Raw genomic sequence first — 60,948 nt, 5'->3', positions numbered from 1 at the left:
CAAATTAAAAATTTTTTAAAAATCGAATTCTTGCGAATCATCTGGACTTGAATTAGTTTACTTGATTTTTTTTTTTTTTAATTTAAAGGAGAATAAAGGTAGGAAACATTGCCCACAGTTGCGCATTACTCTAAGATAGGCTCCCTCTCCAGCTCTCCGGGAATTAAATCACCTGTCCTACCCTTTAACACTTCGGTCTCTTTAACAAACTGAAAATGAGAAGGGGGCGGGCCTCCGGGGTGGCGAAGGGTCTGATTGGTCCAGCTGGCAGGAAGTGGGCAGTGAAAGCGTCGCTTCAGTTTTTGTCCGGAGGCGGCGGGGTGAGTGGCCAGAGGCCGTACAGGGCTTTGGGATCTTGGACGGGCAGTTGCTTGAAATCGCAAGTGTGAACGTGGGGTGCAAAACGGACCCCCTTCGTCGCGGTGGGTTAGGAGCCCTGGCAGCCCTTTTGCGGAGGTGCCACACCCTGACGGCTGGGCCGCGGGGGGCCAGGGGTACACTCGAACCGCAAGGACTGCGCAGTGGCCGAGGGACTGGAAGGAAGGTGTTCCCCGGGCGCTGGCCTCCGCCTTCGCAACGCGGACTTGGCCCGTATCTCAACGTAGATTCTCTTTTTCCCCTGTTCTGCAGGCTCGTTTCTGGCATCATGGCGCAGAGAGCCTTCCCGAATCCTTATGCTGATTATAACAAATCCCTGGCCGAAGGCTACTTTGATTCTGCTGGGAGGGTGAGTTTGGGAAGTATCTGCCTCCATCCCTACCTCCAAACCCCAGTGTTTGGAAAGGAGTTCGATTTTGCCTGAAAGAAAGGGATGAACACCTCTTTTTAAAAAATAAATAATTTCAGTATAAACGTATAAAATACTTTAAATATGTAAAGTACATATGCAAATAGTTTGAGCTCTAACATGTTGAACTTACGTAAGAAATTGTTGATAATATTTGTAGTAGAAGTTGATCATTGAAATAACTTCAGTCATTGATATTTAAATTATAAAAATTGGCAGCTCTGCAATTTAGTGTGTAACCTTGCCTTTTTTTTTTTTTTTTAATCATTTTTGGTTTGTTTTTTAAGAGAGATGAGAAATCCTCCTGGCTTTTCACATGCGCAGTGTTACTGTTTTATGATTGAACAGGAGTACCGGCAGGATGAGGACGAGAGTAAACCAGAATGCAATGAAGACATCTTTAAACTGCAGCTGCTGAGAGGTTTGGGACATAGGCCTGAAATCTTTGTCCCATTTCCACTCAACCCCACAACTGGAAAATAAATAAATGAATGAATACATGAAAATAGTCAGTTAAACGGATGGGCACCTCACAAGTCACTGTGAGGTTACAAAGAGAACCTGGGCTTGAGATTCCAGAGGCCTGTGTTTTCTCATGCCTGTGAACATAATTGTTAAGAGAGTCTACACCTAGTCGAGAAGTGTTAAGTGAAAAGAGTGATCTCTTTACATGTGCACACATTTTCAGATTTTACCAGCTAATTTCTTCTAGGCTCATCAGCCATACAAAAAGCATTTTGTTTGTGATTGGAGGGCTTTAGAGATTCCACATCTGCCAAGTGAACTTCCAGTAATTCTGTTGATTCTTTCCTTAAAACACTTAGCATTGTAATTTAACTTGAGTAGTGCAAGTAGGAGGAATGAGAGAGATGGCAGAGAGTTGTAAGATAGAAGGCTGCCTAAGTGTGTATGGAGCTGGAATCAATATGATTCTTTTAAGACCATAATTGAACTGCCGAAACAAAGCTTCGAATCATTACCTTGAAGCCAGATGGCTTCCTTTTGGCTTTTTGGACCTGTGTTCTGTCTAGCTCTGCAGATCTTGAAGCTGAAGCATTTGTCTTGTCTTGTCTTGTCTTTTTGGAGGAAGATCTGCAGCTTCATGTTTCTTGGCAAAGAGAACAGTTGAGTATAGATCCTAATGACAGAAGCCTTCAATGGAACGTAGCTCGCTGTTTAGGATGTCTACAAAGTAAATGCTAATTACAAATTTAAGTCTGTATCTAAGGGATAAAAATGATACTCATAAATTTGAACTCTGGCCCCAAAATAATAGTGTAATTTATTGCCTGACACATGGTTTTTGGACAATCCTCCTCCCACTTCTAGAATTGTTTAATGTTGAACACTAAGGAACAGACCCTAGAGATCTGTCCTCCTTAACTTGTTAATGCAAATAGTTCAATAAGAAACTGCTCTGTTTTCTGGCATCTATTGAAAAAGGGCTTTTAGAAACTTTTCATATTATTGCTAGGTTTGAATAATTTTTTGGTCTGCCACAAGCAATCAATATTCTTAGGCAGGTCGCTTTTATTAAATGCAATTATGTGCCAAATAGAAGGTAATGTCCCTTCTTGAGGCTGAGGCATTCTCATTATTCTCAGTCGCTTACAGTAAGGTCAGGCAAGATGATAAATTATCCATGATCTACGAACAGAATATGACATGTTCTTATGTAGATGCACTCTTCTATCTAGTTAAGATTTATAGGCCTTTTATATTAATACTGAAGTATATTTTATCTTACTAAATGTATTTTTAAGGCTTGTTGAAATCTTAACGTCTTGGCAGACATTGTTAAATGATGAGAGTGTGTCTGTCAAACAATGTGGTTTCTTCTTCAGAGTGTGAAATAGGGGATCATAGTGATGCTTTAGAATAAATAACCCAGATATGGTTGATCATCTAATTTGCCTTATCAGAGATACTCTTCAAAGTATCAGTCTTTTTAAAAATTTAATGTCTTTTATTACCACTAATAATTCTGATACTGCCTTTCCTACATTTTTCTTTCCTATATTTTTTTCCTACTGCCTTCCTACATTTTTTAAAAATGCCCTTTTTTAAAAAAAAATGAGGCTATGATGCTTGCAGGTCATTGTTATATATGTTTTTACCGTCCTTATGTAATGAAATGTTTGTACTTTTGTAATGTTCCCCAACATTATTTCACTGTTTTACTGCTTTGTGAAATCCAAGTCTGAGAATCAGGGCAGATTACTAAAAATAGAGGTATATATTAAAGTTACCTTTTAAGACATTTCATGATTCAGTGTATCCAGAACTTTCTAAATATTAGAAAGTTATTAGAACAATTAACATAACTTTTTGGTAAACCTCACCATTTGCCCTTCATCTATGGTCCTTTATATGGATATCACCAACCTCACAGCCCAGTCTTAGTTTGTTTTCAGTCTGTATCCAAAATATTTGTATAGATCATTGGATTGCTTAAAATAGTAAAAATGTCAGCATTTAAATCCCTGAATGCAAAGGGTGTGAGACCCACAATCTCATTTGATCCTCAGTGTACCTTTGACATTGGTGAGTCAGGTGTTATTATCCTGACTTTACAAGGCAGCTGAAGCATAAAGAAGTTACAGGTTGAGCGTGGTCACTCAGCTAATAGCAGACAAGGATGTGGCCTGGCTCATTCATTGAGCGATATTTGTGAGGCCCGTAGCCTGCAAGGCACTGTGCTGGGCGTGGCTTTTTGTGTCTTGATCCAATGTTCTTTCCACTCTGCTGAATGCTCCTAATATCTATGAATTTATTTAGCTTTTCTTATGCTACTTCTACATTTTTTTTAATGTTGATACATTTTTTTCTAAATGGATTTTTTAATAAATATTTATCATCATTTTTAAACAACAGAAAGTGAAAGTGAAGTCTCTCAGTTGTGTCCGACTCTTTGTAACCCCATGGACTGTAGCCTACCAGGCTCCTCCCTCCATGGGATTCTCCAGGCAAGAGTACTGGAGTGGGTTGCCGTTTTCCTTCTCCAGGGGATCTTCCCGACCCAAGGATCGAACCCGAGTCTCCCGCATTCCAGGCAGATGCTTTAAACAACAGAAGCAATTAGTATTTCTTTAGGGAATTAACATTGCATCTGAATACTAAAAATCCAATTGCTTGAAAACAGCAAATATCTTCTGTTTTATGCTTAGTTTAATAAAATGGTTTTTATTATCAAAAGAAATATTGACTTAAATAATAGATGATTCCTAGTAAATGGAAATTACTGTGATCCTGTTTAACATTGGCAGTCTAATATTTAATTAAAATTTTTATGTAAAACATTTAAGTTATATCAAAAATATTTCCTCATTTGAGTAAGAAAATACAGTAGTACTTTTACATTTTGTTAATTCATCCTTGTTGTTTAAGAATAAAATAATTGTCCTGTTCTCTCAGGCAAAAAACTGCAGCTTGAAAGGAAATGAAGTAGCCTCCTGTTTCTAACAGGCTATAGCCTAGGACACCAAGTGGCATATATTTTTTGAGACTTGTTTTCCCTTTACTTTCTACAGCTGACTCCTGAGTTTTCACAACGCTTGAACAATAAGATTCGAGAGCTTCTTCAGCAAATGGAGAGAGGCCTGAAGTCAGCAGACCCTCGGGATAGCACTGTTTACACTGGCTGGGCAGGTATGAAGTGCTGACTGGGAGCTGGCACAAGCATAGGAAAGGAGAGCTGCCTGGCTGAATGGTACACCCTTAAGTGCTTCTTGCATCTGCATAGAAGTAATTGCTTCTGGGAAGAATGCTGTGCTCTCAGCCTAACGTGGTATCTTCTGGATCTTTAACAGTGTCCAGAATTTAGAGCAGAGTAAGCATATTCCTAGAATTCATGCCTGACACAAATTTGGATGGCTTTCATACTTGGGTGAAAAGTTGATGTTCAGTGTTACATAGTTAATTCAGAAACGGAATTTCACTGAGAAGAGTTGGGAAGATTCCCAAAATGCAGTGCATGAAACAGGAGAATTTACCCATGGAAAATAAAACATGTCCAAAATTGTCTTTTTTTTTTTCTTTTTAAGTTACCATGTAACAGGTGTCCATAAAGGAACTCGGGGTAGAGTATAGATTCCATGAACTAATCCTCCAATATAGTCATTGCTCATTGATGAACATTCTCTGTGTTGCTGGTCATTGAGAGGCTGAGAAAGTTTGGGAGGAAACTGTACATAGATGTCAAAAAAGTAAGAAAGAGGGAAACCAAAGAAGGAAAGTTGAACTAGCTTACAAATGCAGAGAGCAGGAAGACAGCTTTCTAATCTTGAAGGAAACACAGCTTGGAGACTTAGTGTTTCCCAGTTATTCTGAAAAGCAGATAAGGAGGAATAGGTTTTTAGCTTAAGGAGTTTGGATTTTATTTTAAGGCAATGGGGCTTATCATAAAAATGCAGGTTCTTAGGCCTCACGGCAAGATTCTGCTTCAGTAGTCTTGAGCAGGACCCAGGAATCTGCAGTTTACAAGCCTCCATGGTCCTGATGCAGATGGTGATGGTCTTTCTCAAAGCATACGTTGAGAGCTTTTCTAGGAGAGGAATTTACTGTTAATAATAGCAGTCTCTTAGTAATCCTCTCTTATGGAAAGTGATTCTCTTCCTTCTCCTGAGTACGGGAAGGCGGAAAAAAAATCAATAAAATTTTAATCTCTCAGGGACATTTAAGGTCAGTATTTTATAAAACAAAAGGAGTGGTCTAGATAGTGTTATTGTTAGTTGCTCAGTTGTGTCTGACTCTTTGAGACCCCACAGACTGTAGCCTGCCAGGCTCCTCTGTCCTTGGGATTTTCTAGGCAAGAATACTGGAGGGATTGCCATTCCCTTCTCCAGAGGATCTTCCCAAACCAGAGGTCGAACCCCGGTCTCCTGCATTGCAGGCAGATTCTTTACTATCTGAGCTACATGTGGACCCTCCCTTTTATAGTATAATGTTATAATTTTTGTGGATTAAAAGCTTAACACAAAAAATGTTAAGATGAGAATAAAATGAAAGTGTTTTGTTTCAAGAGAGACATTATAGCAACAGCTGTCATTTATTGATTAGCTATACTGTGTTCCAGGTGTGCAGTCATTGGTAAATGAATCTTATTGATTAGTATTACTCTTCTTTATTTAAAACTATGAGGATTTGAACAGAACAGGACAACTGAGACAGATGGCTGGATTTCATTACATAACTGATTGTTAAAAGAATGACATAAATCTGTAACTCACCTTCAGGTGAGCTTATATTATATATCATAAGGTACCTTACTTTAGGAACAAAAGAAGTGATTGATTTCAAGTTTGAATTGATCATTTGACAACATAAGGAAAATCTTCACTATTGGCAGAGCTGGTTGAGAATCAAAGTTAAAATTTCCTTGGAAATAGAAAAAGGAAAAAGTTACTCCAAAGTAGAATGCAAGTTTGTTTAAAATTTTTCTGGCAATATCGAGTTTTTGGCATCATTTTATTTGAATTGCCTGTGTCTTTCAACTCTTTTATCCTTCAGTATCTATGATATTGCTGTCTCCTGAAAGCAGGGGCAAATTGGCATAGTAAGCAGTTAAGGATTTCTTCAGTTGCTGGTTATTTTATGATATAGCATAAAGTTTTCTAGATAAATTTGATAATGGCTTTCAAGGCAAGGTTCCTAATGCCTCCTGATCAAGCACTGTTATAAAGCCGTTGTTTCCACATAGAATGGATTGTCTCCTCCAGTGTTTTCCTAAGTAAAATGCTTTCCTATGCAAATGTTCCATCTGAACAAAAAATTTGTTGGGGAGAAACTAAAGCTGATTCAACCACAGAATATCGTTAATATCATATTATGTCTTATCAAGTATCATCTATTCATAACTGCAATTTTATTAGCAAAAATACATTCATGACCATCTTAACACAATAAAAACACTTTGTGTTCTGTCTCAAAGCAGTGTTTGCATAATAATGAGTGGCTTTGTATGTTACTTTTGTGCCTCATTATCTTTCAAAAAGTAACTCTTTTGAGGAAAAGAGAATTATATATTTTTAACTTTGTTCACCAAATTTAGGGTCATATTTCTATTTATTTGCAAATATTATTATTTGCTCTTGTTATTAATTTTTCCAAAATAACATTCCTTTGGGAAACACTAATAGAAATTTTTTTAAACTTTATTTCCTTCTTTAGCATTCACATCTGTTAAATATTTATTATCATATACAGTGAAACTCTTTTAATATAATATGTAGTTTATTTGAGAAACTATGATTGTAATATGATTGTTACAATTAGAACCTTAAATTTCTATCTTATTTTGTTAAGCTTCATTCCCCAGAAGAAATACGGTCTAATTTCTGTGCTGATTTGGATAGGATTGTTTTTGGAATAGGATTGGGTTCAGTTTCATATACCCAAAATAATCAAAATTACAGTGGCTCAAACATGATAAAAAATTTTTTTTTACTCTGATGTAAAAGAAGAGTCATTGCTTTGCTGACAAAGGTCTGTATAGTCAAAGCTATGGTTTTTCCAGTAGTCAAGTGTGGATGTGAGAGTTGCACTGTAAAGAAAGCTGAGTGCCAAAGAATTGATGCTTTTGAGCTGTGATGCTGGAGAAGACTCTTGAGAGTCCCTTGAACAGCAAGTAGATCAAACCAATCAATCCTAAAGGAATTCAACCCTGAATATTCATTGAAAGGACTGATGCTGAAGCTCCAATACTTTGGCCACCTAATACGAAGAGCCAACTCATTGGAAAAGACCCTGATTCTGGGAAAGATGGAGGGCAAGAGGAGAAGAGGGAAGCAAAGGTTGAGATGGTTAGATAGCATCACTGACTCAATGGACATGAGTTTGTGCAAACTCAGGAAGATAGTGAAGGACAGGGAAGCCTGGCATGCTGCAGTCTATGGGGTAGCAGAGTCAGACACAACTTAACAACTGAACAAAACAAAACAGATGTAAAAGAAAGCCAGAGGGAAGTGGTCCAGAGGTACGGTGATGGCCTCAGGATGTCAAAAGGAACCCAGGCTCATTTCTTTCTCCATCGTCCCTCAGCCAGTCCTTTGGCATGGCCCTTTTCTGGATTTCAGAGAATCAGACATCACTTAGCGACTCAGCAATAGCTACAACATCCCTCAGCACTAGCTTCTCTCCCTTGACCAAATAGCAACTGAATATCCAGCCATTATATCGGCTTTTCAAGGCTGCAGGGAGGAAAAAGGCAAAGAAAAAATGCATTTCTTTCCTTTAAAATAAGACTTCCAGGAAGTCCTACTCAGCATTTCAATTCTACATTCTTTGCATTGGGTAGAACATAGTCACATGGTCATACCCCTTAACAACGAAGGATGGTGAATGTAGTCTAAACTGGGGTCTGTTACTGAAGGAAAGAGGAACGTGGATTTAGGGTAAGACCTAGCAATCTCTGCTATAAGTTCTGTACAACATGAAAAAGGATCCTTTTTTGTTCCTATGTTTGCACAAGGCATGTAGACAGTAAGCCACAATATTTCTATCTGCAAAAGGCTCTCTAACCTGGCTGTCTAATTTGGGAGAATTTTTATAAGGATAAATTTATCATTAACATGAGTTTGAGTAAGCTCTGAGGGTTGGCAATGGACAGGGAAGCCTGGCATGCTGCAGTCCATGGGGTCACAAAGAGTCCGACTCTTTCTCAGACTGAACTTCTGAACTGAACTGAACTGAACTGATAAATGTTTGAAATATGCCAAGCAATATTTTGCCTACTCTATTTCTAGGGAGATTAATATTTTAATTTTGATGGAAAATTTCTTACTCACTTTTAAGTTCCTTAATTTCTATAAGTAATAGTCTTTTCATAAAGCCTGCCATAGAAAGTATTCTAGAAATGCCAAATCATAAATTGTGTTTCTAGAGCCAGTGTAACTTAAACTTAGAAATGGGGCTACATCAGGTTATAAACACTGTGAAACATTAGTGGTTTCTCAGCCTGAGTAGACAGCTCTCTGCCTCCCCTTTCCGCTTCCTCTCAAAGTCTCACTGGCTGTCACAGGGTTATAAAGTCCTTAATTTGTTTGTAACATTTATCAATCCACAGTATACCCTGTAGTCATGTATCTCTGTTTCTGGCTCATGACTCCAAAGAAAACCACAGGGCTAGGCTGCCCAGCTTCATGATACTTCATTCATGGTATGCCTAGATTTGTCTCAGTTGTTCAGCTTGATCTTGAAAGAGTTTCAGTGAAGGGAAAAAGCACCCATATGTTTTTAATGTTACATATGAACTTAAAACTGAAAAACGGGATTCACATCATTTTTTAATTTTCCAACAAAAATTGAGACTAATAGTGATAGGTTACTTTTCTGCTAGAGTACCTCTGTGTATTGTATGTGCTTTAGAAAACACGATACTGCTTTACTGGTAAGGGTGACATATACAAGTTTAAATTGACACTCAAAAGAAGCAGATCATTGCTTTAGAAAGTATTTAACATAGACTTTACAAACTGTTTTACAACTAAAATTATCTTGACTTTCATTTTTAAATAAAAGCAGAGGATATAATATGGTGATGCGAGTGATTAACATGAAGTTTTAATAGGATTCAGATATCATCTCTGAAGCCTTTATTTATACCTGTGGGTTGTCATAGTACAGTTTTACAAGCTGTATTCTTTGGCGTTTATCTTTTTTTATATACCACAGAGAGGTAATATGCTTTGATCCTTAAGTAGGAAAGAAAGAATAATTTTAAAATCCCATAACTATCTCTTATTGGCAAATGAAGCAATTTTTACCACAAATCCCTCTGGTCTCTGTTTTGCTTATTCAGGAATGAAGTGTTGTGAATAATCAGGTTTTTCAGTCAGTAATTGAGAGTTAACACATTACTACTATACATTAATGTTCAAAACACAATTCAATACTTTAATAATAAAACACATTGATTGAATGAATTTTGGCTCCTAAAGGAATGAGGATCATCAGTATGCAATTTCATGATTATCTGACTGTGGAAAGATAAGAGGAAAAATTAAAATTTGACTCTTGTTAATAAAATGCTAATAGGATTTACATTTGAATGACAGGAGCTAGTGTGTGTATGTGCATGTATGCCAGTCACTAATGTTATATGCCAGGCTCCATGCAAGTGCTTTGCATTAAATAACGCACCTACATCTCAAAACAACTCCATGGCATGCATCCTATTCATACCCTGATTTTGAGGATGAGGAAACTGAATCAAAGCGAGGCTGAGTACCTTGTTCAAGGCTACACAGCTAGTTAGTGACAAAGACAGAGCCCTGCTCTTTAGTCCCTGAGAATGTGTGTGTGTGTGGCGGTCGGGGGGTGGGGGGCTGGTTGAAGTTTACTCTCCACTCCTACATTTGGGTTTACTCCATACATTTGATAGGTAAAAAACTGAAGAAGACCAACACATAAGCTATGAGATGAAGTAATGTGAACCATACCAACTTTTTAGAAATGGCTAATGACTAGTCAATTATAAGTGTTTTAGAAAAAATCAGAATAAGCCCTGCAAAAACATGACAAGAATTTGGAAAGATTGAGGGAATCATGGCTTGTTAGAAAGGCAAGAATAACTACTATTAAAATGTCTGCAGGAAAACGTTATTTGAGACTGGACATAGAGTAAAAAACCCTAGAAAGATTTTATGGGCATTTGCAGCTAGAAAAGTGTAATCTTCGGCTTTGTTCCTTAGAACGTTCTTCCCCTTTCTAATCCTAAATTAATATATTCAGAGCGTGGCTTCAGGATAGAAAATTAACTGGGCCAAAACAGAAGCTTTTCCTTATAATTGCTTGTGTTTGAAAAGGCTTGTTGAGGATCCTCTTGTGTAAAACATTACCCATAGTCTGAAAGCAATCAGTAGCTCTTGCAACTGTTAATAAGCGATGTTTGAAATGAACAGCCTCAGTTCTTTTCACTGAAATCCTCCTCTGTAAAATCGAATACACTGAAGTGTAGTGTGCATCATGATATTGATGTATAACATACACCAGCAGTAAGCATTGAGTTGTTCATTTTTAGCTTTATTCCTTTCCCGGTAGAATTTCAAGAGTTCTTTGCTATACACTCCCAGCTTGGGAGGCAAGGGAAGCCATTTAGATCTTTAGGTGCCCCGTTAAGAACCTTTCAGTGTGCCCATGCACACAGCAGACAGTATAGAAAAATAGCAGGCATGGAAACCCCTTAAGATCAAATCTGAAGTCCAGCTATTAAATGATGGTAGGTGATGCCCCTGCCAGTGACTGAACCCATGCCACCTGCAGTGGAATCATGGGATCCTAACCACTGGACCGCCAGGAAATTCCTATACTAGTAAATGTACTTAATCACAAATTGAGATTGTTTTCAAAGGTTTTTTTTCAGAGATAACTCCAGATCAAAGACCCAGCAAGGGTTAACCTATTTCTGTTCGGTAGCTTGTTTTTTGAACTATCCTGAAGCAGTAACAGAAGACAAGGTATCAATAACTTTTAAGTAAATTATGGTTAAATGAGGTAAGTTAAAATTCATCTAATAACTTGCTCGCATTTAAAAAATGAATAGGGACTTCCTTGACAGTGGGCTTCCCATGTGTCTCAGTGGTGAAGAATCTACCTGCAACTGCAGGAGATGCAGGAGACATGGGTTCAGTCCCTGGGTCAGGACGATCCCCTGGAGAGGGAAATGGCAACCCACTGCAGTATTCTTGCCTGGGAAACCCCATGGACAGGGGAACCTGGTGGGCTACAGTCCATAGGGTCCCAAAGAGTCATACAGGACTGAGCATGTACACACACAGGTGGTGTCCAGGGATCTGTGGGGACTCACCAGAGGACATGACTCTCCCTGCCATCTGGGTTCTGCTCCAAGTAGATTTGTTCTAGGAGGGAGAAGATTGTAAAGTGCTTTATAAAATGGAAAACATGAAGCACTGGTGAGGTACTGTTATTGTAAAGGATTAAGTGAGCAGATTGTTAGAAATTGGCATTTAGTAGGAAAGATTGCTTCCCTTGCAGATAACTAAGTAAGAAAAGTAAACCCAAGGGATGGCTGATCTCAACTAGTGTCTTAAAGAGGGAATGAGGAAAAGTGCTAGCCCTCATTTAATTTCATTTTTTCCCACTCTTAACTATGATAATTCCCAAGGGAAATAATGATCTACTCACACTCAAAAGATACACACAGGACTCTAGCAGCTTTAGTTCTAAAAGACATGACCCAATGTTCTATACCGACTCGCAAAGTTAATGAGGCTAAGATTGGCATATATTTCCTCTTTTCAAGTATTAGATAACATTTTAAATAAGAGGATGTGCAGCATAATCCCTAGAGTAATATTAACTCACACTCTAAATGCAAGTTATTAAAGTGTTTCAAGATGCTGTTCCTCTGATCTGCCGGATTTATAGCCTCTGAGCTACAGTTTTAGCACGTGGGTTTTAGTTTCTGCTGATGCCAGATATTTGAAAGAAATTGCTCTGGCCAGGTGTCTTTTCTTTGCAATTTGATATTCTTCTAACTAGCTCTTCATCAGAGCCAGCATTTCAGTGTCTAATTTGAGCCTTGACCAAGTGTCCTTCACCATCATGAGAGGCATCTGTGCCTCCCACCCAGCACTGTCAGGACAAATGGAAGGAATCAGTGGCGTGGCTCTCCACTGGGTCTGTGAGGGCCCTTCACAGTGATCACTAGATAGATGAATGCACCATGAATGTTGCCTGCTTTCTTTTTGCCTACAGTTTGTAAGGTGCTGATGTCATTGTGCTGTCAGCGATCTTATTAATAAATGGCTGACACACAGGCTTGAAACAGCTGTAGGGTTTAGATATCACCAGTGTGCTTGAGTGAAGCACAGAGTAGGATGTAAGTGTTTGTAGGTAGATCAGAAGAACTGACAGCAGGTAAAGAAAGAGACATATATCTAAGCATTTGATTTTTATCCACAATACCAGGTGGCATGTCTTGTCAATTTCATTCCGTTAACTTTAGCGGTTAACACAATGCCAGGGTCATAGTTGGTGCTTAATAAATGTTTGTTGAATGAATGAATGGATGAGTGAAAGGGAAATAACCTGTCTTTTACTACTCTAGTTACCATCTGTGCAAACTAAAAACAATAACAAAACTAGGCACAATGGGGAAAGAGTGAGAATCCAACTCATTTCATGTCTCAAGGATGTAAAAGAGTTAATCACATCCCATTCCCTTCAACCTCTGATGCAATTAAGAAGTGAACTCAGCAATGAGACAGGGCTCATACATAATATTCACTTTATACTTGGCAGAGTTGGATAAAGAGCATATCGTTTAGACCTGGACATAAAGTGGGCTTCCTCCTTCTTGCCCCCAATTTAAACTTACCTGCTCTCATGTGCATGCATGCTCAGTTGTGTCCAATTCTTTGCGACCCAGTGGACTGTAGCCCACCTAGCTCCTCTGACCAAGGGATTCTCCAGGCAAGAATACTGGAGTGTGTGCCATTTCCTGCTCCAGAGGAGCTTCCTGACCCAGGGATCAAAACCCAAGTCACCCGCATCTCCTGCATTGTCACGTGGATTCTTTACCACCATGCCAGCTGAGAACTCCCTAGACTTAAAGAGCCTCTGGACAGCCAAAGAGTGGATAACAACATGAAAACAGGATTGAGGAGAAGAAAGACGTCCTGATGCGGGGAAGATTTTGCTAACCCTCCTCAGAGGAGCCAGTGAGAGAGGAGAGAGGCAGGAGATAGGAGGAGGAAGAAGAATATGGTTGCCTCTGTATTTTCTGTCCCTTTAGATCAGGCATCAGTGATGAGACAAAGCAACTCATTCAGCACTCAGAATCACAGACTAATGGGGTTTGGGCATTTATTGAGTAGTTACTGGGTGCTGGAGACTGTTGTACTGATCAGAATGATTTACAATAGCTATGGAGTAGCTGGGCTTCCCAGATGGTGCTAGTGTTAAAGAACCTGCCTGCCACTGCAGGAGATGTAAGAGACACAGGTTCGATCCCTGAGTCTGGAAGATCCCCTGGAGGAGGCATAGCAACCCACTCTAGTATTCTTACATGGAGAATCCCATGGACAGAGGAGCCTGGCAAGCTATAGTCCATGGGGTCACAAAGAGCTGGACACGACTGAAGCAACTTAGCACGCGCACACACACACATATATGGAGTAGCTACTGTTATTTCCATTTAATATGTAAAAATGCTCAGGCACAGAGAGGTTTAGTAAGTGGGGTAAGATCACACAGCTAGGAAGTAGCATAGATAGGCTTCAATATCAAGCAGTGATTCATGAACCTGAATTAAGTTACTCTTAATAACTATTGTGTTAAAGGATTTATCACCTATTAAGGTAGTCTAAGGCCTACTGGGTGGCTCAAACGGTAAAGAATCTTCCTGCAATGTGGGAGACCCAAATTCTATCCCCGGATCAGGAAGACCCCCTGGAGAAGGGAATGGCAACCCACTCCAGTATTCTGCCTGGAGAATCCCGTGGATAGAGGAGCCTAGTGGGCTACAGTGCATGGGGTCACTAAGAGTCGGACACAACTGAGCGACTAACATTTTCACTTTTCATGGTAGTCTGAATAACAGAATAGGAGCACTTCCTAATTTGACAGTTAGGAAGCAGTACACTGCAGGGCACTGAGGGAAGGAAGGAGGAAAGTATAATATCCCCCTTTTTAAAAATTTTAATCCCTTTTCCTCTTTAGCTCTGGAAATAGATAATGGAGAAAAGAAGACACCTCTTCAGTGTGCTCATTTGCCTTTTTTTATTTGCAATTCCACCTCTTCATTTGGGTCAGTATTTTGAAATTAAGGATTTAAAGTCACAGCTAGTTTCCTCCTCAGGTTACCTGTATTAAAAGTACTGGAGTATTTGGAAAGCCGGCACTACACCCAGCTTTAACCTGAAGATAGGCTGGATGTACTAGTCAGTGCAGTGTTCACATCCAGGCTTTGCGGAGAATAACTTCAGGGACTGGGAGCCCTGCACTAAAGACACTGTCATTTTGTTGAAGAAATGGAAACACACACGCTCAAAACACACGCAAGGTTAAGATAATTATTAAAAATAATGCATTTGAAAATACCAGCCTGCTTAGAAAGCAGGTGATCATACTATATGGGGTTATTTAGAGAAAACTTTCATTTCTCATATTTCCATTAATTTGAATGAAAAAAAAATTCACGAGCTTTAAAAATTTCAACTAGGGAACAGTTCGTTTGAAACTTAGGGTGAAGCAACCCATCCCCCCTCCTTTAGGAAGTTCTTGTCTCGGTATCACTCAAAGCTATTAAGACCCATTCTTGGGTGTTTACTGAACATCTCCAGTGGTTGCAGCAGTATCCATAATCTGAACATGATTTTTCCCACCAGAGTATACATGAAGAAGAGTACCAGAGTATACATGAAGAAGTGTCTTCAAAAGTACCTAATCTATAAGGAAATAACTCGCAGAACTGAAGTACCATGGCAGAGGTTTTTATATCAGTGTAGGCTGGTTGTAAAATAAATGAATAATGTTAAGGAATAATCTCAAATGCATAATTACAGAGAAGTGCTTTGAGAGCTTCATACATCTGTGGAGATTTTTATCATCTCCATAGCCATTTGAGATGCATCAAGGTCTTGATTGGTCAAGATGAATACGACTAATGATCCCTCAGAAATTCAAAGGCTTCCTATTAATTACCTCTCAACAGCTGGCTATATTTATAGTACTGCTGGGGATAAGTAGCTGAGTAAGGAAATTGCAGATTTAGAAGTGTCCCTAAACAATTCACCCTCCCTTGCCAGAGTTGTAGCTACAGAAGGAAACAGAATAGAAAAAAATCTGGTGCAGAGCATCTATACTGAAAGCCATGATGGATTCCTTTACAGCAAAGTTTTTATTTGTTTTTTGTCTTTCAAGTAAATTAGTTTTCAACAGTTTAAAGCCAAGAGATTCCTGGGATGATCTGTGAGCAGTGCCAGACGTACTGAACTTTTTATATAAAGAAAGACATCTGTCCCTAATCAGTAATGTCCTTGAACCTTTCTGCAGTGATGAATCTGTTTCTTTGCTGTCCATTCAGCAGCCACTAGCCATATGTTAATTACTCTAGCCATATGTTAATTACATTTCCAAGTGTTGGAAATGTGGCCAGTGTGACCGGAAAACTGAATTTTAAATTTGTTCATTTTAACCAACTGAGGTTTCTGTAGATACTTATGGCTGCAGTCTGTCATAGTGAACACTGTAGTTTTGAGCCACCAGACAGATTCCACAAGTTATTAGATCAAAGTAATAGATATCTGGGTTTCTACTTGCCTCTGAGATCACAGGAGATATGTAGGTTCTTTTTTTCTATTTTCTGGAGGACATTTGTCCAACCTCTCTTCCCTAAACTCAGACCCATGCATCCTGCTGCCTACTTGATATCTCCACTGAGATGTCTAATGAACATCTCAGAACTGACCTGTCCAAGATTTGGCTTCCTCTTTCTGCCACTTCCCCACCAGGCCCTGTGTCAGACACTTCTAGTGTTCATTCATATCTGGTTGTCCCTCTCCTTCTTGGTTTCCAGGAGGGTTAGACCTCTCAGCTTCTTTCTAGTTAGGTGAGACCACCTCTTCTGGTCCAGGGGCTGCACATGGAAGCAGTATGCAATTGCTGGCATGATGCCCTGCAGTACCCTTCATGTTATGTATGTCCCTAGTGAAGTCCTATATTTCAGTCCCACCTTGCAGAACCTAGACTAACACGTATAGCTAAATATATCTTTGAAAAATACTGTTTTTGAATACTCCTTCACATAAATTGATAATAGATTAGCATTAAATCTATATTTCTGTGTCTAGTTTTTAACAATTTGAACCCCCAAGGAGTCCAGTCTTACTAGCCAAGTCATCCCCTAGTCCTCTTGTCCACGTGGATTTGCTTAGATGATTCCACATGCTGGGAGCACTCTCTGCATTTGCCTTGTGTCAAACTTATCACAAATGAAGCTTCCCTTTCAGTCCACACTCTGCCCATACCTACTTCCTGATGATAATTTTTTATCTCTGGGGTAGAAGAGGGTACTGTGTCCACCTATCTGTTCCTTCTCCATCAAGTCAGCGTCCGAGGCTATGAATAACTACAGAATTAACATGGGATTTCTAAAACAATTACTGACTTACCATGCTTGATTCTAAAGGATACTTTATTGATTCATATTTACTGATATTACTTAAATGTGTCTGATTTTACTTGTAAACTAGAGATGGCAACCCAATAACAACTTTCCTGTACCCTTTGGGAAATAAAGACACCATCCAGAGTAGGAATGGTCTCTTGTTCCTGAAGAAAAGTACTCATTGCTTAACAGAATTAGAATATTATCCCCAATACTTCTTATAAAGTCACCTTTAATGACTTGAAGATTAATGGGAAAATAATGGATTAGATTTTGCTTTACTAATAATCTCAGTGTATAGTTTCATGTGGATTATTTTCTCTTTTAAAATAGGTCAGTATGTTTCCTAACCAGATAGTCAAAGTAAGACCAAAAAGCATTAGCTTTCATATTTTAGTGACAGTGGTTATCATGGAGTGGACCAACTAAAATAATAGAAGAATATTTTAACTTGAAGTTTATATCAATGAAAACTTCATCCAGATTCATAAAAGGTGGGGCAGTCTTTCCTTTTTCTTAAAAACATAATTCTAAAGTCTAAAACAATCTGGAGCATATTTTTACAATTAACTGCAAACAAATTTTAAATCTCATTTCAGTTGTTTTGGGTCTAGAATTTTCTTCTAGAAAATTCTACCTTTTCGTGAAAGGGTAGAAAAAGGAAGGAAATCTTGAATATTCTACCATTTGCTTACCAAACAGTAGAGAAGGACATTTTATCTGCTGCTCAAATTTGAACCCAAGGATATTCTTGATTATGTAACATATTCTGTGATTGATGAAAACATTAAAAAGTTTAAACTCCATATATCATCCTTCATTGAACCTCATGACCAGTTCTGATGGGTGTTATCCTAGAAACCACTAAAAAACATTTCTTCTCATTAAATGTCCGTTAGGAATTGGAATCATATTTGGGGCTGAGTTTATGAAAGGATACAGCTGTAGTCTTCCCTCTTAAGTGGCCCTCCCCTCGAGGCATTTGCCATCTCAGAGGATGGCACCATCGCCCATCCAGCCATTGAAGTTAGGGAGTCATCTTGATCTTTCCCTCTCAGTCATTCCCCCGCAGGTTCTGTTGACTTGTACCTTCCAGACAGGTATCTTTCCCATTCAGTCTCGCTTCATCTCTACTACAGCTACTCTGCCTCTCATTTGTACTCCTCACCGATCCTAATTGCTCCTCCTGCATCCACTGTTCATATATTCTTTTCCAAATCTTACAGTGCAATTGCAGTGAAATTTTTTTTTATAAAATATTTTTTAATTTATTTATTTTTAACTGAAGGATAATTGCTTAATAGTATTACATTGGTTTCTACCAAACATCAACATGCATCAGCCATAGGTTTACCCATGTCCTTCCCACTTGAACATCCTTCCCACCTCCCTCTGCAGCGAAATATTAAAAACACAAATTTAGTTGTGCTCTTAAATAGTGCTTTTCAAATAAAACCGCAAATCCTTAACTGGTTTACAAGACCCTATGTGGTCTACCTTCTGCCTACCTCCTGAGCTTTGAAGAGAGCTGTGTTCTTTAGGATTAGGCTTGCTTGCATAAGGGGAACACACCTAAAATAACAGTGGCTTTAACACAACAGAATTTCTGTCTTGTGTAGGATAGTCATGGTGTGGCACCTTCACAGTCCTCTGGGTTCTAAACTTCTTTGATCTTGATATGTTACCATCCTCATCACAGAACTACCACTTCATGGTCTAATATGGTTGCCTAGGTACACCATCACCTCTACATTCCAACCAGGAAAAAAGAAACAGCAGGTCTGCTCCCTTCAAGAACATTTTCTGAAGTTACCCCTGTTATTTCCACTTGTCTCATTGGTCAGAACTTACCCATGCACACGTTCTTACCCATACTATTCTGGGTAACCGTGTGCCTAGCTAAAATCCAAGGCATTATTGTTTACAGAAAAGGGAGATAAATTTCGGGGTTCCATTTAGCTGTCTCTGTTGCAAGAGTTAAATCCTCATTTTCTGGAGTGAAAGGTGAATCAGAAGTATTTGATGAAGAAAAATCAAGAGAAAGCACATAGCATATTATTGGAAATATGGAGGCAGATACTACAGGAGATAACTAAAATTATTGAAAGTGGTTGCTTCTGGGAGGCAGGAATAGAAGTAGGCCAAGAGACTGCCAATGTATATTAAGCGTTGCAGTACTGTTTGACTTTTTCCATGAAGAACACGTTTATTTTGATTTAAGAATTCCATTTGAAAAGAGAGTTTAAAAGCCTGGATTGAGGCCAGGGTTGTGAGGAAATGTAAGGACTCGATGAGTTTACCCTGAGAGCGTTGAGGTTGTATCTTTTATTTCCCACCTTGCCATATCAGTCAGCCTTCAGTTTTATGCAAAGATGATGTTGTATACATGACTACTGTCAAAGGTTAGAAGATCATAAGAATCAAGTTCAAGATGTTTGGTCACAGACAGTTCCCTCATTTTTTCTATTATTAGGCTCCCTGGGGTATAAAATATTGATGAGACATTGAATATCTTTGACTCAATGCATCTTGCCTTATTTTCCTGACCTAGACGGATTTATGCTTCCCTGGTAACTCAGATGGTAAAGAATCTGCCTGTAATGTAGGAGATCTCGTTCGATCCTTGGGTCAGGGACGATCCCCTGAAGAAGGAAATAGCAGCCCACTCCAGTATTCTTTCCTGGAGAATTCCCATGGACAGAGGAGCCTGGTGAGCTACAGTCCATGGTGACACGACTGATGACTACCACACACACACAGACTGATTTATAATAAGCTTGCCCAGGTAGATTTTTCTAATTGGCAGTAGCACTCCTTACTCGAAACCCTTTTGACCTTGAGTGTCTCATAGCAGGGAAGAAGGTAGGTGGTGTAAACTACAAACCTAACAGAAGATTGCTTAATCAAAATATATGGAATCAGAGGCCCAGAATGAAAACACAGAAATAGAACCTGAAGCTGTGGAAAGCTAATTTTCTGCTGATCAAAAAGAAATTTTAAAAATTTTCCATCTAAGTGAAGTATCATGAGACTTGTAAATGATTACGTTTTTTCACGAGAAATGCATCAGACTTTAAAATTGCACACACCTTTAATGAGCTTTGTTTGTTAAATGTTCAGTCCAAAAGGAATTGTTGATAATGAAAGACAAAGGTCTGAAAAGGAAAACAATCATTGGGCTTGTATTTAATCACTTTTCATTTTCTCGGATCTCAGTCATGTCATTATCTGGCTTTGGTGCCTGCATAACTTAATTAGGGGAGTTCAGGCAGTGATGGGAATAGGAGGGCAAAATCAAAGAGTAACAGTTTAAACAGATTGTGCAGATGCCTGGTGTGGATGGAGATGAAGCCTATTAAGAACCTAATTCTAGAAGAAGCTCTTGACGTTGATCATTTGTGAAAAGGAGAATTTTTTTTTCTAACCCATATGCATGGTTTTGTACACTTATGTCTACAAACCTTAAGTATTGGTACGTCTGATCAGCAGCTTGTGGAATTACTAACACCAGGCCACTTTGAAAGAGCAGACAAGGTTATTAACTTTGGCAGGAAATGAAAATTTGCCCTTAATGTACATGCGAAATTGAATTGTCTGTAGCACAAAGCTTTGGAGGTTACCCATGCAAAATGAGAAAACTATCTAAATTTAAAATTATCCTCAGTACAGCGAAAAGTAATTTTGCAGACCGCATTTTTACAGCCCCAAAATCCATGAAGAGATTGGCTCTATTAATTTAGATTTAAACAGAGGCCCTGTATCATCTAAAAATGGTAAATGAGATGGAAAATGTACTTTAAGGGAAGAAATAAGTTTCTGGAAATGCTGCAGGCAGGCAGGCTCTCTACCCCACCTCTCTGAGTCTGCCCTGAGACCAGTCGGCTTCCGAGAAAACGCTCTATCTACTGTGACAGGCATTTGGAATGAGGACATGCACATAAGGCCTCAGTTACATATAGCAGCCTTCAAGAGCAGGATAAGAAGCAAATCAAAGCCCAAAGCAAAAGTTATTGGCAGCTTTTCTAGTATAGTTACTAAAGTGGCTGGGTCTTAAACAGGGTTAAAAAAAAATTTGAGAAACTGAATTTATTTTCTTAGATCTCAAAAAACTTAATAGTTTTCATATAATCCCTGCCTGGAATGGTACTGGGATGGAGGATTTGGTTATTACTCTACCTACCTTCTCATGCAAAAAATGATCTTGTATACAAAGAAAAATTGAGTTTTTCATTCCCCAGTCTTTGAATTTTTTCAGCTCATAAGAACAAACATTTCTTGTTTATTATTAAGGAAATTATTATTTGTAAAATAGATAGGTGATGATTGACTATACCAAAAATTGGTGACGTATAATTTTTACTATCAAAAACAATACGTCAGGGGCTTCCCTGGTGACTCAGTGTTAAAGAATCCACCTGCCAAAGCAGGAGACACAAGGTTCAACCCTGATCCGGAAAGATCCCACATGCCATGGGGCAACTAAGCCCATGCACCACAGCTCTTGAGCCTGTGCTCCAAAGCCCGGGAGCCACAGCTACTGAGCCCAGGTGCCGCAGCTGCTGAAACTCAAGCGCCCTGAAGTCCATGCTCCACAGCACAAGACGCCACCACCATAAGAAGCCGGTGCACTGCAGCTAGAGAGCAGCCCCCGCTCGCCGCAGCTGGAGAAAGCCCCATGCGGCAGTGAATAAATAAATAAAATGGGGACTCTCAAAAGAAAAAACGAACACAGTAGCTGGAGTGTAACAAGGGTTCATAGTAAACTTGGGTTGAGAGTTCTTAGAGTTCCTATTTTAATTTTGAATTGATGAGGAAACTGAGAAAACGTGAGTATTTTCCTCCTGCTCTTAGAGCTGCTTAGTAAGAAAGCTGAGTCTAGAACTAAGGTCATCTGAATTTCCAGATAATTTATATACTTGCTGTTAGCTTATCAAAAATCAACACTGCTGAGTAGACGATACCCCAGAATAATACGGTCAGCTGCTCTTTCCTTATCTGTACATGATCTTCTGTTTGCTTTTCAGGTATTGCTGTGCTTTACTTACACCTCTATGATGTGTTCGGGGACCCCACCTACCTACAGATGGCACATGGCTACGTAAAGCAAAGCCTGAACTCTTTGAGCAAGCATTCCATCACCTTCCTCTGCGGGGACGGGGGACCACTGGCAGTGGCTGCTGTGGTGCATCACAAAATGCACAATGAGAAGCAGGCGGAAGAGTGCATCACCCGGTAATCCTGTTTCTTTTTGAGAATAACTGTCTAGACATTTTGCCATAACTCTGTGTGTGTTAGCAGAAGAACGTTTTATTGCATTTACTTTTCTCTCAGCAGTAAATCTTACTGCTGTCATTTGATCAATTCTCAAATTATTCCCGAGTTGTAGTTAAGAAACAACCGTTGTAATCCTTATTTATTGCAAGATGTAATGACACTGACATGTTCGAGATCAAACGTCAGTTCCTTACCATAAATGAGATCAAAAGCCTAGTCATGTGATTACTAGTCCAGGGTGCTGTCCAGGATCAGGAACTGGAAGAAATGTGGTGCATGTGCTCTAGTGGGCTGAGAGAGGCCTCCCAAGGGATCACAGAGCCAAAATGGCTCTTCTTTCAGAAATAATGACTTGCAAATCCAGTTTCATTTTAGTATAAATCAGGGCAGCCCTGAGAAGCTTGTGAATCATGAAGAATTATGAAACTTTTATACCAACAAATTACAGTTTTTGCTTTAGCAAAGTTTATTGAACACTTTCAGAATTCTGCTAAGAAATCTGTCTGCCATGCAACTCCGCATGCTGTACTGTTAAAGTGAAAGTCGCTCAGTCATGTCTGACTCTTTGAGACCACATGGACTATAGTCCATAGAATTCTCCAGGCCAGAATACTAGCGTGGATAGCCTTTCCCTTCTCTAGGGGATCTTCCGAACCCAGGGATCGAACCCAGGTCTCCCGCATTGCAGGCAGATTCTTTACCAGCTGAGCCACCAGGGAAGCCCAAGAATACTGGCGTCGGTAGCCTATCCCTTCTCCAGGAGTCTTCCCAACCCAGGAATCGAACCAGGGTCTCCTGCATTGCAGGCAGATGCTTTACCAGCTGAGCTACCAGGGAAGCCCAAGGCTCCCCCCTAAATATTCTAACACACAGTTCAGTTCAGTTCAGTCACTCAGTCGTATCCAGCTCTTTGCAACCCCATGAATTGCAGCACGCCAGGCCTCCCTGTTCATCACCAACTCCCAGAGTTCACTCAGACTAACGTCCATCGAGTCAGTGATGCCATCTAGCCATCTCATCCTCTGTCGTCCCCTTCTCCTACTGCCCCCAATCCCTCCCAGCATCAGAGTCTTTTCCAATGAGTCAGGTCTTCGCATGAGGTGGCCAAAGTACTGGAGTTTCAGCTTCAGCATCATTCCTTCCAAAGAAATCCCAGGGATCTCCTTCAGAATGGACTGGTTGGATCTCCTTGCAGTCCAAGGGACTCTCAAGAGTCTTCTCCAACACCACAGTTCAAAAGCATCAATTCTTCAGCACTCAGCCTTCTTCACAGTCCAACTCTCACATCCATACATGACCACTGGAAAAACCATAGCCTTGACTAGATGGATCTCTGCTTTTGAATATGCTGTCTAGGTTGGTCTTAACTTTCCTTCCAAGAAGTAAGCGTCTTTTAATTTCGTGGCTGCAGCCACCATCTGCAGTGGTTTTGGAGCCCCCCAAAATTGAGTCTGACACTGTTTCCACTGTTTCCCATCTATTTCCCATGAAGTGATGGGACCGGATGCCATGATCTTCGTTTTCTGAATGTTGAGCTTAAAGCCAACTTTTTCACCCTCCACTTTCACTTTCATCAAGAGGTTTTTTAGTTCCTCTTCACTTCCTGCCATAAGGGTGGTGTTATCTGCATATCTGAGGTTATTGATATTTCTCCCGGCAATCTTGATTCCAGCTTGTGCTTCTTCCAGCCCAGCGTTTCTCATGATGTACTCTGCATATAAGTTAAATAAGCAGGGTGACAATATACAGCCTTGACATACTCCTTTTCCTATTTGGAACCAGTCTGTTGTTCCATGTCCAGTTCTAACTGTTCCTTCCTGACCTGCATACAGGTTTCTCAAGAGGCAGGTTAGGTGGTCTGATATTCCCATTTCTTTCAGAATTTTCCACAGTTTATTGTGAAAAATAACACACAGAGAGTTGCAATTCCAGCAAAGGTTTTTGTTTTGTTTTGTTTTGTTTTGTTGTTTCACAGACCTGACTTTTCAGAGCAGTTTTCAGTTCACAGCAAAACTGAGAGGAAGGTACAGAAACTTCCCGTACATCCTCTGCTCTGTACATGCATAGCACCACCGCACCCCCCACCATTATCAACATCCTCCACAGAGCACACTAGCTGCAGCTGATGAACCTGTGTTGACACATCATACACCCAAAGGCTGTAGTTTACTCTTGGCTTTGTACATTTTATGGGATTGGATAAGTGTATAATGACATGTATACACCATTACAGTATCATGCAGAGTAGTTTCACTGCCCTTCAAATCCTCTGTGCTGTGCTTATTAATCTCTCCTCCCTTCTTCCTATTGTTCTTTTTACCATCTCCATGGTTTTGCCTTTTCCAGAATGTCATAGAGTTGGATTCGTATAGTATATAGCATTTTCAAATTGGCTCCTTTCATTAATAGTATGTATTTAGAGTTCTCCATGTCTGTTCATGGCTTGATAGCTCTTATTTGTAGCACTGAATAATATTCCATTGTCTAAAGGTACCATAGTTTATGTACTCATTCACCTATTGAAGAACACTTTCGTTTCTTTCAAGTTTTACCAACTATAAACAAAGCTGTGAAAAACATCCATATTCAGGTTTTTGCGTGAACATATGTTTCCAGCTCTTTGCGTAAAATACCGAGGATCATAATTGCTGGATTGTATGATAAGACTATGTTTCATTTTGGAAAAAACTTAAACTGTCTTCCAGAGTGGCTGTACCATTTTGCATTCCCACCATCTTTGTCAGTATTTGGTGTTGTCAGTGTTCCAGATTTTGGCCATTTTAATAGATGTATATTGGTATCTCACTGTCTTAATTTGTATTCCTGTGATGACATATGTTGAGGGGCATCTTTTCATATACTTATATGCCATTTTTTTTTAATTTTAAATTAGAGGTTAATTACTTTACAGTATTGTAGTTGTTTTGCCAAATTACTGTTAGAATAGCATTAGTATTTCTGGTTTTATTTGCTGAGGATCCCTCTGCTTTAGAGGTTCACAAGAAAGTCTCATTCAATAAATCACTCTTAAGTTTCATAAAAATAAATTGTAGTAGCCTTAAAAACCCAGCAATGGCCATAGGACTGGAAAAGGTCAGTTTTTATTGCAGTCCCCAAAAAAACCAATGCCAAATAATGCTCAAACTACCGCACAATTGCACTCATCTCACACGCTAGCAAAGTAATGCTCAAAATTCTCCAACCCAGGCTTCAACAGTATGTGAACCATGAACTTCCAGATGTTCAAGCTGGATTTAGAAAAGGCAGAGAAACCAGAGATCAAATTTGCCAATGTCCGTTGGATCATCGAAAAAGCAAGAGAGTTGTAGAAAAACATCTATTTCTTCTTTATTGACTATGCCAAAGCCTTTGACTGTGTGGATCACAACAAACTGTGGAAAATTCTTAGAGAGATGGAAATACCAGAGCACCCGACCTGCCTCCTGAGAAATCTATATGCAGGTCAAGAAGCAACAGTTAGAGTTGGACATGAAACAACAAACTGGTTTCAAATCAGAAAGGAGTACGTCAAGGCTGTATATTGTCAGCCTGCTTATTTAACTTGTATGCAGAGAACATCATGAGAAATGCTGGGCTGGAAGAAGCACACGCTGGAATCAGATTGCCAGGAGAAATATCAATAACCTCAGATATGCAGATAACACCACCCTTATGGCAGACAGCAAAGAAGAGTTAAAGAGCCTCTTGAAGAAAGTGAAAGAGGAGAGTGAAGAAGTTGGCTGAAAACTCAACATTCAGAAAACTAAGATCATGGCATCTGGTCCCATCACTTCATGGCAAATAGATGGGAAAACAATGGAAACAGTGACAGACTTTATTTTGGGGGGCTCCAAAATCACTGAAGTCAGTGACTGCAGCCATGAAATTAAAAGACGCCTGCTCCTTGGAAGAAAAGTTATGACCAACCTAGACAGCATATTAAAAAGTAGAGACATTGCTTTGCCAACAAAGGTCCGTCTAGTCAAGGCTATGGTTTTTCCAGTAGTCATGTATGGATGTGAGAGTTGGACTATAAGGAAAACTGAGTGCTGAAGAATTGATGCTTTTGAACTGTGGTGCTGGAAAAGACTCTTGCGAGTCCCTTGGACTACAAGGAGATCCAACCAGTCCATCCTAAAGGAAATCAGTCCTAAATACTCATTGGAAGGACTGATGCTGAAGGTGAAGCCCCAATACTTTGGCCACCTGATGCAAAGAACTGACTCATTAGAAAAGACCCTGATGCTGGGAAAGATTGAAGGCAGGAGGAAAAGGGGACGACAGAGGTTGAGATGGTTTGATGGTATCACCAACTCGGTGGACGTGAGTTTGAGTAACCTCCAGGAGTTGGTGATATACAGGGAGGCCTGGTGTGCTGCAGTCCATGAGGTCGCAGAGTCGGACACGACTAAGCAACTAAACTGAACTGAACTTATATTCTACATATAATGCCAGCCTCTCAAAATATGTACACCCAAATAGTAATAGTTTCATAAGTGACAAATGTTATTAGGTATTAAATGAAAACAAGATTTGTGTATTCAGATGCAGTGTGGAAATACTAATTAAAATTACATGCGTGCTTTTACCGGCTGCTCAGAGTCTTCAGTAGCTTTTAAACTCATGGGAAACTCAGGTGACTCTAGGGAGCAGAATTTGCCATACTTGTCTCAGGCAATGTCAGGACATCTTAGGGTCTATTGTTCTAAGAAACACTCTTTGGGGAAGAATACCATGTATTAATATTGGATTATTATAAAACACTTAGAATAAAATTTCTTTTTTCCTGATACTTTGATATTAAAAGTGTTATTTATATCATTTTTTGTTTTATGACATTTCAGCAATATTTTATTTATAGACTTAAGGTTAAAAATATAGAATGCAGGTGTATGATAGGAAAATACCTCTTTTGGGCCTCAGGTTTGATTTTTTAGATTCCTGAAGTTCATGGCAGACCAAAAAGAAACAGAATTATTTATAAATTACTTTCACATCTCCTCCCTTTTAAGGGAAAAATTTCAGTCTTTTCAGTTTAACTTCAGGAAATACAAAATTACTTGATAACATTGGTTATTTAATAAACCTGCTCACCTATTTATTAAACTTGTGATTACCAGGCTTCCCTGGTAGCTCAGTCGGTAAAGAATCTGCCTGCAGTGCAGGAGACCTGCGTTCGATTCCTGATCTGGACGATCCCCTGGAGATGGAAATGGCAACCCACTCCCGCATTCTTGCCTGGTAAATCCTGTGGACAGAGGAGCCTGGTGGCTACAGTCCATGGGGTTGCAAGAGTCGGACACGACCGAGTGACTAAACCACCACCACCTCTTCCTTGTTTTACTTTGTGTCTAACCTTCTTCCGCTCATCACACAGTCCTTTTGTGTCCAGAGACATTCATATTCTCCATGTGCCATCCATGTGCTCCACTGCCAGCACTGTATTTCAGCTTACCATTCCTGTATTTTCTTAATATAGCAGTCTCCCAGAACCATGATCTTGAGTTTTAGAAACCAAAGGGCCTTTGGGATTAATCCTTAGACAAATTGAAATCCAAAGAAATCAGTGTTTCCCTAAGGTAGGGCTTCTTAGCTTTGGGATCTTGAGAAACTTAGGGCTTCTGGGGGTATATAGAAAACTCCTGAATTATATTCAGTCTGGAGAGAACATTTATACTTTTCTTGGAGAGGTCTGTGACTCCCCGAAAGGAATGTGTATACATAGGTGTGTTCTTGTTCAAAGCTGTCCGGCAGTTGGCTGAGGCAAGTGGAGAGGAAGCTAACAAATAGTGCCAGTTCTTCCTACTGCTTGATTCATACAAGAGTATAAATCAAGTATACTTGTTTTCTCCCTTCCTTCTACACAGGGATAGTTGGTGCTACTACATAAATAAAGAGCATTGCCTGTTTTGTGCCCAGTTAAGTGACTTACCCTCACACACAGCATGCTTTTAAGCTAGTACTCAGAGTGACGAACTTTGGATTTCTGGTCAGAAAATGTATACCCTTTCTCTTTTGTAGCGATGAAGAAGAAAAGGACTTCTTTTTTTAAAAGTTACAAACCTTCTGATGATGAAAAGCAAAAACTCTTCCCAGTAACACAGTGGGGAAATACTGCTAGGAGTGGAACAGAATTATCCTGTTTTTATGTCTTTGTTCTTGCTTCAGTGACATTTCAATGACTTGTCTCTTCTAAAGATCGGTTGCTATTAATATCCACATAGCAAAACAAATAAGTGGAGCTGCAGTGATGCGCTTCTGGGTTTGAGAGTTTCTGAAAATACATAAAATAACCATTATGATCAATAAATGCTATCATTGCTTCATTTTGTCTTAATAATATAGCATCTAAAGCATGATGTTAAAAGCCGTAGTTTTAGTAATTGTTTTAGTCTTTCTCTTTCTGACTTTGTTTTAAATTTTTATTGAAGTACAGCGTGTGTTAGCCACTCAGTTGTGTCTGACTCTTTGCGACCCATGGACTGCAGCCCACCAGGCTCCTCTGTCCATGGAATTCTCTAGGCAAGGATATTGGATTGGGTAGCCATTCCCTTCTCCAGAGGATCTTCCTGACCCAGGGATCAATCCTGGGTCTCCAGCATTGCAGGCAGATTCTTATTGTCTGAGCCTCCAGGGAAGCACTTATTGAAGTATACTTGATTTTATATACATATGGGCTTCCCAGGTGGCTCAGTGGTAAAGAATCTGCCTGCTAAACAGGAGACACAGTTTCAATCTCTGGATCAGAAAGATCCCCTAGAGAAGGAAATGACAACCCACTCCTGTATTCTTACCTGGGAAATCCCATGGACAGAGGAACCTGGTGGGCTACAGTCTGTGGGGTTACAAAAGAGTCAGACACAACTTAGTGATTAAACGATTGTATATATATATACACACACACACACACACACATATACATGTATATATATGAGTTCCCTGTGCTACACATAGTATATCCTTGTTGATTGTCTGTTTTATCTATAGTAGTATTTATATGTGAACCCCACTCCTAATTAATTCCTCCCCGACCCTTTCCCCTTTGGTAAACATGTGTTTGTTAACTGTGTTTGTGAGACTGTTTCTGTTTTGTAAATAAATTCATTTATATCATTTTTTAGATTCCACATATAAGGGATATCGTATACTATTTGTCCTTCTCTGCCCAACTTACTTCATTTAGTATGGTAATCTCTAGGTCCATCCATGCTGCAGATGGCATTATTTCATCCTTTTTATGGCTGAGTAATATTCCATTGTATATATGTACTACATCTTCTTTATCCATTCATCTATGCCTGGACTCTGAGGTGGCGTCCATGTCTTGGCTATTGTAAATAGTACCCTATGAACACTGTGTTCAGTTCAGTCCAGTTCAGTCACTCAGTCATGTCTGACTCTTTGCGACCCCATGAATCACAGCACACCAGGCCTCCCTGTCCATCACCAACTCCCAGAGCTCACTCAGACTCACGTCCATCAAGTCAGTGATGCCATCCAGCCATCTCATCCTCTGTCGTCCCCTTCTCCTCCTGCCCCCAATCCCTCCCAGCATCAGAGTCTTTTCCAGTGAGTCAACTCTTCACATGAGGTGGCCAAAGTACTGGAGTTTCAGCTTTAGCTTCATTCCTTCCAAAAAACGCCCGGGACCGATCTCCTTTAGAATGGACTGGTTAGATCTCCTTGCAGTCCAAGGGACTCTCAAGAGTCTTCTCCAACACCACAGTTCAAAAGCATCAATTCTTCAGCTCTCAGCTTTCTTCAGTTAGATAAATGAGCTAGTGAGTTTTAATGAATTCAAATCCATTAAAAAAATGAGGTACTTCCTTCTTAAGTACTCATTATAATGAGATGCACTGACCAGTACTTTCATTTCCAAGTATTTGAAAATAAGGACTTGCCATCTCCTTTGAATAACCAAATGTTTGGTTGCAAAATAATTGGCATGCTAATTATATATCACCACCTAGTGGTTCCTTGTGGAAGCCATTGGGCTTTCCTGGTGGCTCAAACAAGAAAGAATCTGCTGGCAATGTGGGAGACCTGGGTTGGATCCCTGGGTTGCAAAGGTCCCCTGGAGAAGGGCATGGCAAGGCACTCCGGTATTCTTGCCTGGAGAATCCCCATGGACAGAGGAGCCTGGTGGGCTACAGTCCATGGGGTCACACAGAGTCGGACACGACTGAGCGACTAAGCACACAGCTAGCGGTGATGCAGGTCATGACAAAGGCGGATAAAAGAATGGCATTTTTTAATTCACTGGTTCAAACACATTTTATTTAGATGAGAACATCATTGGAGTGAATGCAATATGTATTGTTTTTAGTAACTTCCATAGAGCAGTGTTTATTTAAAAAATTGCCAGTGATTTCACTCTTTGAATAGTTCTTTCAATAATACCCTTTACAAAAATCAAAAGTGCTTTTCTATCTCTAAATTCTCTACAGTTTGAGGCATTTATATTAATACTTTATAATAAATTCTTATGAAAACTCTGGGATGTTTATTCTGTTTACTGCAACAGTTGAGTTTGTATCTAGTTAACAGATTTTATTTATTACGTTCTCAACATTACTGAGCTTCCAGTTCTGGAGTGAGAAAAAAAACAGAATTTTTCTTAATAAATGTTTTTAAATTGTTTAAAAATATTAGAGATTTGTGGGGATGAGGGGGGGTATTAAAGTAGAAAAAAACCACCCTGTGGTTATAGACCAGATAACCCTGTTGGCATTGGAGAGGGAAAAAAGTCAAGCAAGGTATTATGAGAAAATTGAAAGCAACCTCTGACCACTGTGTCCCTATTACTAATAACCACTATTCCACTGAGAGTTTTAATGCAAAAGAAATGCATGAGCCAGCATTTGCATGTTTAACCAATTTGATTGAGATGACTCCATTTGTTGAGGTATAAATATGGAAACATTTAACTTTGTCAGTAACTGCAACCAGCCAAGCTCTTTCAAACCTCTCTTTCCTATAGGGGAGTAGGTTCCCTTAAGGACGCGTTCCTAACTTCTTCTCAGTTATTGTTTCATAACTGCTAGCCCTTTTTACTCGCTAAAATTGTCTCATTCCTCTGGATGTGCCCCAGTTCACTTATCCTCATCACCTACTGATGGACAACTTGGTTGATTCTGAATTTTGGTAATTGTGAATAAAGCTGCTGTAAACAACAACAACAAAAAATCATTCTGCTTGTTAAAGTGTGTCTTCTTCATTTTTAATCCTAAGAGTTCCCCTCCCACCACAGTCTTGTGGAAGTGGTTGGGGAGGGTTCAGGAGAGGAGAGTTGTCTTCTCTTTCACAAGTACCTTCCTTTCAGAGCTAGCTCTTTCTATCTACTGATGTATAGCCTGGTGGTAGCAATTGTTAGGTTCTTGTTTTCCTGTTTGTTTTCGTTGTTTGTAGATATTGGTGGCCTCCAGAAATCAGAGGTAGGGGGCTGTGTACCCTCTCAGCTATAACCTTCATTTTACCACTGAGTAAATGAAGGCACAAGCAGTTAAGCAAACTCTACCAAATGTACAAACATTTATTAGGAAGAAGACGCACGCACACAGTCCTCTGCCCTGTTCTTGTGGCTCAGATAAAACCACATCCTCCTCTGATCCTTCTTGGATCTTACTCATCAAACAGTGGCTAGAGCCTGTACTATCTCCCAAACATCCCACCCATCTTCACCACTCACTCCACCAGTATTTCCTAACATTCTTTACTGCTCATGTTATCAGATCCTCTGGTGTAAATTTTGATAAAGTTATTTGAAGTGCCAGGTGTCTATGAATGTTGATTCCTTACTAGAATATTTCAGTTCACTCACTCACTCGTGTCCGACTCTTTGTGACCCCATGGACGGTAGCACTCCAGGCTTTCCTGTCCATCACCAATTCCCAGAGCTTACTCAAACTCATGTCCATTGAGTCAGTGTTGCCATCCAACCATCTCATGCTCTGTCATCCTCTTCTCCTCCCGCCTTCAATCTTTCCCAACATCACGGTCTTTTCCAGTGAGTCAGCTCTTTGCATCAGGTGGCCAAAATATTGGAGCTTCAGCTTCCGTGTCAGTCCTTCCAGTGAATATTCAGGACTGATTTCCTTTAGGATGGACTGGTTGGATCTCCTTGCAGTCCAAGGGACTCTCAAGTCTTCTCCCACACCACAGTTCAAATGCATCAAATTTTTTGGCGCTCAGCTTTCTTTATAAAATACTTGAGATATAACCAATCACTCTAGGGGAATGATTTTTTTATTACTTCAAATGCTTATTAAACATTTTTAGTATGTAGACTAAAGTTAGATAATATACATATGCAGGCATTATTTATACTTCACTGCTTTAAAAATAAATGTTTAAAATGGAAGGCATCATTCATTTTATAGTTGAGAAATTTAAAGTATAGAGAGCATGTTTAGTATCATAAGCTACCTGATGACAAGATCTTTTTTTTTTTTTTTTTGGTAAGACTAATGTCCTCTCATTACTCCTCTTTTCCAGAAGTCCCCGACTCTCTCCCTCCATGCTTTTTTAGTATACCAAAATCATTTTGTCAAGTTTCATCAAAACCTAATCATTTTAATAGTTAAAATGATCTCACATTGAATTTATAGGATAATTTAGGGGTAATTGAGATGTGCTTTCAAAATTTAATGTGATGAAAAATGTAAAATAGCATGGACATTTTCCCTCACTATCATATTTCCTGCCCCCCACCAAAAGAGAAAAAGAAAAAAAAAGTTCATTGTCAGAGTTCAGACGACAAGTATAGCTGCTTTTCTTAGCTCTTATCCCTCTGTGAACTCCACCTACTTTCTGGTTCCCCAAGGCTTCAGTTACCCTACTCAGCCACACACTTCCCACGATTGTGCCTGCCTCTGGAGGTTCAAGTGATGGGGAGGCTGGAAAGAGAAGTGAGGCAAAGGGCCTCCTGCCCCCTCAACACTCCTGGGACTGCAGCCTCTCCAATCTGTGTGGACAGGTCCCTCTCTCAGAATTTTGGCCCCTGTAGGCTCCAGTTGCCTTCACTTCTGCTGCCAGCATGAGATTGCTTGTGGCCTGGGGAGTGAACAGAAAAATAAAGTGTTTTACCAGTCTCTGCTGTTAAGAGTTCCCTTTCCTCTTCTTTTCTGAGACAGAACTGAAGGGCTTCTTCCAGGACTCTTTCAGCCCACTGATGCACACTTCCAGGCTTTAAGCAGCACTGAGTTCAGGCCAGGGAAATAGCAGAAGGGAAAATGTGGTAAACTCACCACTGGTTTGGCAGTACACTCTGGTCATCCCCATTCTGCTGGCTACTGTTTACTTTTCAGGGTTTTCAAATAGCTTCACACATTTTCTGAAGGTTCTGGACCTACTTGTGCTGTGAGAGGCAGGATGATATATGCTTACTCCATCTCACCTGGGACCAGAACCAAAAATAACTTTTTTGGGTGGGAAGCTGAACTGAGTCTATCAATAGGGAACTAATAAATTATAATCATTCAGTGGAATTCTATGCACCTATGATAAAGAAGATTACTCTGTGTGTGCTGATCAGGAATGATTGGCAAGATGAATTGTTAAGTAGAGTCACAAAATATTGGGGGAAATATGTTTATAAATAAGTGTATGTATTCTTATCTGTGCATAAACTAATTCTCGGAATATACAATAAATTGGTAACCAGGGTTATTTCTGAAAGGAAGGACTAGATGCTGGGAGACCGAGGAAGCGGAGCCTGACCGATCCCTTTGTGCTGTCTGTATGTGTAACTGATAGTGGTGGGTCAGGCTGCTACAAACACTTCAGCCAGGCCAGATGACACATTTCAGAAGTAAACCAGGAAAGGCGATAACTGGGGTGCAGCAGGCATTTCATTTTATGGAAACGGATGGTCCTTTGAGTGTTGACTTTTGTCATTTCCTCAAACTGAATGTTATAATAGCCAGTAGTTCTTGGCTTCTCAGATGTCAATTGCTGGTCTCCGGGTATACTGCCATGAGGGGCTAGGGAAACTGTAGGTGGTCCCAGCCATAATCATGTGTTCCTTCATTCTCTGAATTCTTGTTTGTCACTTCCCTTGTGAACTGAAGAAAAGAAGTGTAGTTGATGGTTAATCACTGACCCCTGATTACCCATTTATGGTCTGGCCCAGCCTACTTAATATTTAGAGTATACAATATAATTTATATGCAAATATAATTAAATATATTTTATGTAAATATATTTAAATATTATATTTTCTATATTTAGTATAAATAATAATCCCACATATGTGTATATATATATAACTCTCTCTATATATTTGTGTGTGTGTGTTTTAATTGTGCCATTTTTAAGTAACTATCTCCATCCAGTCCCTTTCACATTATCTTAGGCATGTATTTTTATTCCCAGGCTAATTCACTTAAATAAGATTGATCCCCATGCTCCAAGTGAAATGCTCTATGGACGAATGGGCTACATCAGTGCTCTTCTGTTTGTGAATAAGAACTTTGGAGAGGAAAAGATTCCTCAGAGCCATATTCAGCAGGTACCACGTTTTGTGCTTTCTGGCATCTTTTTAGGATCCCACTTCCTGTCTGCCTGAACGGTTGGTTTTGTTTCCCTTGTCGGCACATCCCAGGCAGCTGGCCAGGAAGGTGTATCTTGACCTCTGAAGGTCAGGCATGATCCCAGCACCACCAGCTTCACATGGGGTGCTAACCCTAACCCTAACCCTAGCCCTAACCCTGAAGGGAGTGACTCAGGGTAAGAAGTCCAGCTGCTCCATGTGAGAGTTCAGGGGCCATTCAGAGGAAGATAAGGGCCACAGCTGACCCCTGAGGTGTAGGTGTTCCTTCTGTTCCTGAGGGAGTTTCGCTTTCCTTTGACAGGTGAATTCTTATGAGCTGTAGTAAAAAGAGTTCAAAATCTTCCAGACTCTCCCTCTTTGAGGCAGAATAATCCCATGTGCTTCTCTGAGTACAGAGTCAAACTGTGCCCATTCATGGCCATAAGGTGATGTCTAACTTGCCATGTTCCCCAGTACCTGTTAGCAAAAATCCCTTGACTCCATTCTAATTCTTTCCTTATTCTGGTTGGGTTTCTCTCTGTAGATTTGTGAAACAGTCTTAACTTCTGGAGAAGACCTAGCTAGAAAGAGAAGGTTCACAGGAAAGACTCCACTGATGTATGAATGGTACCAAGAATATTATGTGGGGGCTGCTCATGGCCTGGCAGGAATTTATTACTACCTGATGCAGGTAAGAGGTGGTGATGATGAAACTAGAATGTGGTTCCTGCTGTACTATCTAGGGTGAGAAGACAAGTGCTCCAGCTCAGGTTTTTCTGTCAACTGCCGCATCACTCTTCCGGTGATTACCTGGCCTAGATAAACAAGAGTAGTGCCTGCCAAGGGCTTCCCTGGTGCCTCAATGGTAAAGAACCTGCCTGCCAATGCCATAGACACAGGTTCGATCCCTGGTTCAGGAAGATCCCCTGGAGAAAGAAATCACAACCCACTATAGTATTCTTGTCTGGGAAATCCCATAGACAAAGGAGCCTGCCGGGCTACAGTCCATGGGGTTGCAAAGAGTCAGACACAATGCAGTGACTTAATAACAACAGCACTTGCCAAGTGTATTTGAAGTGTATTAATGTAAAAGGCACTGTGCTTTGAGATGATGTTTGATTTGTAGGTGACCACACTTGCCCACCTCATGCCACTTGTGCAGAGTAAGTGTTTGACCTGTTCTTCTATATGAAGTGCCCTCTGCTCTGCTCTTTCAGCAGATGCCTTGAATTAATACTGCTCCTCATTAGAAGATACAACCCATTGAAAGAAGTTCCAGGAGTAAGAACAAAATCAGTAGAAAACAAGGAAGGATCTGCTGCTTAAGGCGCAGTTAGAGAGCAAAACTAAGGAGCCTTTTCAATGGATTTTGTGTTATTTACCTGAAAAATAGCTGAATATGCCATGGTCCGGGGTTTCCCTGGTAGCTCAGCTGGTAAAGAATCCGCCTGCAATGTGGGAGCCCCCAGTTCTGTTCCTGGGTGGGAAGATCCCCTGGAGAAGGGATAGGCTACCCACTCCAGTATTCTTGGGCTTCCCTGGTGGCTCAGACAGTGAAGAATCTGCCTGCAATGTGGGAGACCTGGGTTGAATCCCTGGTTTGGAAGATCCCCTGGAGGAGGGCACTGCAGCCCACTCCAGTAATGCAGGAGACCCAGGTTCGATACCTGGGTCGGGAATATTCCCAGCAGAAGGAGATGACAAGCCACTCCAGTATTCTTGCCTGGGAAATCCCACGGACAGAGGGGCCTGATGGGCTACAGTCCATGGGGTCTCAAAGAGTCGGACACGATTTAGCGACTAAACTATCACCTCTACTACTTTAGATGAAAGTTGTACCTGATTTGTCTAATGCATCTCTTTGTGGTCCTTAAAGTGTGCTTAAGGTAATAAGACCTTAGGAAACTTCTCTTAGCTCACATTCTTAAGCATTGGCTTTGGAAATTTTTATATGTATCTAGATAAAAATAAATATTGAAAATAATATGTATATAAGGTTCCAGATGTAAACTGATAATCTAATTTTGGTTTGTCCTAGTAAGTGAAAAAATTGGCTGGAATCCAAAACCATTTAACGACTTCCAATTCATTTTGGTCATCTTTTCCTCTCTTTTTAAACCCATCTCTGAGCAAAGTGTCTGACAGGACTGAGTGACTAACACTTCCACTTTGAGTGTTAAAAAGGACTGTTTGTTTCAGCAAAACTAATAATTCCCATTCTTGTTTTTAGCCCAGCCTTCAAGTGAGCCATGCGAAGCTACATAATTTGGTCAAGCCCAGTGTAGACTATGTCTGCCAACTGAAATTCCCTTCAGGCAATTACCCTCCTTGTGTGGACGACAGTCGTGATCTGCTCGTCCACTGGTGCCACGGAGCTCCCGGGGTAATCTACATGCTCATTCAGGCCTATAAGGTAACATGAATTTTCTCGTTTTTAGAAATAAGTTAGCAAACAGAAGATAAAATTCTATCACCTTAATTAGTTTTCTGTATAATTCTTCAAGGATACATAGATAAACCATTTGTTGGACCTAAACTCACTTGGCTATATGAATTATAATTCATTCTCACAGTATCCTTTTATACCATAGCACACATTATTTCACAGAACAAGGAACCACTTCACTTGACAGGTAGAGTAGCCAAGATCTGTAGTCTTAGAGGCAAAGACAAGGTAAATATCCCAGGAGATCAATTAAAAATAGAAAGGATTCTCCCTGGACATTGCTGGTGGCAATATAAAATGGCACAGCTACTATAAAAAGCAGTTTGGCAGTTCATCAAAAACTTAAACACAGGATTAAACATATGCTCAAGCAATTCCACTCCTTCCGTTCAGTTCAGTTCAGTTGCTCAGCCGTGTCCGACTCTTTGCGACCCCATGAATTGCAGCATGCCAGGCCTCCCTGTCCATCACCAACTCCAGAGTTCACTCAGACTCACATCCATCGAGTCAGTGGTGCCATCCAGCCATCTCATCCTCTGTCGTCCCCTTCTCCTCCTGCCCCCAATCCCTCCCAGCATCAGAGTCTTTTCCAATGAGGCAGCTCTTCGCATGAGGTGGCCAAAGTACTGGAGTTTCAGCTTTAGCATCATTCCTTCCAAAGAAATCCCAGGGCTGATCTCCTTCAGAACGGACTGGTTGGATCTCCTTGCAGTCCAAGGGACTCTCAAGAGTCTTCTCCAACACCACAGTTCAAAAGCATCAATTCTTTGGCACTCAGCTTTCTTCACAGTCCAACTCTCAAAACCATACATGACCACTGGAAAAACCATAGCCTTGACTAGATGGATCTTTGTTGGCAAAGTAATGTCTCTGCTTTTCAACATGCTGTCTAGGTTGGTCATAACTTTTCTTCCAAGGAGTAAGCATCTTTTAATTTCATGGCTGCAGTCACCATCTGCAGTGATTTTGGAGCCCCAAAAAATAAAGTCTGACACTGTTTCCACTATTTCCCCATCTATTTCCCTTGAAGTGATGGGACCGGATGCCATGATCTTCATTTTCTGATGTTGAGCTTTAAGCCAACTTTTTCACTCTCCACTTTTCACTGTCATCAAGAGGCTTTTGAGTTCCTCTTCAGTTTCTGCCATAAGGGTGGTATCATCTGCATATCTGAGGTTATTGATATTTCTCCCGGCAGTCTTGATTCCAGCTTGTGCTTCTTCCAGCCCAGCATTTTTCATAATGTACTCTGCATATAAGTTAAATAAGCAGGGTAACAATATACAGCCTTGCTGCTACTGCTACTGCTGCTGCCAAGTCACTTCAGTCGTGTCTGACTCTGTGCGACCCCATAGACAGCACCCCACCAGGCTCCCCCGTCCCTGGGATTCTCCAGGCAAGAACACTGAAGTGGGTTGCCATTTCCTTCTCCAATGCATAAAAGTGAAAAGTGAAAGTGAAGTCGCTCAGTCGTGTCCAACTCTTAGCGATCCCATGGACTGCAGCCCACCAGGCTCCTCCATCCATGGGATTTTCCAGGCAAGAGTACTGGAGTGGGGTGCCATCCTCCTTTTCCTATTTGGAACCAGTCTGTTGTTCCATGTCCAGTTCTAACTGTTGCTTCCTGACCTGCACATAGGTTTCTCAAGAGGCAGGTCAGGTGGTCTGGTATTCCCATCTCTTTCAGAATTTTTCATAGTTTATTGTGATCCACACAGTCAAAGGCTTTGGCATAGTGAATAAAGCAGAAATAGATGTTTTTCTGGAACTCCCTTGCTTTTTTGATGATCCAGTGGATGTTGGCAATTTATTCTCTGGTTCCTCTGCCTTTTCTAAAACCAGCTTGAACATCTGGAAGTTCACGGTTCACATGTTACTGAAGCCTGGCTTGGAGAATTTTGAGCATTACTTTACAACAGAATGGGAAATATGCACAATTGCACTCATCTCACACGCTAGTAAAGTAATTCCACTCCTTGGTATATACCCAAAAGAAGTGAAAATGAGGTTTCAAACAGATATATGTACACCAGTGTTCCCTAGCAGCATTGTTCGCAGAAGCCAAAAAGCGGGAAACAATCCAACTGTCCATCGGCAGATAAATGGGTGGGCAAAATATGGTGTCTACATGCAACAGTATGATTTGTCCCTAAAAAAGAATTAACTTCTGATCCATACCACAACATGCAAGAACGTTGGAAACATGATGCCAAGTGAAACACACCAGAAACAAAAGGGCAGATTCAGTATGACTCCACTTACATGCTGTGATGGTTGATGTGAGATATGTAAAGTAGGCATATTCATAATAAGAGAGGAGTGCAAGAGTTACCAAGGCCTAGGAGGGTGAGGATGATTACTTCATGGGTACAAAGTTTCTGTTTGGGATGTTGAAAAGGTTTTGGAAATAGATAATGGTGATGGTTGTATTAATACAACATTAGTTCAGTTCAGTTCAGTCGGTTAGTCATGTCCGACTTTGCAAACCCACGGATTGCAGCACACCAGTCTTCCTTGTCCATCACCAACTTCTGGAGCCTACTCAAACTCATGTCCATTGTGTCAGTGATGCCATCCAACCATCTCATCCTCTGCCGTCCCCTTTTCCTCCTGCCTTCAGTCTTTCCCAGCATCAGGGTCTTTTTCAATGAGTTGGTTCTTGGCATCAGGGGGCCAAAAGTATTGGAGTTTCTGCTTCAGCATCAGTCCTTCCAGTGAATATTCAGGACTGATTTCCTTTAGGATGGACTGGTTGGATCTCCTTGCAGTCCAAGGCACTCTCAAGAGTCTTCTCCAACACCACAGTTCAAAAGCATCAATTCTTCAGTGCTCAGCTTTCTTTATAGTCCAACTCTCACATCCATACATGACTACTGGAAAAACCGTAGCTTTGACTAGATGGACCTTTGTTGGTAAAGTAATGTCTCTGCTTTCTAATATGCTGTCTAGGTTGGTCATAACTTTTCTTCCAAGGAGCAGGCGTCTTTTAATCTCATGGCTGCAGTCACCACCTGCAGTGATTTTGGAGCCCCCCAAAATAAAGTCTCTCGGTGCTTCCATTGCTTCCCCGTCTATTAGCAATGAAGTGATAGGACAATCACTTCATGAACTAAGATGCCATGATCTTAGTTTTCTGAATGTTGAGTTTTAAGCCAACTTTTTCACTCTCCTCTTTGACTTTAATCAAGACGCTGTTTAGTTCTTCACTTTCTGACATAAGGGTGGTGTCATCTGCATATCTGAGGTTATTGATATTTCTCCCAGCAATCTTGATTCCAGCTTGGGCTTCATCCAGCTGGGCATTTCACATGATGTACTCTGAATATAAGTTAAATAAGCAGAGTAACAATATACAGCCTTGACTTACTCCTTTCCCGATTTGGAAACAGTCTTTTGTTCCCAGTCTGTTGTTCCATGTCCAGTTCTAACTGTTGCTTCTTGACTTACATACAGATTTCTCAGGAAGCAGGTCAGGTGGTCTGGTATTCCCATCTCTTTAAGAATTTTCCAGTTTGTTGTGATTCACACAGTCAAAGGCTTTGGCATAGTCAGTAAAGCAAAAGTAGATATTTTTCTGGAACTCTCTTGCTTTTTCGATGATCCACGGGTGTTGGCAGTTTAATCTCTGGTTCCTGTGCCTTTTCTAAAACAAGCTTGAACATCTGAAAGTTTACAGTTCACGTGCTGTTGAAGCCTGGGTTGGAGAATTTTGAGCATTACTTTGCTAGCATGCGAGATGAGTGCATTTGTGAAGTAGTTTGAACACTCTTTGGCATTGTGTTTCTTTGGGATTGGAATGAAGACTCAATATGCACAATTTGCTGGCATACTGAGTGTAGCACTTTCACAGCATCATCTTTTAGGATTTGAAATCGCTCAGCTGGAATTCTATCATTTCCACTAGCTTTGTTCATAGTGATGCTTCCTAAGGCCCACTTGACTTCGCATTCCAGGATGTCTGGCTCTAGGTGAGTGATCGTACCATCATGGTTTCTGGGTCATGAAGATCTTTTTTGTATAGTTCTGTGTATTCTTGCCACCTCTTCTTAATATCTTCTGCTTCTGTTAGGTCCATACCATTTCTGTCCTTTATTGTGCTCAACTTTGCATGAAATGTTCCCTTGGTATCTCTAATTTTCTTGAAGAGATCTCCAGTCTTTCCCATTCTGTTGTTGTCCTCTATTTGTTTGCATTGATCACCAAGGAAGGCTTTCGTATCTCTCCTTGCTATTCTTTGGAACTCTGCATTCAAACAGGTATATCTTTCCTTTTCTCCTTTGCCTTTAGTTTCTCTTCTCTTCTCAGCTATTTGTAATGCCTCCTCAGACCGCCATTTTGCCTTTTTGCATTTCTTTTTCTTGGGGATGGTCTTGATCACTGCCTCCTGTACAGTGTCACAAACCTCTGTCCATAGTTCTTCAAGCACTCTGTCTATCAGTTCTAATCCCTTGAATCTATTTGTCACTTTCACTGTATAATCGTAAGGGATTTGATTTAGGTCATACCTGAATGGTCTAGTGGTTTTCCCTACTTTCTTCAATTTCAGTCTGAATTTGGCAAATAGGTGTTCATGATCTGAGCCAGGGTCAGCTCCCATTCTTGTTTTTGCTGACTGTGTAGAGCTTCTCCATCTTTGGCTACAAAGAATATAATCAATTTGATTTCAGTGTTGACCATCTGGTGATGTCCATGTGTAGAGTCTTCTCTTGTGTTGTTGGAAGAGGGTGTTGCTATGACCAGTGCATTCCCTTGGCACAACTCTGTTAGCCTTTGACCTGCTTCTTTGTATTCCACAGCCAAATTTGCCTGTTATTCCAGGTAGCTCTTGACTTCCAACTTTTGCATTCCAGACCCTATAACGAAGAGGACATTTTTGGGGGGGTTACTTCTAGACGGTCTTATAGGTATTCATAGAACTGTTCAACTTCAGCATCTTCATCATTACTGGTCAGGGCATAGACTTGGATTACCATTATATTGAATAGTTTGCCTTGGAAATGAACAGAGATCATTCTATCGTTTTTGAGATTACATACAAATACTGCATTCCGGACTCTTTGTTAACTGTGGTGGCTATTCCATTTCTTCTAAGGGATTCTTGCCTGCAGTAGTAGATATAATGGTCATCTGAGTTAAATCACCCATTCCAGTTCATTTTAGTTCATTGATTCCTAAAATGTTGATGTTCACTCTTGCCATCTCCTATTTGACCACTTCCAAATTTGCCTTGATTCACAGACCTAACATTCAAGGTTCCTATGCAATATTGCTCTTTACAGCATCGGACTTTACTTCCATCACCCTTCACATCCACAACTGGGTCTTGTGTTTGTTTTGGCTCCATCTCTTCATTCTTTCTGGAGTTATTTTTGCATTCTTCTCCAGTAGCATATCGGGCATCTACCGACCTGGGGAGTTCATCTTTCAGTGTCCTATCTTTTTGCCTTTTCATACTATTCATGGGGTTCTCAACGCAAGAATACTGAAGTGGTTTGCATTCCCTTGTCCAGTGGACCACTTTTTGTCAGAACTCTCCACTATGACCCGTCCATCTTGGGTGGCCCTACAGGCTGGCTTATAGTTTCACTGAGCTATTCAAGGCTGTGGTCCATGTGATCAGATTGGTTAGTTTACTGTGATTGTGGTTTTCATTCTATCTGTCCTTTGATAGATAAGGATAAGAGGCTTAAGGAAGCTTCCTGATGGGAGAGACTGACTGTGGGGGAAATTGGGTCTTATTCTGATGTGTGGGGCCATGTTCAGTAAATCTTTAATCCATTTTTTGTTGGTGGGCTGGGCTGTGTTCTCTGTTGCTTGACCTAAGGCCAAACTGTGGTGGAGGTTTTGAAGATAATGGTGACCTCCTTCAGAAGGTTCCATGTGGGCATTGCTGCACTCAGTGCCCCCAACCCTGCCGCAGGCCACCACCGACCCACGCCTCTGCCAGAGACTCCTGGACACTCATGGGCATGTCTGGGTCAGTTTCTTGTGGGATCACTGCTCCTTTCTCCTGGGTCCTGGTGTGCACAAGATTTTATTTGTGCCCTCCAAGAGTCTCTTTCCCCAATCCTGTGTAAGCTCTGGTAGTTCTATGGTGGGGTTACTGGCAACCTCCTCTAAGAGGGCTTATGCCATACCCAGGTCTGCTGCACCCAGAGCCCCTGCCCCTGCAGCAGGGCACTGCTGACCCATACCTCCTCAGGAGACACTCAGACACAGTTCTGGCTCAGTCTCTGTGGGTTGGGCATGCGTTTTGTGCCCTTCCCAGGTCTGGGCAGCTCAGACGACCAGGTTCTTGGTGAGTGCACTGTCCCAGGTGGGCCGTGCGTCTTAATCACCTCCCCGGTCCCGGCCACTTGGTTTCCCAGGTGTGTCACAAGAGCACCATTTCAGATGTGTGTATGTCTCCCCTGGAGACCTGATCTCAGGCTGCAACCCTCCTGGCAGGTGTCAACCATCCAGAATCTCTGGAAGACTTGGTTAGCAGCTGGGAGCCTGCTCACAGTTTGGTGGAAGATGCCATCTCTGTGGCTGAGATTGCAGGAGGCCCTTGCCTTCTGTCTCAAGCCTGCCTCTCTGCCTCTGGGCGGGCAGGGGCCAGTGTGCAGGGGGCTAGCTCTCCTTTGGTATTCCCGCAATCCTTTGTTCTGTGAGCAGGCCAGACTGTGCATTAGGTGTTAGGTTGGGCTTCCCTGGTGGCTCAGAGGTTAAAGCATCTTCCTGCAATGTGGGAGACCTGGGTTCAACCCTGGGTCAGGAAGATCCCCTGGAGAAGGAAAATGGCAACCCACTCCAGTATTCTTGCCTGGAGAATCCCAGGGACGGAGGAGCCTGGCGGGCTACAGTCGACGAGGTGGCAAAGAATCGGACACAACTGAGCGACTTCACTTTCACTTTCACTTAGAGCCTTTCACAGGGAAGTTCTTTTCCGCAGTTGCAGTTAGGCATGTTTTCTGTGGTTTGTTTGGTTTTCTCCGGGTTATGTTGCTTTCTGAGATTCCAAAACTCCCCACAGATTGTGAGAGGATTTCCTACTGTATGGAAATTTCTCCCTCACGACTCCCTCTCCAGGACGGGTCTCCATCCCCAACTCTTTTGTCTCTCTTTTTGTCTTTGATATTTTGTCCTACCTCCTTTCAAAGAGAATGGGCTGCCTTTCTGGGTGCCTGGTGTCCTCCTCCAGTGTTCAAAGTTGTTTTGTGAAAGTTGCTCAGTATTCAGATGATCTTTTGATGAATTTGTGGGGAAGAAAGTGGCCTCCCCATCCTATTCTTTCACCATCTTGAAACAACACAGGGGATATAATTAATGCCATTGAAGTGTCCACTTTAAATGATTAAAATGGTAACTTTCATACATATATTTCACCATAATTTTTAAAATGCAAGTATCACTTCTAAAAAAAGCATGTTATGACAGAGCCATAATCAAAGAAGCAAAGGTTTTTATTTGCGGGGGAAAAAATGGAAGTAAACCAAGATATTGATGTTCATTGGTACGTGTTCTACAAATTACAATTTTATAGACTCTAAATAGTCTCTGGCATCTTATGGTCTGAATAAGCTCTTAGTATGTCAGATTTTGCCTTCAGAAAGTCAAATATAATACAAAAATTTTTTAAACTGTCTTGCTCTACTTTTATACTGTAATGAGATATTAAAAATATCTACTCAGAAAATATTTCTCAGGAATTCCCTGGCAGTCCAGTGGTTGGGACTGTGTCCTATTGCAGAGGATATGGGTTCAGTCCCTGGTTGGGGAACTAAGATCCCACAAGCTACATGGCATGGGAAAAATACACACATACAGATGCACACACACACACACACATATATTTTTCACATCTTTAATCAAGAGTTAGGAGGTCACAAAAGATTGTAAAGATGTATCTCTGGTTTTCTGCAAAGTATAGTGTTTTATAATCAATTTTATAAACAGTTTCTTCTCCAGGGTATAAGAACTTCCTAATAGTGAAGAGCATCATTGTTACAGAGAAGATAGTGTTTATCCTTTGCAAAGTGACTAAGGATAATAGCAAGTTGCAAGTAAATAAGGCTACTTCACCAGTAACATTCAGTTATACAAACACAGTGGCTCCATGATAAAGAATCCACTTGCCAATACAAGAGACATGGGTTTGATCCCTGGGTCAGGAAGATAACTTGGAAAAGGAAATGGCAACCCACTCCAGCATTCTTATGTGGGAAATCCCATGGACAGAGGATCCTGGTGGGCTGCAGTCCAGGGGGTCACAGAGAGTCCAAAAAGACTTAGCAAGTAAAAAACAGCAACAACACAAACACACATGCATATAAAACTTAGATTATACGGACAAAGTCATGTCCAGTTATGTATTTTAAAACAAAAAAAATGCTAATGAATTATTGTAATTTTTCCCCACCAATATGACATATCTCTGTCTCTGAATTTTTTACCCTTTCTTAGTAAGTGACCTCCCTTTCTCTTCCTCCCTTTTCCCATCTTCTTTTCTCTCCTATCAGGAAGGAAGGTCAATAGAAGTATCTTTTATATCCCTTATAATAAACTCAGTCCCTTGATTCTGCAGGTGTTCAAAGAAGAACGGTATCTCAATGATGCCTATCAATGTGCGGACGTGATCTGGCAGTACGGCTTGCTGAAGAAGGGGTATGGGCTGTGCCACGGCACTGCAGGGAATGCCTACGCCTTCCTGTCGCTATACAAGCTCACGCAGGATGCTAAGTACCTGTACAGGGCCTGTAAGGTAGGATTCAGGACCATCAAACAGAGCACACCTTTGCCCAGGAGGTTATCGTAGTGGCTCTGGTTAATCTGATTTAATTCATTTATTTTTTTAAACCATAAGTCTATAGAACAAACACAGTTTAAGAAAAACCATTCAACTGAATTAGGTGTTTGTTTTTGTTTTTTTTTAAAGGATATAATGCTACTCAACAGTACTGGCGGGGGATGTTGTGTTTGCTGGGAGCTGTAAGGTGGTTTTGTTCCTTTCTTTGATAGCCCTGGAGACGTGACTCAGAAACTCATTAAATTCCTCCCATGCTTTGTAGTTTCTTTTTAGACCATCCATTTCTCTGGGTTAAACCCTTTCCCTGCCTTGAGAATAGTTTTTGACTTTTCAGAGTAAATCTTAGAGACAACCTCTGTCAACTTTTAGGAGTCTCTAGAAGAAATCATTTCAATAATTTAACTTGGTCTCATTTTAGTTTGCTGAATGGTGCTTAGATTATGGAGAACACGGATGCCGGACACCGGACACTCCCTTCTCCCTCTTTGAAGGTATTTTCCACACATTACTTATTTGCCTTATAATATCAGCATCCACTTCTCTCCTTAGTAATATGTTATATTTTATCAACAAATTTATTTTATAGTTATTTCTTAAACTACTTCTTTATTTCCTAATATGATAACTCAGTATTAAAAATCCATTAGCACCCAGACCACCGTGGATCCAATAGTAGTAATTATGATGACTGCTGTTTCTGGAGCCAGGCACATGCTAGTCATTTTGTAGATTGTCATCATAAATTATCTCATCAGAAATATGTATTATTATCCTCATGTCATAGATGAGATATCTGAGGCTCATGGCCTGAGGTAAGTCAGGCCATGATGAAGGAGCTCACATATGGTAGCTGATAGGGCCGGGCCTTAAACCAGTCTGGCTCCACTCTCCCTCCTGTCTTCTACTTGCATAAAGAGGCTGGGCACCTTACTAGTGATCCCCTCTAATGAGCTGCAACATATAAAAACACCTACTTCATTTAAATCATATAAATTATATCATCATGTTGTTTATCCTGTAAAATGAAGCCACTCTATAAAAAATATCATCTTTTGGTATAATAACTTTTGACTCTTTCTTTTCCTTCAGGAATGGCTGGAACAATATATTTCTTGGCTGATCTCCTAGTGCCCACAAAAGCCAGGTTCCCTGCATTTGAACTGTAAAAGGAAAGTTCCCCCTCTGTTGCACCTCTGCATGCACCTCTATTATCAAACCTTCGCTAAAGCAACAATAGAGTCAAGCTCTGTATGTAGTTTAGTTGACTGTTTTTTCAGAATATGTCTTTAGTTCAGTTCCTTTTTGTTATTGACTTTTATTTTAAAATATCCAAGGAAATCTTAAGTAACTTCAGTTTCTCTTAAAGGGAGGGTAGGTGATATGTATAGTATTTTGAGGTCATATATGTATATATTTCAGAACTTAGGGGCAATTGTATTCTTACTTAAGCTATGAATATAATCATCTGTTACTGTTCTAAAAATATTTAAAAGAAACTAAATGTAGATAAAAACATGCTTCTTATTTGATATTGCCCTCTACCTATTCTCTTTAGTATTTTAATAACAGTTTTATGACTTTGCTTTTCTCTAAGTGGTTATGAAAGGGGACAAAATTTGAAAAAGCTGTCAACTGGGCTAGGGACCGAAACACCATTTTTCAAATTCACAATCTTTATCTAAACTAGAGCTAAACATACTTTCAAATTTACCCCTTTTAGGAGAGCATTCAGGCTCTGTAATCCAACGCCTTTATCAAAAACTTCTAAAATGGGATGGTCGTTATACGAAAATTATGATTTGATAGTTATTTCAAGATAAGCTAACAAAAAGTTTGTTTTTTCCAGATAAGCTAATATGTTTTGGAATTACTTAATATAAATGTGTTTCTTCTTTGGAATTAGTAAGATCAGGAAATGAGATTTCTATGTGTGAATATATATGACCCAGGATTTGAGTCCACCCTTTCTGACTAACCTTCTAAACTTTAGCTTGTGTTTTACTTATCTTGAAAAGACTATGCTTTGTAAAATGTTGCCTGCTTGATACAAGCCATAAGATATTTTCCTTCCTATCTATCTAGATGTTGGTCTTTTCACTAAATAGTAAAGCATTCTACTTGTTTAAAGAGGGGGAGGGATGCTATATGGCAGAATCACTAAGCTTTTGATAGAAATGCCGTTTATTGAGACAGTATTACCAGTGATCGTTCTTAGAACAAATGGCTTTTGTCTCTTTGCATACTCTAGGCTTTAACACTATCAATTTCTGAGCCCTCAGGATTGGTTATTTATATGGTAGGTGAAGAATTCCTGGTGCTTTAAATTCTGTACCAATGTTTTGACTTATCAGCTCCCATCCCTCCTTCTTCCATTGCTGATTTTCCAAGGCTTGTTTCATCTTTTCTATGTATATCGACTGATTTTGAAACATTTCGCCACTTTAAAAAACAGGGTCTAAGAATTTTAAATGTGCCTATTTCACAACTCTCTCGGTCACAAAAATATGCTATTTTTAACTGGAACTTTGAACCAAATTCCCACTGAGTGTATGTTGTTTCCTGTGGGTAGAAATCCCCTATTATTTTCCATGTAGCACCAAAATAGCTAATATTGTTGGAAACTACCTGACCCTTTAAAGGCTAATGACAGTGGGATCTAAGACACAGTCCACTGGCTCAATTCCCAGGATTAGCTTATTCTGTGACTTGTGTTAGTGTGAACAACCTTGTGCCTCTCAGATTTTGAAGTGCTGCTGGTAAGCTGTGGGCCAGCTTTGCCTTTCTCGTGAGCATGAGCATTTCAGATCAAAGGTGTCAGCGTTCACTGTAAAGCTAATTTGCCTTTGGATGGGTGTCCAACTTGAAAGAATAGAGCCCATATGGTTTAGTTAAATGTCTTACTGTACTCTACCTGCACTTTTAGCTACTGTATTTACTAGCCAAGGGAAAAAGAACAGAAAACACTTCCTACTAACTAGAGGACAGTGATCACAGTGCTTCACCAAACATCTTAATTAGTTTAACTCCAAAGCAGGAGACCTGGGTTCGATCCCTGGGTCGGGAAGATCCCCTGGAGAAGGAAATGGCAATCCGCTCCAGGACTGTTGCCTGGAAAATCCCATGGACCGAGGAGCCTGGTAGGCTACCGTCCATGGGGTCACAGAGTTGGACATGACTGAGCGACTTCACTTCACCAGGAAGACATCAAGGCAGGGAGTAGAACATTTTGAAGAAGATTCTTATTTGTATTTGGATTGCAGTTTAGCTACTGTCATCCATTAGCAAATTTATCAATATTGACATGATTAAGTTATCAGTTACTAAACAGGCAGGATATTATACTTGTGCCATTGTTTGTTTTATTTATGTTTACTAGCTCAGAAAGTTTGATTGGCTTTTAAACTCAGGCAAAGGGTATAAAACTCAAACTAATAACCTAACACCATGGTAGAAACTGAAATTTTATACTAGTTTTCTTAGTTTTGAAAGGAAGAGGCATCATTTCATTTCTGTTTCTGTTATATCATTTTTCCCTCAGATATTTTTCTCTTTGTTAAAAAAGCAAAACAAAATGAAAAATTTCTCAAAATTGCTTTCCAGAAAACTCAGTAGTATCTTTTATCTCTATGTAAAAACTAGGTAGTAGAACCGTAAAACTGTGTCAGGCAGTATCCGTTTATCCTCCCGTGTGTTTCTGTGAATGTCACATCCATTATTTACATCAATCCTATTGATCTGTGGTCCCATCAAGAAGTCAGCCTTTAATCCTTAGAGTCATTTGACTCCCTTTTCATCTTTGATGTCAGTTCCAATTATTTGGCATCAAAAGCCTTCACGGTAGGTAGAGTTTTAGGTAAAAGTGGCCATTTTCTCTCTTTTATTACAGTGTCCCTGTATAACTTAATTGAGAAATATGCTTTGCTCGTGTGTCCTCGAGTTAATTTGTGCCTTGCGTTCTCTTGACTGAGTTTGAAATACACGACGAGAAGAGTGAATATTTATTCATCTACTCTTTCAGCCACTTGAACTCATTTGTAGTCCTCCTTTATTCATGCCGAATTCTGTCTCCAGTGCTGCCTACCCTTAATAGGTCAGAGCACCCCACTTCTGTGTTGTTAAGCTATAGAAGAAACTGTTTCTCTCCTACAGGTACAAAACAAAGCGTTTGGGATATTCAGGAATCCTACGCCAATGTTACATTGCCATTTATTGGAAAGGGCTGGAATTGTATGTATTTCTATGTTCTATAAAGGATTTAACATACTGGTTCTCAATAAAATTTTATTACGACCATACATTGTCATGTGCTTCTTATTTGCTCTGGTTTAAACTTAAGAAATATTTTCTTTCAGTGGTAAATGATGGCTTTGTCTTTATACTCATTCCCTAGAACTTGCTGCTGACTTTTTCTTCATTGTTGAGTCACACAAGATTTGAAGTACTTTATGAATATAAAGATTTATTAGAGAAAAACGTTTTAAAATCTGATCATTAATAGAATTAAGAAGACTCTACTAGGCTTCAAGTAGGGCAGTATATTAACCATGCCATACGTATGAGAAACCACCCTGTGGTTAATAGAAGTCTCATGCTAGAAGTTGATTTCCCTGCTGACCAGTTCTGAAGGGTACTTTGAATGGAGGGGGAGATTAAATGAGGCATGATTATAGAACGTGTGTACAGAGGTTGGAACGGAGTTCTGCTCACTCACCTGGCATGACTGTACTACTTCCTTTCATGACTCAGCCATTTAATGTCACTTAGCACACCAGAATTTGCCAAATTATAAAATACTTGTTTCCATCCCCAAGTTATATTTTGTTCCCTGTACCTCTGATTAAAATGCCCTTCATTCCCCTTGTCTATCGTTTGAATGACTTATATTACTAAGGCTAAATTCAGTTATTTTTATTTTGCTCCTTTGATCAAATGAAGGTAGAGATGAGGGAACCTCATCTTTGGATGTGGGCACAGGACTATGGAGAGCACGGTGTTCTGCAGAGGCCACCCAGAGACTCCAAAGTGATGTGTGGAGCATTCCCCCTACCTCTTCACAAGATTACATTTCAATTGGTAAAGCAGCTAGATTTGTTCTCTGGTTTACCATTTCCTGGCTCATCTTCCTACCAGAAGAAAAACAATAACAAGCGCTTTCATTACACCACAGTGTTAATCTCATGAGCAAAGAAAACTTGAAGAAGTAATTCATCTCCTGCAATTTACCCACAGTAGTTTATTTTTTCCTACACTTTGCATTCGAAAAAGCCTTTGACCCCCTGCTTCCCATACTCTCTGAATAGAATAATCAGTTTTGTGCCATTTCTTTTTCCCCAAGATAGTTCCCACTGTGTACTGTGTCATAAAGTCTCATGTATTCGTGACTCTTACAGGCATCATTTAAAGTAAGAAAAAAGTACAAGTCAGTCCCTTGATAATTTGCTTTCTCATTCTGTTTCCTATCCAGATTCACCCTCTTCCCTCTGAAGCCGAGGGTCAGTTAACAAGGCAAGAGAACATTGGGCTTTTTCACATGTTGGCTTCATCGGTCCCGTTATGTAAGCTTTGCAAACACTGTTTTCCAGAAGAAGCCATGTGCCAGTGAATCCTCTGGGACTTATTTGACAATTTTGTGAGTAATGGAAGAAAGCAGCAAACACAATAAGCCACGGGGTGAAATAATGAGGATAGATGAATGGATCTTAGCAGGACTGCTGCTCATAGTCGACCAGTTTAATTTCACAGTTCTACATTATGTTAACTTTTCATCCACATGCAAATCGCAACTATGGTGACATTAAATCTCCAGCTAATGTTCTATCACTCTACAAGTAAGTGGCAGAGAAAGTATTTGTAAGGCACTTAGTCATTATGCAGAGAAAAGCAGGACTCCTGATAAATCAGTTTATAAAGTAGTTGCATAATTTCTCTTATCTAATGGAGCTGGGGTATTAAGAAAGGTATCTGTAACCGGAGAAACACTGATAACGGCTAATGGTGAAAGTTGATGGTTAATTTTGATTGAGTATCTGGCATTCAGGTATTAACATCACCCCTTTGCTGGTATAATCTGAACTGCTGGCAATATTCATATGCTTCAGACTGCCATTTTATTTAATCATACCTGAGAAATGCTTTAAAACCATTTTATTCCCCAAATTCATTAAGCGTGTATGTTATAAGCAAGATGCCTGGCGGAGGATTCTGTGTGCATGAGACACACATCCCAACCCTGACAACTCAGTCTGGTGAAGAAGATGGGGGAAGAGACAGCTGATTATAAGGAAACATTTTCAAATATTCCTGTTCACCTTCCAACTAGTCCTTCCCTTATTCCACAAATTTCAAGTGTGTCCAAGTTTCTCCTGTGACCCATGGTTTCTATCTGTATTTGTAAATAACTGAGTTCAGTACTCCTGCAGAGAGTTGTTATTTTTAGTCACTAAATCTTTGTGACCCCATGGACTGCAGCCTGCCAGGCTCCTCTCTCTATGGGATTCTTCAGGGAAGAATACTGGAGTAGGTCGCCATTTTCTTCTCCAGGGGATCTTCCAGATCCAGGGATTCAACCTGGGTCTCCCACATTGCAGACAGATTCTTTACAGTCTAAACCACCAGGGAAGCCCACCTTATCTGCATACAAATCATTAGGAATCTTGTTAAGATGATTCTAAAATGCCAGTCTGGCGAGCCCTCAGAGTCTGCATGTCTAACAAGCTCCCAGACAATGCCCATGCTACTGGCCACAGAGCATTTGAGTACTGCGGGGCTAGATGATGCATCACAGAATTCTGACTCTAGAGAAGAAGGAGGGAAGGTCAGGAGTTGGCTGATGAATTGAGAGAACTGATTGATGATGTGATCAAAGAGCACAGACACTAATAGCAAGAGCATCAAAGAGCTGGGATGATTGGAGTCTGATTACTGATGTGATACAATCCCAAACAGTGTCAGTGCAAAGGGTACAGCCTTGAAGAGATCAGTTGTCTATGATAGTGCTTGTAGCAAGGGAATGGAGTGGGCTTGGAACAAATATGTGTTTATACTTTTAGTAGAAAAATTGCCAAGGGTTTGGAATCTTTCAATTCAGAGTCCTCATATGGAAGATAATCTATACTAAATAATTAATTGGAGTCATCTGGAATCAAGATTTGTATGAGGAAAATTAGACCCTTGCCATTGTTTAGAATTTATAAGGAGCCACGATTAGTCAACTAATTGTTAAAGGTATTTAAATTTTAAAAAAAGATCAATCACATCACTTTCTCCAGTTTTTTTTTTTCCTTAGCATGTTCTGAGTAGAAAATGTACACCAGAGGTGTCATTTACACTTTATTTGCCACCATCTATCATTTGCCATATTTCCTAAATGAAAATTTCATAAAGTGATCTGTAGTGTCACAGAGGTCATTTATCCAGGGACACTTCAGTGCATAAGAACAGGGCTGAACCAGGAAGCTTGGAAATGTCACTAGAAATAGGAAAATATTCATTTTTAACTTCTAAATTGGAACACTGATACAAGTAAGCCTAGGCAGACACTCTTATTCACATTAGTGTGTCCCCTGCACGTTCTGTACTCAACCTCGTGATCATGCTTAGTCACTCAGTCGTGTGCAACTTCTTGTAACCCCATTGACTGTAGCCCACCAAGCTCCTCTGTCCATGGGATTACTTCCAGGCAAGAATACTGGAGTGGATTGCCAGTTTCCTCCTGCAGGGGATGTTCTGTACTAGGAATTGATGTAAGATTAGATGATTCACATAGCCAATGTATTGTCTACCACTTACTATAGTGAAAGAACAGCATGTTGTATTTTACCTGTCACCAGTTCTCACCTGTCCAGTTAAGAATTAGCTTCATTTGCATATTACTGAAATATATTATTGACTCTGTAGACTCTTCTGTTTCCTTGAAAAAGCCAAATATCATCATCTTTCTACCAGTCATTTCAAATTGCCCTTTTTGCTGAGTTTCCTAATTCACTTAATGATTTCCTAATTCACTTACTAACTACCTAGGTGCTCAAGCCAATAAACATGAATTAACATTCTCAGATTGTTGGTTCTCAAAGTGCAATCTCTGGCCCAACAAGGTTAATTAGCATTACCTGGAACTTGTTAGAAGTGCAAACTATAGGACCCAACCAAGACAAACTAAGTCAGATATGCTGGCATAGAAAGCAATCTGCTTTAACAACCCCAGATGATTCTGATCAAGCTTGAGAAAAATTTTAAAATAATGAGGTTAACATTACATATTCTGTAGCCATGTAACTTAAACTTTAGTGTTTTCAATTTTCTGTTTTCATGTTGTGTTTTACAACACACACACCAATCTGTTGGCCCATGAAAAATACCTAGGCCTGCGGGGTGGTCCCAAGATGGTGAAGGAATAGGACAGGAGACCATTTTCTCTCCCACAAATTCATCAAAACTCATTTGGATGTCGAGCAACTTCCACAAAACAATGCTGGCAGAGGACACCAGGCACCCAGACAGGCAGCCTGTTCTCTTCAAAAGGAGGTAGGACAAAATAGAAAAAAAAAAAAAAAGACAAAAGTCAGCATCCTGGGGAGGGAGTTGTGAAGGAGAAGTTTCCACAATAGAAAACCCTTCGACCGGTGTGTGGGGAGTTTTGGAACCTCAGAGGGCAACATAATCAGGAGAGAAAGAAAAAAAAAAAACCCACAGAATACATGCCTAACCACAACTGCCAGTGGAGAAGTAGCCCAGAGACTCACGTCCGCCACCAGGGAGGCGGGAGTTGCATCATCAGTCCTTAGGGTAAGAACTGGACCTGAATTCCCTGAGGATGATCTGAGGGAGCTAATGTGAGATAGCAACCCAAATCACGGGATCACCAGAGAGAAGAAAAAAAAACTTTGCCACAAATGCTGTAATGCACAGCCTGGCATGCTCACAGAACAAAGGATTGAGTGAATACCAAAAGAGAGCTGCTGCTGCTGCTGCTGCGTCGCTTCAGTCGTGTCCGACTCTGTGTGACCCCATAGATGGCAGCCCACCAGGCTCCCCCGTCCCTGCGATTCTCAGGCAAGAACACTGGAGTGGGTTAGCTGGCTGCATATAGGCCCCTCCCCAGCTGGAAGCAGAGAGGGGGGCTTGTGAAAGCCAGAGCCAGAAGACGAGGGCTGCTGCAATCTTGGCCCCAGAGACGGCATCTTCCACCAAACTGTGAGCAGGCTCCCAGTTGCTATCTGTGTCTTCCTGGGATCCTGGATGGTTGACATCTGCCAGGAGTGTAGCAGCCTGAGATTGGCTCCCCCCGAGGAGACACACAGCACACCTGAGACAGTGCTCTCATGGCGCACTCGGGAAACCAAGTGGCCAGACCAGGGAGGTGATTAAGACGCGTGGCCAACCTGGGACAGGGCGCTCGCCAAGCACCCAGTCACCTGAGCTGCTCAGGCCCGGGAAGGGCACAAAATGCACACCCCAACCGGGTCTGACCCCTTGCAGAGTACCCAAGAACCTGAGCAGCTTCGACCTGGGAAGGGCACAAAATGCAGGGCCCACCTGGGACAGTGCCCTTGCAGAGCACCCTGAAGCCTAAGCAGTGTAGATGTGGGAAGCACACGCCACCTTGGCATGTGGCAAACAAACCCAGTGCGGTCCCTACACTGCAAGCACTCCCCACACATGGCACCAACATTTGTTTGCAGTGTCCCTCCCTCCCCACAACACAACTGAACCTAAATAAGGGACCACCTTTGCCTCCTTGTGTCAGGGCAGAAATTTGACACTGAAGAGACTGGCAGACAGAGGAAGCCAAAATAAAGAGGGAACTGCTCTGGAAGCAACAGGTGCAACAGACTAAAATCCTGTAGTTGATATTGACTGTGCATTGGAGGGGGCCCATAGACCTTGAGAACAAGTATAAGCTGGAACAAGGAACTATCTGAAACTGAACTGACACCGCACTGCCCACAACAGCTCCAGAGAAATTCCTAGATATGTTTTTACTATTGTCACTTTAAAATTTTTTTTAAGTTCTTTATTACTCCTTCAATTTTCATTTTTATACCCTACTATTACCTTGCCAAAGAAGACCCTATTTTTAAATCAAATTATATATATATATATATATATGCCAGGGTCCAGCCCTGGGGGATCTAAGGAATTCAAAGCGGGGACAGCGTTGGTGAAGGAAAAAACTGATTTATTTATTAATATAAGATTAGATTAGGAAGAAATAGTGTAGTAGGAAAATTAAGTGGAGAAGAGGGGCTGAATAACTTGGTTTACGTGGAAAGCCAATAAAGTTCCAGACAAGGAGCTTGCACCATCTACATTAAGCCACCGGCATCCGTTTGAATATCGGAGAGTGCCCCGCTTTGGGCTGTCTCTCCTACGGATCTTAGAAGCCAGGACAAGTAAGTAGACATGGCGAGCCTCCACGCCCCAGATGGGAATTCAGCCAGAAATTAGAGTAAAGAGAAGACACGGGGGAAACCAGTCCAGCGACTTGCCCAGCCTCTATTGTCTAGGAAGGCCTTTTATACCTTTTTGATTATACATAGAGATCAATGGGTAATACAAAATTACGCAGCGTTAGCAGCCCAGACTCTTATCAAAACCAAGCTTTTCTCTCTGCATACCTAGTTGAATACACAAGTCTTAGGTGATTTACATCATCTTCTGGCCAAAAGGGCCAATTAACATTTTACAACCTTTTTTCTGATAAGGGTTTGTCAACTAGAAGACTTATTTGTGTTGTTCTTCTCAAAGTCTGGTGCCACTCTCAGAAAGCACTAAATTAAGTTACATTCTTACATAGCAAAGATACAGCAATTTATAACAAGTAAAAGGAGTACAGTGATTTATAACAAAAGAAAAGAAATTAACTCAAAAGTCTAGGGTTGCTAACATCAAAACTACTATATATCTTTTTCCATATCCCATTTACATTGATTAACATCCTCCCAGGTGCCTAAAAGATAAAGAATATGGAGGCCTGGTGGCAATCATTGAGTCAACAGTGAAAACCCGTCACCAATACGATTTTTAGCTCTTTAAAAAAGGCTCTGTATCTTTAAGATGCTTTAAGCTTTGTGCCTTTCAGGGTTGGGGGCTGTAAGCAATTCACAAGCTGTAAGAGGTCAGGGGGGAACCTGTTAGGCAAACTAGAGAGCTATCAGAGGGGGTTTAACTGAAACATCCCTTTCAAATGCAGAAGACTAAAGCCCTGATTTGACTTTTTCCAGAGAATATCAGAAGAGTGGAAAAGCAGGCAGATTCTTATCTTGGGGGGTACATGCTCAGGAAATACCAAGGGGAAAACCTGAGGTCTGATTAGCCTTGCCATCAGAGCTCTGCCGCATGACCTTGTCACAGGTGGAATTCCTCATGCTGGCTCCTGGCATATATATATATAAATTTTGTGATTGATTTTGTTTTGTATTTTTATATTGTATTTTTGAGAGTCTAAACTCTATTCTAGATTTTTAATCTTTGCTTTTTGATATTTGTTATCAATTTTGAATTTTTAAGAATCTAATCTTCAAGTATCCATTTTTCACTTAGGGATTTGATTACTGGCTTGATTGCTGTCTCCCCTTTTCATTCTCTCTTTTCTCCCCCAACATCAGTTGGATCATCAAAAAAACAAGAGAGTTCCAAACAAACATCTACTTCTGCTTTATTGACTATGACAAAGCCTTTGATTGTGTGGATCACAACAAACTGTGGAAAATTCTTAAAGAGATGGGAATACCAGGTCTCCTGACCTGCCTCTTGAGAAATCTGTATGCAGATTAGGAAGCAACAGTTAGAACTGGAAAAGGAACAACAGACTGGGAGAGGAGTATGTCGAGCCTGTATATTGTCACCCTGCTTATTTAACTTATATGCAGAGTACATCATGAGAAACACTGGGCTGGAAGAAGCACAAGCTGGAATCAAGATTGCCGGGAGAAATATCAATAACCTCAGCTATGCAGATGACACCACCCTTATGGCAGAAAGTGAAGAGGAACTAAAAAGCCTCTTGATGAAAGTGAAAGAGGAGAGTGAAAAGTTGGCTTAAAGCTCAACATTCAGAAAACGAAGATCATGGCATCCGGTCCCATCACTTCATGGCAAATAGATGGGGAAACAATAGAAACAGTGACAAAATTTATTATTTAGGGCTCCAAAATCACTGCAGCTGGTGACTGCAGCCATGAAATTAAAAGACGCTTACTCCTTGGAAGGAAAGTTATGACCAACATAGACAGCATATTCAAAAGCAGAGACATTACTTTGCCAGAAAAGGTCCGTCTAGTCAAAGCTATGGATTTTCCAGTAGTTATGTATGGATGTGTGAGTTGAACTATAAAGAAGTCTGAACACTGAAGAATTGATGCTTTTGAACTGTGGTGTTGGAGAAGACTCTCGAGAGTCCCTTGGACTGCAAGGAGATCCAGCCAGTCAATCCTAGAGGAAATCAGTCCTGAATATTCATTGGAAGGACTGATGCTGAAGCTGAAACTCCAATACTTTGGCCACCTGATGTGAAGAACTGACTCATTTGAAAAGACCCTGATGCTGGGAAAGATTGAAAGCAGGAGGAGAAGGGGATGATAGAAGATGAGATCATTGGATGGCATCACCAACTCAATGGACATGAGTTTGAGTAAACTCCAGGAGTTGGTGTTGGACCAACAGGGAGGCCTGCTGTGCTGCAGTCCATGGGGTCGCAAAGAGTTGGGATACAACTGAGCGACTCAAATGATTTTTTCCCCAGGTTACTTATATCTCCTTTCTTCCTCTTCTCTTCTCTGTGTAACTCTTGAATCTCTCTAGGTCTTCCGGGCTGTGGAGAGCACTTAGGGAATTGATTACTGGCTAGATTGCTTTCTCCTCTTTTGACTCCCCCTCTTCTACTCCTGGTCACCTCTATCTCCCTCCTCCCTCTTCCCTTCTCTATGTAACTCCATGAATCTCTCTGGGTGTCACTGTGGGGAATTGTTTCACCATTAACCTGATGTTTTATCATCTGTGCTGTATGGATGGGAGAAGTCTTGAGGCTACTGTAAGAGAAGGACTGAAAGCCAGAAGCAGAAGGCTTAACTCCAAAATTTGAGAACATCAGAGAACTCCTAACTCCAGGGAACATCAATAGACAAGAGTTCACCCAAAAATCTCCATATCTACACTGAAACCAAGCTCTACCCAAGAGCCAACAAGTTCCAGTGCAAGACATACCATGCTAATTCTCCAGCAAAGCAGGAACACAACCCTGAGCATTAAAAGACAGGCTTCCCAAAGCCATGCCAAACCCATAGACACCCCAAAACTCATTACTGGACACTTCATTGCACTCCAGAAAGAAGAGATCCAGCTCCACCCACCAGAACAGAGACACAAGCTCCCCCAACCAGGAAATCTCGACAAGCCACCAATCCAACCCCACCCACAGGGAGCAGACTCCACAATAAAGAGGAACCATGAACATTCAGCCTACAGAAAGGGTACCCCAAACACAGCAATCTAAACAAAATGAAAAGGCAGAGAAGTATTCAGTAGGTAAAAAACATTTTAAATATCCACCAAACCAAACAAAAGAGGAGGAGATAAGGAGTCTACCTGAAAAAGAATTCAGAATAATGATAGTAAAGATGATCCAAAATCTTGAAAACAAAATGGAGCTACAGATAAATAGAGACAAGGACTGAGAGGATGCAAGTAATGATTAACAAGGACCTAGAACAAATAAAGAAGAGTCAATCAATAATGAATAATAGAATAATTGAGATCAAAAGCATTCTGGAGGGAACCAACAGTAGAATAACTCAGGCAGAAGAGAGGATAAATGAGGTGGAAGATAGAATGGTGGAAATAAATGAAGCAGAGAGGCAAAAAAAAAAAAAAAAGAATTAAAAAAATGAGGACAATCCCAGAGACTTCTGGGACAATGTTTAACACCCCTACATTCAAATCATAGGTGTCCCAGAAGAAGAAGACTAAAAGAAAAGGCATTAGAAAATACTTGAGATAACAGTTGAAAACTTCCCTAAAATGGGGAAGGAAATAGCCACCCATGTCCAAGAAACCCAGAGAGTCCCCAAAAAGGATAAAACCAAGGCAAAACACCCAGTTCAATTCAGTTCAGTTGCTCAGTCGTGTCCAACTCTTTGCGACCCCATGGACTGCAGCACGCCAGGCTTCCCTGTCCATCACCAACTCCCAAAGCTTACTCAAACTCATGTCCATTGAGTCAGTGATGCCATCCAACCATCTCATCCTCTGTCATCATCGGATGTCAAAACACCCAAGAAACATGGTAATCAAACTAACGAAGATCAAACACAAAGAGCAAATATTAAAAGCAGCAAAGGAAAAGCAACAAATAACACACAAGGGGATCCCCATAAGAATAATAGCTGATCTGTCAATAGAAGCTCTTCAGGCCAGAAGGGAATGGCTGGACATACTGAAAGCGATGAAAGAGAAAAACCTACAACCGAGAATACTGTACCCAGCAAGGATCTCATTCAGATACAAAGGAGAAATCAAAAGCTTTACCAGCAAGCAAAAGCTGAGAGAATTCAGCACCAGCAAACCAGCTCTTCAACAAATGCTAAAGGATCTTCTCTAGATGGGAAACACAGAAAACGTTTATAAAATTGAACCCAAAACAACGAAGTAAATGGCAGTGGGATCATACTTATCAATAATTACCTTAAATGTAAATGGGTTGAATGCCTCAACCAAAAGACAAAGACTGGCTGAATGGATACAAAAATAAGACCCCTATATATGCTGTCTACAAGAGACCCACCTCAAACCAAAGGACATATACAGACTCAAAGTGAAGGGCTGGAAAAAGATATTTCATGCAAATGGAGACCAAAAGAAAGCAGGAGTAGCAATACTCAGACAAAATAGACTTTGAAATAAAGACTATGAAAAGAGACAAAGAACATGACTTAATTATCAAAGGATCAATCCAAGAAGAAGATATAACAATTATAAATATATATGAAGCCAAGATAGG

The 60,948-nt window shown here is 40.6% G+C and overlaps 1 protein-coding gene and 1 non-coding gene across 2 annotated transcripts; one reads left to right on the top strand and one right to left on the bottom strand.

Moving 5' to 3' along the window:
- Positions 1-398: 398 nt before the first annotated feature.
- On the top strand, positions 399-47,280 carry LANCL1 (LanC like glutathione S-transferase 1). Its single transcript, XM_052660002.1, has 10 exons — positions 399-456; positions 631-727; positions 4,318-4,435; positions 21,941-22,148; positions 34,563-34,698; positions 35,264-35,410; positions 36,950-37,132; positions 45,732-45,908; positions 46,372-46,444; positions 47,043-47,280. Exons 2-10 carry the CDS (start codon positions 647-649, stop codon positions 47,117-47,119), a joined length of 1,200 nt encoding a protein of 399 aa, XP_052515962.1. The 5' UTR covers positions 399-456; positions 631-646; the 3' UTR covers positions 47,120-47,280.
- TRNAC-GCA (transfer RNA cysteine (anticodon GCA)) lies at positions 22,956-23,027 on the bottom strand. The gene has a single exon. It is a non-coding gene; the product is annotated as a tRNA-Cys (tRNA).
- Positions 47,281-60,948: the final 13,668 nt, after the last annotated feature.

The sequence above is a fragment of the Budorcas taxicolor genome, chromosome 2 (genome assembly GCF_023091745.1).
Source record: "Budorcas taxicolor isolate Tak-1 chromosome 2, Takin1.1, whole genome shotgun sequence".
In the NCBI taxonomy this organism is placed as follows: domain Eukaryota; kingdom Metazoa; phylum Chordata; class Mammalia; order Artiodactyla; family Bovidae; genus Budorcas; species Budorcas taxicolor.
The sequence above is the reverse complement of the archived record's forward strand: the minus strand, read 5'-3'. Positions and strand labels throughout refer to the sequence as shown.

Coding starts and splice junctions, on each gene's coding strand:
- LANCL1 (XM_052660002.1), top strand. CDS start 647: ATGGCGCAGAGAGCCTTCCCGAATCCTTATGCTGATTATAACAAATCC. Junction 728..4,317: donor ACTTTGATTCTGCTGGGAGG/GTGAGTTTGGGA, acceptor TACTTTCTACAG/CTGACTCCTGAGTTTTCACA. Junction 35,411..36,949: donor TTTATTACTACCTGATGCAG/GTAAGAGGTGGT, acceptor TCTTGTTTTTAG/CCCAGCCTTCAAGTGAGCCA.